The sequence below is a fragment of the Myxocyprinus asiaticus genome, chromosome 47, assembly GCF_019703515.2.
Source record: "Myxocyprinus asiaticus isolate MX2 ecotype Aquarium Trade chromosome 47, UBuf_Myxa_2, whole genome shotgun sequence".
Classification (NCBI taxonomy): Eukaryota; Metazoa; Chordata; class Actinopteri; order Cypriniformes; family Catostomidae; genus Myxocyprinus; species Myxocyprinus asiaticus.
The window spans coordinates 18,757,201-18,822,949 of NC_059390.1; the positions used below are offsets into that span (position 1 = coordinate 18,757,201).

A 65,749-nucleotide genomic window follows, 5' to 3' on the forward strand; every position below is an offset into this window, starting at 1 on the left:
GTTTGTGACCTAAACAATTAATTACATCATCAATTTTGACCAATTCTGCATATTTATTATGGATGCCCACTGTCATTGATTGTCATTGGCGTGTTGTCCGTAACCCTGAAAATGACACAAAGCTTGTGCTACAATGAAAAATCAACCCAAAAATGATGCTAAAATGAACGCAAACTAGTGCTAAAATCAAATACAAGGGACATTAATTGATTTATTTAGTGATAATGATTAATTTAATTATTTTAACGATTTCATGATGAATTTGTTATTTAAATATTAAATTATTTAAATTTGTAATTTAGCCATTTGTACAATACAAATCAGATGTAGACTCTGATTTGACATCGACATCAAGACTTAATTTAGCTATTAAGCACAAAATGTCCAGAACATTATTTCCATACTTTACATACAAACACAAAAGTCAAGATCAAAATTTTGATCTATTGATTATATGTTAATGTTTGTCTCCATTTTGAACACTTTGGGGTATATTATCTGGGAATTAAAGTGCTCTTCCATCATGCTATAATCCATAAAATGTATTATGTAAGTTAATGTATTAAATATAATGTCAAATGCATAATATTAAATGTACAATGGTTGTCTTTAAATCATTAATTATTATTATCATCTAATGTTTGAGGAAATACCCCATATGTTGTGGTATGATATGTTTATGAGTTAGCTAATTCATACTTAATAATGAAACGTATCATTAAAAACTACTCTTCAACTTAATTCAACATTTTAATTTAACATCCTTCTATTTCGAACTACAATTCTGCATCCCTTTTGCTAACTCAGTTAAATTGGAATTTAAAAGGCAAATAGAATTGGCTACAAATCTATATACATGATTTATAGATCTATGTATTAGTTTTGCCAGTTAATTTATACAATTTAAGAACAATTTAACCTTCTTAAGCATCGTTCGCACTAGACTATGAGCATGCAAAAAACATTTGAGTACTGCAGTGGACAGAATGTCAGGCTCGAAAGCTTTTTGTTTCAATAAACAATAAATCACAAATAACAAATAATATTGTATTCAGAATGTTAAAATTTGCCATCTACTCACTTTCCTGCAACAATAAAAACATGCAGCTTTGGAATTCATATTCATTGTGTTGAGCCAAGAGGTCAGTGTGTGACCTTTTGTTCTTCTATTGGTCAGATGTCTTCTGGTAATACTAATTTGCTGGTCAGAGTTCACCAAACTTGAACTTTGGTGTGCAGTGGAATGCAAAATTGAGTCTCCTGCATTCGCATGTGTGTGCAAGGAAGTGAATGGAGTGCAAAATGTAGTTTGACCGTGGCATGATCCATTTATAATGGTCTAAATGTTCATTCTCTGGTGTAATATGTCTGTGCAGGCGGCACAGGCAGATGAGCGTCTAAGACAACAGGCGCAAATGGAGGAGGCACGAGTGGCCAGACTTGAGGAGCGAGTATCTGAGCTCTCGGAACTGCTGGGTGCCTGTGAGAAGGCCAGACAGAAGGACCAACAGAATGCTCAGAGGTTACGGGAACGCATCCTTCAACTCGACACTGAGAACAAAACCCTTGCCATCGCAGCAGTCAACAGGTCAACGACCTCTGATCTCAACATTGATGATGCTAACTTGAACGTAGAGGTGTTAAAATACAAGTTTGAGAAGGTGAAGAAGTTACTGCTGTTGGCTGCACAAAGATCTCAAGACCAAGAGATTGAGAGGCTGGTGGAGGAAGAAAGGGACCAGGAAGTTTCCGAAGGGGAGAAGGCCTCAGCACTCCACTACCAGCAAGAGCTCCGGCAATTGAGGGAAGAGTTTGAGCGCTACAAAATGAGGGCACAAGGTGTTCTTAAAAACAAGAACACGAAAGATGGCAACCAGGCCAAAGAGTTAGAGGAAGCACGTGACCAGCTGGCTGAGCTGAAGGAGAAGTACATCAACCTTCGTATCCTCTCCGATGAGGCAGAATCTCAGCACAAACGAGACCTGGAAGAGCATCAACAAGGGCTTGGAGTACTCCAGCAGGCCCACAAACAGGAAGTTGAGAAGCTGAATGCTCAACACAGGGAGAACTTCCTGCGGCTTGAGGAAGAGCTGCACAAACAGAGAGATCGCACCATGGCCCTGCTGGCAGAAAGAGACCTCGAGCTGGAGAGGCTTCGGGCTGCTGCGTTGATCGGCTTCGGAAGCCATCAGAGGCATGGTGCAGATAATGACACAGTGATGGAAGGAAGTGACCTGGAGGAGGGTGATCAAGTACAAGAAGAAAGTGACATTATTGCTGAAGCCTTGAAACTTGCTGGGCCCAACGAGCCAACTTTGTTGCTGTATGCCGAACAATTGGCACGTAAAGAGGTGGAGGCCTCTGCCTTACGCAAACAAAAGAATCGTCTAGAGGAAGACTTGCGCCAGCTGCAAGGGAAGCTGATCACTAATGGCGAAAGGCATGAAGAGGAGGTTGCTGAGCTTCGCTGCCAGCTAGACAAGCAGATTCGGGACCAGGGAAGAGATGGGGCCAATCTTGAGTACCTCAAGAATGTCATTTATAAGTTTCTCACGCTCCATGACACAAGAGGACGTCAGCAGACGCTCACAGCTATTTTGACCATTTTGCACTTCAGTCCTCAAGAGAAACAAGCTGTGCTGAAGCAGCATACCCACAGCTGGTGGATGGCAGGGATGAGATAATGTTGAAGCAAACAAAAGTAGAGAAAAGATATAATGGTTCTACTCTGCTGAGAGAAATATTATTTTATTTTCTCAACCAATGGTTTTGTTTGTAGTGTGAGACCAAAAAAACATTTAGTTTGCTCTGTACTTCACTGTATTTCATCTATTGCATGACAGGATGCTTAAACATTTTCTGAATGATTTGCCAATACTGACAGTATTGGATATTTTAGCACAATTATCACATTATCCAATAATTCTGTGTGTGAAGTATACATAGACAAATATCAGATCTTGACACTGTGTGTTCAATCTGTATAATCATGGGAGAGTTGGGCACACAAAAATACATTAACGGAAAAAGCTAATTCCAGGGCTTCTAAAGGGAGTGTCCATTACCTTCATTAAATAAATTAACAATTAACTTTCAGCTGTAATTTACATGTGCTATGAGTGTGCAAACCTCCAGAAGATTTAGCTGAGGTACGAAGGACATGAGCTGATTGGTTTATGATATAGATTACAGATAATAGGGCATTTGATGACTGCACTGTTCCACCATTATATAAATGTAAATATATTGCAATTTTGTGAGAAAACTCATTACAGATGATTTTAATTTTCTTTTGTATTTAAATATAATCAGCTTTGTGATGGTAAATTAATTTTAAAAGATGGTAAAACTTTTTTAGTCCTTAGCATTTTATGGATTTTGTATTGGACAATAAAATACAAATATATAAAATATATAAGTTAAAAACTTTTAACCTTCTGCTTAGACTTGGAAACATTGTAAATGCATCACTCCGATGCATACAAATCAAACAATTTTAAACCATATTTTCAAGTTTTATTCCATTACAGTTTCAGTCAAAACACAACTTACCATTTCAGACCACTGATTTTTTTTTTTTTTAATACTTTTTAAATACCTTGTAATATCATAAAAATAATATGCATTTGGAATAATCCTATGGACATAAGATCTGGTTGACTCATTGCAAATTCTGTTTATTACTAAAGTAGAAAAAAAAAAAGAACAATCTGCAATGTGTATTTGAATATTTTCATGTGATTGAATATTTAACCCTGATTTAGCCACTTTCCACCTGATGGGATCAGATTTTATTAACAAATAAATCAATAGTGAAGTGTCTGCTAATAATCAAAGGTAACATTTCAAATACAGAAAACAAAGTAAATTCAGTTGTGGCTAATTCCATATTTAGTCATTATTGTTTTTATATAATTGTTTTTATAAATCCCATTATGCATGCACCATATCCATACAATTGTTTGTCCTTAAAAGCATAGCTTGGCCTTACATCAACTTCCATAATTTTAGGACATATTACACACTTAAATAAGCAAAAGCACAGCTAATGCTAACATATAATTTAGCATCACAAGCTGTCTATACACAGTCTTACAGCTTATCTGTTTAAACACAGACTATAATATAGTCCCAGTTATAAAAACAGACAAATATTTAGTAAAACTGAAACAGTGGCATCATTTATGTTTACAACCATTTTAATCAATTGCAACTGAATATTAAGCTTAACCATTTTAATAAATGAAAACTAATTAAACAAGCTCTCTAAATAAGCTGTTGTCTGTGGAGGAGCAATCACAGAAACTTGCGTTAATAAGGTGCAAAATGTTCTCAGCTCCAGTTTGGCTGATCCCCAGAAAATGAATATACATATACTAACTGAAACAGTCAAAATAATAATAAAAAAAGTGCAGAGTGGTTCACAAATTTAGACAAAATAATAAAAAGTGCAAAGTTCAGAACTGTTAATACAGACTGTTGTGGCACAACTAAGAAAAATCTACTTTCTTTACAAATAAGGTCCAAGGTTTATAAAAACAAAAAAGAGGGACATTTGTGACAGAAAGTTACAATATACAGTACTGTGCAAAAGTCTTAGGCACATGTTTCACAAAAACATTTGTCTTAAGATGGTTATATATATATCTTCAGCTTTAGTGTATCAGTAGGAAATATACATTTTAAACTCCCGAACATTCCTTTTGCAAATAGAATAGAATAGAAGAACAGTGAGCTCTGCAACAGATAGCATGGCCCCCACAGAGCCCCCCACTGAACATCGAGTCAGTCTGGGATTACATGAAGAGATAGAAGCAGTTGAGACAGCCTAAATAGACTGAAGAACTGTGGTGAATTCTCCAAGAAGCTTGGAACATCCTGTCTGCCAACAACCAAGAAAAACTGTGTCCAGGTGACCTAGGAAAATTGGTGCTGTTTTGAAGGCAAAGGTGGTCACAACAAATATAGACGTAGCTTTTTTTTATGTTTACTGGACTTTGTATGACATTAATTGATAAATGAAAACTTGCAGCATTATTTTTAAAGACATCCTCACTATGCTCACACTCACATTTTTCAAAAGTGCCTAAAACTTTTGCACAGTACTGTATATGGGAAAAAGAAAGTACACCCTCCTTGAATTCTATGGTTTTACATATCAGGACATAATAAAAATCATCTGGTCCTAAGCAGGTCTTCAAATTAGGTAAATACAACCTCAGATGTCATGTGTTGTTGTTCATATTACACCGTGTCATGATTTATTTAACAAAAATAAAGCCAAAATGGAGAATCCATGTGTGAAAAACTAAGTACACCCTTACTGCTTCCATAGGAATTAAGAGGCTAAGTAGTAGCCAGGTGCTGCTAATCAAATGCCCTTATTAATTGATCATCAGCAAGTGTGACCACCTCTATAAAAGCTGAAGTTTTAGCAGTTTGCTGGTCTGGAGCATTCAGGTGTGTGTTAACACAATGCCAAGGAGGAAAGACATCAGCAATGATCTTAGAAGCAATTGTTGTTACCCATCAATCTGGGAAGGGTTATAAGGCCATTTCCAAACAATTTAATGTCCATCATTCTATAGTGAGAAAGATTATTCACAAGTGGAAAACATTCAAGACAGTTGCCAATCTTCCCAGGAGTGGACGTCCCAACAAATTCACCCCAAGGTCAGATCGCGCAATGGTCAGAGAAACTGCAAAGAACCCAAGAGTTACAGTGCATCCGGAAAGTATTCATAGCGCTTCACTTTTTCCACATTTTGTTGTTACAGCCTTATTCCAAAATGGATTAAATTCATTATTTTCCTCAAAATTCTACAAACAATACCCCATAATGACAACGTGAAAGAAGTTTGTTTGAAATCTTTGCAAATTTATTAAAAAATAAAATAAAATAAATAAATAAAAAAAATCACATGGACATAAGTATTCACAGCCTTTGCTCAATACTTTGTTGAAGCACCTTTGGCACCAATTACAGCCTCAAGTCTTTCTGAGTATGATGCTACAAGCTTGGCACACCTATTTTTGGGCAGTTTCTCCCATTCTTCTTTGCAGGACCTCTTAAGCTCCATCAGGTTGGATGGGGAGCGTCGGTGCACAGCCATTTTCAGATCTCTCCAGAGATGTTCAATCGTGTTCAAGTCTGGGCTCTGGCTGGGCCACTCAAGGACATTCACAGAGTTGTCCCGTAGCCACTCCTTTGTTATCTTGGCTGTGTGCTTAGGGTCGTTGTCCTGTTGGAAGATGAACCTTCGCCCCAGTCTGAGGTCCAGAGCGCTCTGGAGCAGGTTTTCATCAAGGATGTCTCTGTACATTGCTGCATTCATCTTTCCCTCGATCCTGACTAGTCTCCTAGTTCCTGCCGCTGAAAAACATCCCCACAGCATGATGCTGCCACCACCATGCTTCACTGTAGGGATGGTATTGGCCAGGTGATGAGCGGTGCCTGGTTTCCTCCAGACATGACGCTTGCCATTCAGGCCAAAGAGTTCAATCTTTGTTTCATCAGACCAGAGAATTTTGTTTCTCATGGTCTGAGAGTCCTTCAGGTGCCTTTTGGCAAACTCCAGGCGGGCTGTCATGTGCCTTTTACTGAGGAGTGGCTGCCGTCTGGCCACTCTACCATACAGGCCTGATTGGTGGAGTGCTGCAGAGATGGTTGTTCTTCTGGAAGGTTCCCCTCTTTCCACAGAGAAACACTGGAGCTCTGTCAGAGTGACCATCGGGTTCTTGGTCACCTCCCTGACTAAGGCCCTTCTCCCCCGATCGCTCAGTTTGGCCGGGCGGCCAGCTCTAGGAAGAGTCCTGGTGGTTCCAAAATTCTTCCATTTACGGATGGAGGCCACTGTGCTCATTGGGACCTTCAGTGCTGCAGATATTTTTCTGTACCCTTCCCCAGATCTGTGCCTCGATACAATCCTGTCTCGGAGGTCTACAGACAATTCCTTGGACTTCATGGCTTGGTTTGTGCTCTGACATGCAATGTTAACTGTGGGACCTTATTTAGCCTTTCCAGATCATGTCCAGTCAACTGAATTTACCACAGGTGGACTCCAGTCAAGTTGTAGAAACATCTCAAGGATGATCAGTGGAAACAGGATGCACCTGAGCTCAATTTTGAATGTCATGGCAAAGGCTGTGAATACTTATGTACATGTGAATTTTTTTTTTTTTTTTTTTTTTTTAATACATTTGCAAAGATTTCAAACAAACTCCTTTCACGTTGTCATTATGGGGTACTGTTTGTAGAATTTTTAGGAAAATAATGAATTTAATCAATTTTGGAATAAGGTTTTAACATAACAAAATGTGGAAAAAGTGAAGCGCTGTGAATACTTTCTGGATGCACTGTACATCTCAGACTCTACAGGCCTCAGTAAGCGTATTAAATGTTAAAGTTCATGACAGTACAATTAGAAAAAGACTGAACAAGTATGGCTTGTTTGGAAGGGTTGCCAGGGAAAGCCTCTTCTCTCTAAAAAGAACATGGCAGCAAGGCTTAGGTTTGCAAAGTTGCATCTGAACAAACCACAAGACATCTGGAACAATGTCCTTTGGACAGACAAGACCAAATTGGAGATGTTTGGCCATAATGTACAGTGCCACTTTTGGCGAAAACCAAACACAGCATATCAGCACAAACACCTCATACCATCTGTCAAACATGATGGTGGAGTGTTGATGATTTGGGCTTGTTTTGCAGCCACAGGACCTGGGCACCTTGCAGTCATTGAGTCGATCGTGAACTCCTCTGTATACCAAAGTATTCTAGAGTCAAATGTGAGGCCATCTGTCTGACAGCTAAAGCTTGGCCGAAATTGGGTCATGCAACAGGACAATGATCCCAAGCACACCAGCAAATCTACAACAGAATGGCTGAAAAAGAAAAGAATCAAGGTGTTGCAATGCCCCAGTCAAAGTCCAGACCACAACCCGATTGAAATGCTGGGGCGGGACCTTAAGAGAGCTGTGCATAAACAAATGCCCGCAAACCTCAATGAACTGAAGCAACATTGTAAAGAAGAGTGGGCCAAAATTCCTCCACAACGAAGTGAGAGACTGATAAAGTCATACAGAATACGATTATTTGAAGTTATTGCTGCTAAAGGTCATTCTACAAGCTAGTGAATCATAATGTGTACTTAGTTTTTCACACATGGCTTTTCCATTTTGGCATTGTTTTTGTTAAATAAATCATGACACAGTGTAATATGTCATGTGTTGTTGTTCATCTGAGGTCGTATTTACCTAATTTTAAGACCTGCTAAGGACCAGATGATTTTTATTATGTCCTGATATGTAAAACCATAGAATTCAAGGAGGGTGTACTTTCTTTTTCCCATGACTGTATACAGAATACAGAAATTCTCAAACCAGCCCATCTGGCACCAACAAACATGCCACGGACCAAATCACTGAGATCACATTTTTTCCACATTCTGTTGGTTGATGTGAACATTAACTGAAGCTCCTGACCCGTATCTGCGTGATTTTATGCACTGCTGTCACACGATTGTCTGATTAGATAATCGCATGGATGATTGTTGGTGCCAGACGGGCTGGTTTGAGTATTTCTGTATTCTGTATACAGTCATGGGAAAAAGAAAGTACACCCTCCTTGAATTCTATGAAGGTATTGTGCTTTGATGCCATTAAACCAACCTTATATTTGTTTTGATTGCATTGGAGCTCAAGTCTAAATCACATGGACTACTAACAATAATGATTCTCAATTAAAAATCAGTTTTAGTTTTAGATTAGTCTTAATCTGTGTCTATTAATCCATCCCTGAATGAGATCAAATCTTTAGTGTCATAAAAGTGCCTAAACAAGCTTTTGTAAAATTAACTCCATAAAAACTGTCTGAACGGCACTGTGTAAAACATGGTAGCAAAAAGTGTTGTGAAGTTTAATGATATGCTCCATAATGTCTTCAGTGTACTTCTGATTAGATGACCCCTACATAATATCTATAACTCCATTACCACAATAAAAGCTTAGATATTTAATAAATAAAAAATAAATAATCCTAAATGAACATGTCACACATATTTATGAACTTTGCAGTAAATGCTGCATTTGGTCATTAAATGTCAATTAGTTCATCTTAATTGACCTTTTTATTTATCCATTTGATTTATAAAATATCAGTAGGTGTTCATGCAGTGCTAAATGACTGCAGGCTTTGAAATACTGTTAAAATGGCTTTTAGACTGCTGATGTCTAGTGTAGCCTAGTGGAGACATAATTCCGTGTTAGACAGTGCTGTGTCTGGTAGCACTATCTGTTCTTTAAAGTTTCTCTCCTGTACGTCCTGAATTGAAGGCCTCTTAGGTAGTGTATGGGCTTACCAGTGGATTACATGTTGGTTGATACCTGTGCAGGTCCCACAGGATACAGTTGAAGTTGTTACTTAAGTTGAAGTCATTAAAACTAATTTTTTAACCACTCCACATATTTCATATTAGCAAACTATAGTTTTTGCAAGTCGTTTAGGACATCTACTTTGTGCATGACACGTAATTTCTCCAACAATTGTTTACAGACAGATTATTTCACTTTTAATTGACTATATCACAATTCCAGTGGGTCAGAAGTTTTCATAAACTAACTGTGCCTTTAAGCAGCTTGGAAAATTCCAGAAAATAATGTCAAGCCTTTAGGCAATTAGACAATTAGCTTCTGATAGGCTAATTGGTGTCAATTGGAGGTGTACCTGTGGATGTATTTTAAGGCCTACCTTCAAACTCAGTGCCTCTTTGCTTGACATCATGGGAAAATGAAAAAGAAATCAGCCAAGACCTCAGAAAAAAGCATTTGGGCCTCCACAAGTCATCCTTGGGAGCAATTTCCTAATGCCTGAATGTACCACATTCATCTGTACAAACAATAGAACGCAAGTATAAACACTATGGGACCACGCAGCCATCATACCGCTCAGGAAGGAGACGCATTCTGTCTTCTAGAGATGAACGTAGTTTGGTCCGAAAAGTGCAAATCAATCCCAGAACAACAGCAAAGGACCTTGTGAAACAGGTAAACAAGTATCTATATCCACAGTAAAACAAGTCCTATATCGACATAACTTGAAAGGCTGCTCAGCAAGGAAGAAGCCACTGCTCCAATACCGCCATAAAAAAAGCCAGACTACAGTTTGCAAGTGCACATGGGGACAAAGATATTACTTTTTGGAGAGTCTGATGAAACAAAAATTGAACTGTTTGGCCATAATGACCATAGTCATGTTTGGAGGAGAAAGGGTGAGGCTTGCAAGCCGAAGAACACCATCCCAACCATGAAGCATGGGGGTGGCAGCATCATGTTGTGGGGGTGCTTTGCTGCAGGAGGGACTGGTGCACTTCACAAAATAGATGGCATCATGAGGAAGGAAAATTATGTGGATATATTAAAGCAACATCTCAAGACATCAGCCAGGAAGTTAAAGCTTGGTCGCAAATGGGTCTTCCAAATGCACAATGACCCCAAGCATACCTCCAAAGTTGTGGCAAAATGGCTTAAGGACAACAAAGTCAAGGTGTTGGAGTGGCCATCACAAAGCCCTGACCTCAATCCGATATAAAATTTGTGGGCAGAACTGAAAAAGCATGTGCGCAAGGAGGCCTACAAACCTGACTCAGTTACACCAGTTCTGTCTGGAGGAATGGGCCAAAATTCCAGCAATTTATTGTGAGAAGCTTGTGGAAGGCTACCCAAAACGTTTGACTCAAGTTAAACAATTTAAAGGCAATGCTATCAAATACTAACAAAGTGTATGTAAACTTCTGACCCAGTGGGAATGTGATGAAAGAAATAAAAGCTGAAATAAATAATTCTCTCTACTATTACTCTGATATTTCACATTCTTAAAATAAAGTAGTGATCCTAACTGACCTAAGACAGGGAATGTTTTCAATGATTAAATGTCAGGAATTGTGAAAAACTGAGTTTAAATGTATTTGGCTAAGGTGTATGTAAACATCTGACTTCAACTGTATATAGCTGGTATGGGTGCTGACATCAGTGATTCTGAATATTAGTGTTATCAAAGACTGTCTGTGTATGTCAGAGGGTCTGCTGGTCAGTGTTCATGTGGGTCTTATTGTCATTGTCTGTGTAATACTGTCTGTAGATCCTCTGGCAAGGAGCTAATAATGGTCTGGATGGACTGCTCCAATCTTTCCAGTAGCTCTTCCTTCACTGGAAGCTGGTGTTTTCGAGCTCTCACCTGGGTAGGAAATGCAGAGGAAGAGAGAGAGAAGCTTCATGCAAATGTCTTGAGGGAAAATATTCTAACAATGCTCTCTTTGTTCCCTCAAATTCAGAAGACAGCACTGTAATTAAATTAATGTCTGAAGTGGGCCATAAGCTAATTATTAACTAAGATTCACTCACTAGTTTTTCTCTCAGCTTCAGGATGAGGTCAACAATTTCTACCTCTGATTTGTCTTTGGTCCATATCAGCAGATCCTGTGTGTAAAAAAAAATATAATTTGATTAAGGTTCTATGTGATTTTATTTTTTGCTGCTATGCAGCTAAAAGGCTACAGTTTACTTTTCACTAGCTTTTCCAAGTATACTATTTTGACTGCTAGCCCGTACGGATGCATTTGATCCATGCACACTACAACTGCTTTATAGTACAGGCAACTCCGGGTACATATGTAGATGGCATGCCTTGACTCCTTTAACTTGCAAACTAATGTATTTATCTGACGTCAGATACTTGTGTACAGGAGGAGACATTTTTACAGCTTAGTTTAAATAGTTGGTCTTTTTTTCCACTGTGAAGGAAGATTTGAGTTCTGAAAGTTCTAGTATGTTTTCAAAGTACAATGAATTTGATTCCTTATAATACTATATTCAGTTGATTTCAATGAGTAGAGATTAATATTATACTCACAGCTGCACAGACGGCCTCTAAATTAAGACATTCTACTTTCTGAGTCATCTCTCTGTGTTTGAGACGATACCAGCCATCAAAGTTTGGAGAACGAAAGAACCGCCTGGAAACCACATGCACATTATAGTAAATACTGTATGTGCAATTAATGGGAAGGTTCAGTCTTTAGTTTCAGAACAAGTAGTTCCTGGTGGGTTACCTGTACAGGCCCATCCAATCTCCTTTCAGCACAGAGGTAAGCTTTGCTTGCTCCAGTGTCTTCATAAATTCCTCCTGACTGAAGGACCGGATCTGAGGAGGGGTCTGAGAAACACATCCTACATTTTTATTGCCAAATGAACTCTGAGAATTAACTTTGTGTTAATGGCCCAATATAAGTTATGGAAAGAGGTTAAGAGTACCATGCCTTCTATCGATTTCATGCATTTCTCCTTCAATGACATCAATTAATATCTGATTACGTAATCTTGAACCAACCTTCCATGGAGTTATAGTTCTCTGCGGGGGCATCAGACTGGCCAAATACCGCTCCTAAAGAAAAGAATGGGTGTGAAGTTGAGGCTGAGGATAGTTCTTTGATTAAAATGAAAAAGAAAGGTTGTATTATAGTTCAGGTCCAATGTCTAAACTCAATGTTTTTTTAAACTTCACCAGTGGGAGAATGAAACTCTGTGTCTGCTCCAACAGATGCTGCCTCAGGATGCTGCTTTGCACCTCTGACGGCCTTTTTTTCTGGATACCCTGAAAGAAAATCAAACAAAGTGTGACACATGTCGTCGGTGCAATGTGATAAAACGATAAATAAAAGCAATCCCTTTCATGTAAATCTGAGTTTTTGCCACAACCGCAATGAGCGACAGCCTTTCGCCATCAGGACGTTTTGTTGATCACTAGGATTCTATGTCTCTGGGTAGCCCCGCCTACAGTAAAATCTCACTGGTCTAAAATCCCACTCCACATAACTGCACCAAATATGCTATGATTGGCCATGATTGTGTCACGTAGTGCAGCATTTTTCTTTCCGTGTAGGCACACAAATTACTTGATACCTGAAACTTTTGTCCAGTAAGAACTCACTTTTTAATGAATTTTTAATGAATCAACATCTATAGCCTACCTTTAAGAGTCGTTTGATTAGGGCTTTATCTTTGTGTAGGAACGTGTTGTACGCTGTGTATATACCTTTATGGGAGGACAGAAATTTTTTTTACTTAAAGGCAGGGAAAAACAAATGTAAAGACTAATGGAATTTCTTATTTTCTACCTGGTTTTGTATCCAGTGTTTTCAACTTGGCCAGTTTCTTGGTCTTCACCTGCTTTGGCAAATCACCTGCAGAACAGAGAAACCTTAAACCTCAATGAACTATATACGAGAATTACATATACTCCTCATGTACAAAAATGTTTGAAAACAGCAGGACAATGTGATGAGTCATGGGGTTAAAAAGCAGTATTATTTACCAGACATCTTGAGGTCTCCAATCCGTATGATGTGTGGCCAGCACTGAAAGGTCTTTATAAAGAAAGGGTTTGTGACACCCAGTATCACACTGGGCCTGAAAGCAGAACACAGATGGATCATGGAAGAGTCATATCCTGCCCCAAACATGATGGAAGTAACTCACACCTGATCAATGCATTTTCTTACAAAATATACCTTGAAATTCTTAAAGAGTGATTATATTGAGGAGTTTGTGTTTGATCTTACGGCGCCTGAGTTCTGGTGGTGTACTCCTTGAATTCACTGTCATGAATGGTGAAGTAGGGCCGGTAATCCCCACAGTAGCGCAATGGGGTGATGGAGCTACAACAGAGGAATATATTCAAGTAACACAAAATAACACAATTCAAATAGATTCAAACAGATTGAGGTTTTTGCAATTTAATCAAACAAAATTTTTTTTTAATTATCCCCTTTTCTCCCAATTTGGAATGCCCAATTCCCACTACTTAGTAGGACCTCGTGGTGGCGCGGTTACTCACCTCAATCCGGGTGGTGGAGGACAAGTCTCAGTTGCCTCCACTTCTATGACCGTCAATCTGTGCATTTATCACGTGGCTCGTTGTGCATGACACCACGGAGACTCACAGCATGTGGAGGCTCATGCTACTCTCCGTGATCCATGCGCAACTTACCACGCGCCCCACTGAGAGCGAGAACCACTAATCGTGACCATGAGGAGGTTACCCTATGTGACTCTACCCTCCCTAGCAATAGGGCCAATTTGGTTGCTTAGGAGACCTGGCTGGAGTCACTCAGCACACCCTGGTTTCGAACTTGCGACTCCAGGGGTGGTAGTCAGTGTCAATACTCGCTGAGCTACCCAGGCCCCCTTTAATCTCAATTTTTAAAAGTTATGACAATTCTGAACAGTTCCAAAATATTGTAGCTTGGAGTTTTTGTTGTAACCAATCAAGGATGTTACCACATATTAAGGACTGGGGGAGACCAAATATAATAATTAACTAGATAGGTAAAGTTTGTCAAGGCATCACAAAGCCTTTTCTGTATAAACCAGTTTTAAAGTTTAATGGCTTCACAGACATTACAGAAAGGCAAATAGCCAGCCAGCTAGCAAGATAGATAGATAAATCAGACAAACCTTCAGATAAATAGACAAACAGACAGATAGACATGCATGAAAGAGAGAGTAAGTTAAAACAAATGAAAAGCCTCATGCGAGTTTGTTTGTTTACATTTTTTGACAGTTGGAGTTTGAATTAACGAGCATTCCATTGGCCTATTTGAACGTTCCATCAATGTAAATATATGGGATTTTTCAGATTTTTTTTAATTATCTTCTGCTGTACGAAAACCATAATTTTGTTTAGTTAGAAAAGTCACAACAAACCAAGTCAGAAAAATCTGAAGGTTTGGTGTCTATAGCTTGATAGCTCTAGGAGGAGTTACAATTAATAATTTTGGTCTTGGTTTAAGGATTTTGGAAAAACCCTAAACCAAGTCTGTAAAATAACAGTATGTTGGCTTTGACCCTCATCGGTCAACCAATAATCTGAATATTGGAAGGAACGTGCCCCCAAAGTATATTGTGGTTATGGCCCTGTAACTGATTATGAATAAACATAAGCAAGAGCTTTAAAAGTAAACAGACCAATGGAAACCCCAGACACTGATTTTTTTTTTCAGTTCCTCAGAATGATTGATGCATATGATCTGCTGGGAAGTGAGCAATGAGAACACTCTGTCCATACCCAACCAGAGCCAGCACAGTCTCTGAGGAGACCGTTGGAGAAGGTGCCATAACAACCACTGGCTCTCCTAGCAACATCAGCTCCCAGAGCATCTGCACGTGAATCAGGACTGACTGGAAACATCTGATCACATGAAAGGTCAATTAGGGCAATCTGTAGTTATGGTGTGCTTTTAGTGAATGCTGTAAAATCAGCAGATGTTTTAGTAATTAAAGACCACATACATGCACAAGCAGTATAATACTCACTTAAAAAGATCCAGCTCAAAAATTGTTGGAAGAACTGTGGGGGCAGGGAGCTCATTCTGCAAAAACAACAACTTTTTTTAAATTAATGAACCTAATATCAGCCTCATGTTTAAAAAAAAGGCATGAATGCATGATAGTCTTTGCACAATGAAAGAAGCACCTCAGTTTCTGCCTGTTTTACAGGGCTTCCTCCTGGTACTTCATCTTTTGAGGGAATTCTGACCTGCAAATAGAGCATTGGACAAGTCGAATGGATGCAGACCAATGGCAATTAACTTCTAAATAATTATCCGAGCCATCCAGACAGTTTTTATGGAGAAGTATAAGGATAAGCTCTGAGGATGAGCTCTAAGGAGTTTTCCATCTATGACGTTCTCACCTTCATCACCACACCCATCACAGGTAAATTAACAGTCTGCCCTGGTATCGGTGCTGGCCATTGGTCAATTTCATTACAGACTGAAACAGATTAACCAAGATTGAGGTTCACAGTGCATCCGGAAAGTATTCACAGCGCTTCACTTTTTCCACATTTTGTTATGTTACAGCTTTATTCCAAAATGGATTAAATTCATTATTTTCCTCAAAATTCTACAAACAATACCCCATAATGACAACATGAAAGAAGTTTGTTTTAAATCTTTGCAAATTTATTAAAAATAAAAAAACGAAAAATAAAAAAATAAAAATAAAAATCACATGGACATAAGTATTCACAGCCTTTGCTCAATACTTTGTTGAAGCACCTTTGGCACCAATTACAGCCTCAAGTCTTTTTGAGTATGATGCTTCAAGCTTGGCACACCTATATTTGGGCAGTTTCTCCCATTCTTCTATGCAGGACCTCTCAAGCTCCATCAGGTTGGATGGGGAGTGTCGGTGCACGGCCATTTTCAGATCTCTCCAGAGATGTTCAATCAGGTTCAAGTCTGAGCTCTGGCTGTGCCACTCAAGGACATTCACAGAGTTGTCCCGGAGCCACACCTTTGTTATCTTGGCTGTGTGCTTAGGGTCGCTGTCCTGTTGGAAGATGAACCTTTGCCCCAGTCTGAGGTCCAGAGCGCTCTGGAGCAGGTTTTCATCAAGGATGTCTCTGTACATTGCTGCATTCATCTTTCCCTCGATCCTGACTAGTCTCCCAGTTCCTGCCGCTGAAAAACATCCCCACATCATGATGCTGCCACCACCATGCTTCACTGTAGTGACGGTATTGGCCAGGTGATGAGCGGTGCCTGGTTTCCTCCAGACATGATGCTTGCCATTCAGGCCAAAGAGTTCAATCTTTGTTTCTCATGGTCTGAGAGTCCTTCAGGTGCCTTTTGGCAAACTCCAGGCGGGCTATAATGTGCCTTTTACTGAGGAGTGGCTTCCGTCTGGCCACTCTACCATACAGGCCTGATTGGTGGAGTGCTGCAGAGATGTTGTTCTTCTGGAAAGTTCTCCTCTCTCCACAGAGAAATGCTGGAGCTCTGTCAGAGTGACCATCGGGTTCTTGGTCACCTCCCTGACTAAGGCCCTTCTCTCCCAATCACTCAGTTTGGCCAGGCGGCCAGCTCTAGGAAGAGTCCTGGTGGTTCCAAACTTCTTCCATTTATGGATGATGGAGGTCACTGTGCTTATTGGGGCCTTCAATGTTTCAGAAATGTTTCTGTACCCTTCCCCAGATCTGTGCCTCGATACAATCCTGTCTCGGAGGTCTGCAGACAATTCCTTGGACTTCAAGGCTTGGTTTGTGCTCTGACATGCACTGTTAACTGTGGGACCTTATACAGACAGGTGTGTGCCTTTCCAACTCATGTCCAATCAACTGAATTTACCACAGGTGGACTCTAATCAAGTTGTAGAAACATCTCAAGGATGATCAGTGGAAACAGGATGCAACTGAGCTCAATTTTGAGTGTCATGGCAAAGGCTGTGAATACTTATGTACATGTGATTTTTTTTGTTTTTTATTTTTAATACATTTGCAAAGATTTCAAATAAACTTCTTTCACGTTGTCATTATGGGGTATTGTTTGTAGAATTTTGAGGAAAATAATGAATTTAATCCATTTTGGAATAAGGCTGTAACATAACAAAATGTGGAAAAAGTGAAGCGCTGTGAATACTTTCCGGATGCACTGTATATTTTATATTTAAGAAGCCTTAATGACTAAAGATATATGATGGACACTGACTCCATCAATCTAATGTAAATATATTCACACAAATGGTAAACATTTTGGATTTATATATTGTACCATCACAGATATTCAGATGGGGTTTTACAGAGAATATGTGAACACTGAAAAGTCAATGCTTGTATTTGTCGACAGTTTTTATGTGCGTTGAAATCTAACCCTTTATTGGGACTGAATAACCCCATTGGCATTATATAGATTATCCTCTGTAAATGATTTTCAAACTAAGTTGGGGTTCAATTTGAGTTTGAAGACACCAACTTTACAAAGTCAAGTTGGCCTCACCTGTCTCCAGAAAAGGTTCAAGTTTTTCAAAGTATTCAGGAGCAATGACCTGCAGCAGTGAGTGGAACAGGTGCACAAATGGAAGTCTGGACACCACCACCAGAGACTGGGAATAGAGTGAGATAAGACTCTTTGAGAGGTTTGTATTCAGAACAAACAGCCTTAACAATCATTTACGCTGGTATTTTGTTTTGACTGCAAAGTAATTAAATAAAGCCGTTCATTTTAAGGACATTTACAACAACTTCAGTTTCAGATTAGTTACTTAGGCCTACCTTCTGAAAGTAGCCTCTTTTGACAGATGCATCTTTCACTTGTCTGAAATACACATAACCATAGAAATGTGCATGCTCCTTCTGAAAGACAAGTGCAGTATTTTAAATGTGGGATCACCAGAATCACTATAAGAGATTAATTTCTGGATTCATTTATTAGTTCACAGCACAGCTCTATCATTGGTGCACTAGCATGTTGATATTCAAAATAAATAAACCATTTGTTTGTGTGTGTCATTGTGCTGTGGTTTCCCCAAATCATATACCCGGTGGCCGAGTGGTGCACAATACAACCACATTAGCAAAGCAAATAAAAGCTGAAAACACAATGGAAATAAGCCATAACTTAAAGGAAAAGCTACAGCACAATGGAAATAAATGACAACACAGCAAAATTAAGCAACAACAGTGAAATTAAGCCACAACTGACAGAATTAAGCCACAGCACAACTAAATAAAGCCACAACACAGTGAAATTAAGCCAAAATACAATGAAATAAAGCAACAACACAAAGGAAAAGCCACACAACACAGCGAAATTAAGCAACAACAGTTAAATAAAGCCACAACTGACAGAATTAAGCCACAACACAACTAAATAAAGCCATAACACAATGAAATAAAGCCACAACACAATGAAATAACGCCACAGCAAAATGGAAATGAGCCACAAGTTCACAACTAGCGCTGAAATGATCAGCAATGATATCGACAATGTCGACAATAAAAAATTGGCAGCAAAAATTTATGTTGTCGAATAGTCGTTTGATCTCATTTAACACAGCTCACAGTCCAGAAGCACTCTAAACTTTCACAGCTTCAGTTGATGTAGATTGCAGAGTATGAGGGAATCATACAAAAATACCAAAAATGTAAATACAGAAGAACTCTTGTTGTGGAATAAGAGGAGCCGGAGCTGCTGCTCCGCTTAAGCAAAACTTGCACTTGTTACATCTTTAATGCAGTTATATTTAATGCATTTTAGCTTTATTTAAAGTTCAAATAATAAGGAAGCATGTCATGTAAATAACTACAAACTTTGAAAGTGGCATTTCTCTGTGCGGTCAGCGTCTCTTCTATGAGTTGTGCAAAGTGTCCCGATCTAAGGGGGAGCGATTGAAACTGCACCTGTTTATGCACACTTTATCGCGGGGACGCTCATCCCTCGAGCACATGCTGCAGCTAGATTATAACGTGATTACTTGCGACTTATTGAATCATAATATATGTGTCACTGTGCATTTCTTATTGTGAAGAAAATTGGCAATACGTCGCTTTATTAATAAGAGAGAGTTTGTTTTGTGAGTTAAAGATGGATTGAAGTGAACAAAAAGGTGACAGAGGGTAGTCTTTGCCCCATTATACACTGCAACAAAATACGTTTTTGATTTGTTTTTGTTTTGACTTGTTTTCCAATATAAATATCTAAAACTCCTTTAAAACAAAGTACATTAACTTTAGGAGCTATACTGCAGAAGAAAAAAATGTATCTGAGTATACTGAATATAACATTAAAAATACAAATATTTTAAAATATCTAAAAATCCTTTAAAAAAGATGCATTCACCTGAGAAGCACCATATAAGATGTTTAGACTTGCTTTTAGACAATAGATCTTGAATATAAGTGTATTTTGTTTTTACTGCACTCGCAGAAGTATAACCAAGTGAAAAAATACACTTATATACAAAATACACGTATATTTAAGAGACATTCTCTTAAAGAAAGTCTAAATATCTTATATGTTGCTTCTAAAGTAAATGTATCTAGTTTTAGACCATTTTAAATGGAAAAAAGACAAAAATGCTTGATAACAGGATTTTTGCAGTGAATTTTTTACTGAATTAAACTTAATAAAAAGTATTTTTCCCCCTTTAATTCAGTGAATGTCATTTAGAGGTATTTTTAAAAGATGATTTTGTCCTCTTTATTATTAGTAAACACATTTAATACAACCTTTTAAGTCGGGGCACAAGCTGAATAGTCGGTTTAGAGCTAATGATTAATCTTTGCAATAATCGCCCAAATAGTTGAATAAGCGTTCTAATAATCGTTAGATTAGTCAATTATCAAAATAATTGTTAGTTGCAGCCCTATTCACAACACAGCGAAATAAAGCCACAACACAATGTAAAAGCCACCCAACACAATGAAATTACGCCACAACACGGTGAAATAAAGCCACAACACAATGTAAAAGCCACCCAACACAACGAAATTACACCACAACTCAACGAAATTAAGCCACAACACAATGGAAAGGCCACAGCATAACAAAATAAAATCTTAAGTATGTAATTCCTGCGACACTAGCGCCACCAAGCGGAATTGCAAAATTAACTTTGTTTTCAAAACAGCTTTCTGACTACGCCCCCATCTGCAGTTGCCCCCAACTCATGCCATTGGTTGAGGAACGTTGTTGGGGCGGGGACTATCTCTTTGTTTGTAAGCGGGTCGCTCTAAAAAAACTTTCAAAATTACATTTTCAAAGTGCCATAGGAAGACAGTGCTTACAGTTTTGGGGAAAATTAACCTATAATGGCTTACTAATAATCATCTCTGCATATTTAGCTTGGATAGGAGAAAGTGTTTTAACACAGCTTTAAACCAATACAGTGAAATAAAGTCAGAACACAGTGAAATAAAGCCACAATACAGCTAAATAAAGCCACAGCACAAGATAAAGCCACAACACAATGGAAATAAGCCACAAGTTCACAACACAATAAGATTGAGCCACAACACAGTTAAATTATGCCACAACACAACAAAATAAAGCCACAAAACCACAAAATAAAGCCACAACACAATCAAATTACCACACCAAAATCTTTGCATCATTGACCAGTAAGGATTAGGGCAAATCTTGATGAAGTTATGTTCCAACCAGGTTGCGTTGTCCAGAGCACTTAAAGACAAATATGTACAGTGTTTTTATAAATATTTATTTTCTTAAAATTTGATTGTGTTCTTATATTATTAATTTCATCATGCTGTGGCTTATTTCAGTGTGTTGTGGCTTAATTTAGTTGTGTTGTGGCTTCATTTCGGTTGTGTTGTGGCTTAATTTCATTGTGTTGTGGCATATTTCGGTTGTTTTGTGGCTTAATTTCATTATGTTGTGGCTTAATTTCACTGTGTTGTGGCTTAATTTAACTGTGTTGTGGCTTAATTTCATTGTGTTGTGGCTTAATTTCATTGTGTTGTGGCTTAATTTTGTTGTGTTGTGGCATATTACCATTGTGTTGTGGCTTATTACCATTGTGTTGTGGCTTATTACCGTTGTGTTGTGGCTTAATTTTGTTGTGTTGTGGCTTAATTTCGTCATGTTGTGGCTTATTTCTGTTGGTTTGTGGCTAAATTTAGTTGTGTTGTGGCTTATTACTGTTGTGTTGTGACTTAATTTTGTTTTGTTGTGGCTTAATTTCATTGTGTTGTGGTTTATTACCTTTGTGTTGTGGCTTATTACCGTTGTGTTGTGGCTTATTACCGTTGTGTTGTGGCTTATTACCATTGTGTTGTGGCTTATTACCATTGTGTTGTGGCTTAATTTCATTGTGTTGTGTTTAATTTTCATTGTGTTGTGGCTTAATTTTGTTTTGTTGTGGCTTACATTTTGTTGTGGCTACATTTTGTTGTGTTGTGGCTACATTTTGTTGTGTTGTGGCTACATTTTGTTGTGTTGTGGCATATTACCATTGTGTTGTGGCTTATTACCATTGTGTTGTGGCTTAATTTCATTATGTTGTGTTTAATTTTCATTGTGTTGTGGCTTAATTTTGTTGTGGCTACATTTTGTTGTGTTGTGGCTACATTTTGTTGTGTTGTGGCTACATTTTGTTGTGTTGTAGCTTAATTTCATTGTGTTGTGGCTTATTATCGTCTTTTGTGGCTTATTACCATTGTGTTGTGGCTTATTACCATTGTGTTGTGGCTTAATTTCATTGTGTTGTGGCTTAATTTCACTGTGTTGTGGCTTATTACCGTTGTGTTGTGGCTTATTACCATTGTGTTGTGGTTATTACCATTGTGTTGTGGCTGATTATCGTGTGTCGTGGCGTATTACCATTGTGTTGTGGCTTATTACCGTTGTGTTGTGGCTTATTACCATTGTGTTGTGGCTTAATTTCATTGTGTTGTGGCTTAATTTCATTGTGTTGTGGCTTAATTTCATTGTGTTGTGCTTAATTTCATTGTGTTGTGGCTTATTATTGTTGTGGTTTATTATTGTTGTGTTGTGCTTAATTTCATTGTGTTGTGGCTTATTATCGTTGTGTTGTGGCTTAATTCCATTGTGTTGTGGCTTAATTTCATTGTGTTGTGGCTAAATTTCGTCGTGTTGTGGCTTATTATCGTTGTGTTGTGGCTTAATTCCATTGTGTTGTGGCTTAATTTCATTGTGTTGTGGCTAAATTTCGTCGTGTTGTGGCTTATTATCGTTGTGTTGTGGCTTAATTCCATTGTGTTGTGGCTTAATTTCATTGTGTTGTGGCTAAATTTCGTCGTGTTGTGGCTAAATTTCATTGTGTTGTGGCTAAATTTCATTGTGTTATGGCTTAATTTCATCGTGCTGTGGCTTATTTGTGGCTGAAAGACCTCTCAGGTAAAACTAGAGGAGGTGGTGTATGTTTTATGATCAACAAATCCTGGTGTGATCAGAGGAACATACATTCTATCAAGTCTTTCTGCTCTCCTGATCTGGAATTTCTTATGCTTCTGTGTCGACCATTCTTGCTACCGAGGGAATTCACAGCGATCATTATCACTGCTGTGTACATTCCCCCACAAGCCGACACAGACCGGGCACTCAAGGAACTGTATGGGAGTATAAGTGAGCAGGAAACCGCGCACCCTGAGGCCGTGTTCATTGTGACCGGGGACTTTAATAAAGCCAGTTTAAAATCAGTCGCACCAAAATATCACCAGCACATTAGTTTCCACATACGAGGGGACCGTCTCTGATGACGACATCGAGCTTTACGCTGATAGCGTAATGTATTTCATCAGAACGTGCATAGAAGAAGTGATTCCGACCAGGACAATACGGATCTATCCGAATCAGAAACCTTGGATCAGTAGCGATGTTCGCGCGGCACTTAATGTGCGGACCTCCGCTTTTAATTCCGGGAACGCGGAGGAACATAAACAAGCCAGTTATGCCCTCCAAAAAACTATCAGAACCGCAAAACGCCAGTACAGGAGCAAGATTGAAGGACAGTTTAACACCACCAACTCTAGAAGCATGTGGCAGGGAATTAACATCATCACGGACTTTAAAGGGAATAAAAACTCCGCCATGAACACCGCTGCCTCTCTACCGGATGAGCTAAATACTTTTTATGCTCGTTTCGAGGGAAATAACATCGCCCTTGCGGAGAGAGCTCTCGCGGCTGAAGCTACAGAGGTTAGTTCACTCTCCGTCTCTGTAGCGGATGTAACACGATCCTTCCGACGGGTTAATATCCGCAAAGCCGCGGGCCCAGACGGCATTCCGGGCCGTGTCATCAAAGCGTGCGTGAACCAGCTGGCTGGTGTTTTTACGGACATTTTCAACCTTTCCCTCTCTTTGTCTGTAGTCCCCACATGCTTTAAAACATCCACCATTGTGCCTGTACCAAAACAATCAAAAATAACTTGTTTAAATGACTGGCGTCCTGTTGCTCTGACCCCCATCATCAGCAAATGTTTTGAGAGACTACTCAGAGATTACATCTGCTCTGTATTGCCACTCAATCTTGACCCGCTGCAGTTTGCTTACCGCAACAACCGCTCCACTGATGATGCCATTGCATCTACAATACACACTGCTCTCTCCCACCTGGAAAAAAAGAACACTTATGTGAGAATGCTGTTTGTAGACTACAGCTCAGCATTCAACACCATAGTGCCCTCCAAGCTAGATGAGAAACTCCGGGCTCTGGGCTTAAACAGCTCGCTGTGCAGCTGGATCCTGGACTTCCTGTCAAGCAGACGCCAGGTGGTTAGAATAGGCAGCAACATCTCCTCATCACTAACCCTCAACACTGGAGCCCCGCAGGGCTGTGTTCTCAGCCCACTACTGTACTCCTTGTACACACATGACTGTGTGGCAACACATAGCTCCAATGCCATCATTAAGTTTGCTGATGACACGACGGTGGTAGGTCTGATCACTGACAATGATGAAACAGCCTACAGAGAGGAGGTGCACACTCTGACACACTGGTGTCAGGAGCACAACCTCTCCCTCAATGTCAGTAAGACAAAGGAGCTTGTGGTGGACTTCAGAAGAAAAGACAGAGAACACAGTCCCATCACCATCAATGGAGCACCAGTGGAGAGAGTCAGCAGCTTCAAGTTCCTGGGTGTCCACATCACTGAGGAACTCACATGGTCCGTCCACACTGAAGTCGTTGTGAAGAAGGCTCATCAGCGCCTCTTCTTCCTGAGATGGCTGAGGAAGTTTGGAATGAACCGCCACATCCTCACACGGTTCTACACCTGCACTGTGGAGAGCATCCTGACTGGCTGTATCTCCGCCTGGTACGGCAATAGCACCGCCCACAACCGCAAAGCACTGCAAAGGGTGGTGCGAACTGCCAGACACGTCATCGGAGGTGAGCTTCCCTCCCTCCAGGAAATATATACAAGGCGGTGTGTGAAAAAAGCTCGGAGGATCATCAGAGACTCCAGCCACCCGAGCCATGGGCTGTTCTCACTGCTACCATCAGGTAGGCGGTATCGCAGCATCAGGACCCGCACCAGCCGACTCCATGATAGCTTCTTCCCCCAAGCAATCAGACTTCTGAACTCTTGATCTCCCACGATCAAAATACATCAGCACTGCACTTTACTACCCTTACTCTTATATCTCACACCGGACTGTCATAAATTATATTATTATTATTATATTATGTTCTCTCTTAACAACTGACTATCAACCGACAGCCTGAATGTCAATACAGTACAATACTGTACATTTTATATATACTATATATACTTTTTTTTTATATATATTTTTATTTTTAATTTTTATTGAATAATGTATCTATATAGTAAAAAAAAAGAAAAAGAGCGTATTGTATACTGTACAGTGTATGTTATTATTTGTATATTGTTGAGTGTAATTATGTGTATATTAGATGTTTAAATTGTGTTGTGTTTATTTGATGTTATTGTAAATTGGTATATGTCTCATCACTGTCACGACTGCTATGTTGATCGGAACTGCACCCAAGAATTTCACACACCATTGCACTTGTGTATATGGCTGTGTGACAATAAAGTGATTTGATTTGATTTGATTTTTTTATTTAAATTGTGTTGTGGCTTAATTCTGTTGTGTTGTCACAAAACTTTGTTGTGTTGTGGCTTAATTTCATTATGTTGTGCTTAATTTCATTGTGTTGTGCTTAATTTCATTGTGTTGTGGCTTATTATTGTTGTGTTGTGGCTTATTATTGTTGTGTTGTGGCTTATTATTATTGTGATGTGCTTAATTTCATTGCGTTGTGGCTTATTATTGTTGTGTTGTGGCTTATTATTGTTGTGTTGTGGCTTATTATTGTTGTGTTGTGGCTTAATTGTGTTGTGTTGTGGCTTATTTCAGTTGTGTTGTGGCTTACTTCAGTTGTGTTGTGGCTTATTTCAGTTGTGTTGAGGCTTAATTCCATTGTGTTGTGGCTTAATTTTGTTGTGTTGTGGCTTAATTTCATTATGTTGTGGCTTATTTCAGTTGTGTTGTGGCTTAATTTTGTCGTGTTGTGGCTTAATTTCGTCGTGTTGTGGCTTAATTTCGTCGTGTTGTGGCTTATTTCGGTTGGTTTGTGGCTTATTACTGTTGTGTTGTGACTTATTTCAGTTGTGTTGTGTCTTATTTCAGTTGTGTTGTGTCTTATTTCAGTTGAATTGTGGCTTATTTCAGTTGTGTTGTGGCTTCATTTTGTTGTGTTGTGGTTTATTTCAGTTGTGTTGAGGCTTAATTTCGTTGTGTCGTGGCTTAATTTCATTATGTTGTGGCTTATTTCAGTTGTATTGTGGCTTATATCTGTTGTATTGTGGCTTATATCTGTTGTGTTGTGGCTTATATCTGTTGTATTGTGGCTTATTACTGTTGTGTTGTGGCTTATATCTGTTGTGTTGTGGCTTATTTCTGTTGTGTTGTGGTTTTTCCATTGTGTTGTGCACCCCTTGGCCACTGTACCTTATAATTAAGGCCAGGTGAATGGAAAAACAGCACCTTGAAAACTATTGTAAGCAATTTAACACAAGTACATTTTCTTACCTGCAGAGTCACAGGGGCATCCCTGTTGTACGCATCCTCTTGTCCAAACCAAGAGCCACTCCGGCCCACCGACTGCCGCAGTCTGAAGCTGAACTGAGTGTCCCCGAGGCATCCTGCAGAAAGACATGCGATTGAGCTGTGATGTTCGTGTTTCAGCTATTTATCATGGCAGAACTGACGTTAGCAATTACCTGAGTATGAGTCAGGAAAGGATAAATAACAGATGCTCGTCTTCTAGAGAACAGAAGGGAAGCATTTTATTAATTTGAGAGACATTTGGAGGGAAATAACAGGTTTGAAAATGGTTTTTTACATACTTAGCTGTATAAAGGTACGGTTATGACACTGTATCTGGAAAATAAACAATACTAGAAATTGGCCTTACCTCCTTTTCTGTGAGTTTGACATCATGGGGGTAAACGAGCTGATGACAACAGAAAGAATCTTACTGATAGATGCTGCTGTTGCTGCAGCAGATACAGTGATACAATGTTACAAACAATAAAACAGTCAAGACTGGGAATTTTTTTTACTGTCAAAGACATGTCACTTAAAACAAATCTTACTTATAACAGTTAACAATTTTGAGGCGGTCCTTCAGTTACGCTTGCAACATACTGCACAAACAAACAGATGTAAGAGATGCAAGCACATCATTTGAGTACCTCAATGGATTGTCCGAGCTCGAGGTCGAAGGTAACGACGCACACACACTCAAGCCAAGCGGAGAAGCACGACCACGGTGCCGTTATCTCAGCATTTGTCGCCGCAGCCTTTGACGCCCCTTCCCGAGAATCGGAGCTGTCAAATGGGTCCATTGTGTCCTAAGGATCCATTAGATTTCCGCTTGCTTTTGTGAGTGATCACGTTCTCGGTCATCCTTTAATGATCACGCAAGCTGAACAGCGCCCTCGAGCGGGGAGGACTCCAAATACGTTCATATTTTATTTTATTTTATTTTATTTTATTTTATTTTATTTTATTTTATTTTATTATTTTATACACTGTACCTGTCTTTTATCTTCTCCTTTATTTCCATATTTTCATATTTACTACACCTTATTTATTTTCTAAAATATATTTTTCTAAACTCTATATTTCTATAAATACTTTTGATGGTTTGGCAATATTGTAAGATAGGTGCTATTTACACCTAGTGCAAGTAGTCACTCCGATATTGTATATTTTCCAAAGACAAGCAAAAAAAGAAAAGAAAAAAAAAGAAAAGAAAAAAACATCCACCATTGTGCCTGTACCAAAACAATCAAAAATAACTTGTTTAAATGACTGGCGTCCTGTTGCTCTGACCCCCATCATCAGCAAATGTTTTGAGAGACTACTCAGAGATTACATCTGCTCTGTATTGCCACTCAATCTTGACCCGCTGCAGTTTGCTTACCTATTTATTTTATATTATTTTATACACGGTCCCTTTGTTTTATCTTCCCCTTAATTCATCTAATTTCATTTTTACTTCACCTTATTTATTTTCTATAATAAACATTTCTATACTTTATATTTATATAAACGCCTTTTATGTTTGTCAATATAATAAATGTTCCAAAAACAATGCAAAAAAAAAGCACAAAAAAAAAATAAATAAAAAAAACACTGTTGAATGTTTATTTTATTTTATTTTATACACTGTCACTTTCTTTTATATTTCCCTTCATCTCCCTAATTTCATATATACCTCACCTTATATATTTTCTTTAATATACTGTATATTTCTATTCTCTATATTTCTATAAATATCTTTTATGGTTTTGCAATATTGTAAATGTTCCAGAAACAAGCCAAAAAAACAAACAAACATTGTTGACTCTTTATTTTATTTTTATTTTATTTTATACACTATCTCTTTCTCTTATCTTCACCTTCATCTCCCTAAAAGAGTTCATTGTAAATGTTCCAAAAACAAGCCAAAAAAAAAAAAAAATGTTGACTTGATTAGAGCAAGCAAGAGGAATGCACGCGCGAAACGCGCACTCCGTGCGTATTGACAGCACGCGCACGTCTCTGTCAGACAGAGGGTTTCGCCATTTTGAATAAACACATGAGCGATTTTTATTTTCTGCTCCCCGTTCTTTGCATTGCTCGAGATAACTCTGCTTAGTACTTTACAGCAGAATAATTGTTTGAAAATAATTAAATAAATAAACGAGAGAGGGGAAAACAACTTTTTTTTTGCGCGCGCGATGGCTCTCGCTCTGTGCAGATAGTTAAGAGGAAAACGGTCTCGTGGCAGCTGCGGGGTTTCAGAGAGCGCGCGCGGGGCAGCAGTAGCGCCACCGCTGCACGAGCCTGACCAGCACTAACCGACAACCAGAACCAGCAGCTCGTCTGCAGACACTCACAGCGGGGGTAAGTTAGAGTGGAAAAACTGCCTACCTGTTTGGATAAATAGCCCACCCCGGGCAGTCTCCCCCTGTTATGCAACGAGCCGTGGTTGTTTATGGATTATTTGGGTGTGAAATGTGCCAGTTTAGTTTCCCCTCAGGTGCAGAAAAACTTCTGAGAGAGATTCGGCTGAAGTTAGCCAGCCGAGGTAGCAAACAAACCAAAAACGTCCCGTAATTTAGCGTTAGAAAATTCCATGCTCTCGTTACACACCCTCTGACCCGCTTAGATTATTAACGAGTGTGTATCTGATTTCTTCCGTTCGAGTTTGTGGCTCTTATAAAAACACGGAAACCCTTTTGTAGCTAATGTTAGCCGCTGATGCTAACGGGGCCCAGTTGTAAACATGCGTCCACATAGATTTTCTGCTTAAACTCTCATTCTGAACTTCAAAATTCCCGTATATGCGGTTTTGATTGAAGTGAATCTTATACGCTCTATGAGGTGGGAAAATGTTCTGGTATGTTATTGACTTTGTAAACACTTGATCCAACTCATGTTGTCATCGTCAGCCACTTGAGTAGTTCAGAAGTCAGTTGATCCTTTGCAGTTTTTTTTACTATTGAGTTGTACAACAGGATCCTGACCATTCAGTGTGATGAATACAATCTCATTTGGAGTTTTGTAATGTGTGAACATCCCCCTGGCGTCAAGGGGTCAGCACATGTTGCTAGATCAACTACTTAAGTAAGTATGCAGCTTCTAGAGACCATGTTCTGCAATCATGGCCAACTTATTTGACCTCAGCTGCTGTCAGAGCAACATCCCTGCTCGTGTCTGCTGTGTGTGTCAGCATGTATTGTTTGGAAATGCTGCATCCTAGTTCTATTTTTGATGGATTGTAGAGCTGAGTTTTGCTTTCCTGTTTAGAGTTTATTGGGAAGTGCTTTGGGTGTTGTTATTGTACTGAGCAGCATATTGTGCCTGTATGCTCCAGATGATACTCTCTGCACGTGCACACAATGATGTCCACATAAGAGGAAACAAGTCCCCATGTCTTTGTGCACAAGTGACCAAAATGTCTGAAGTGCTTCAGCTTGCACAGCTGCAGATCAGTGATAGAGCTTCTTTCCGGTATGGTGTGTTCTCTTTGGTATGCCATCAGATGAAAATGTAATGCTCAAGAAAGCTGTTACCAGGTGCTGTCTTTAGTATGGCATACACACATGATTAATGGCGTAGGTAGGCATCTTGTTTGCGAGAAAATGCAGTGTCAAGTGGCACCTTCTATTTTCACCTTCAAAAGTGGTGAATTTGATATTTTCATTGGGTCTAAGAGCATTAGGCTTGAAATCTGATCGCAAGAGAATTATTCTTTGTTGCATGAACCTCACTAGTGCCATAACTATATGTCAGCATGGGGGTACATTTGAGGAAGAGAGTGTGTATGTGTGTTTGTTCACTGTTGGCAAGGAAATGTCAGTAGTACAAACACTCGTGCGCACAAACTTATAGCTTACATTTCCAGCTCAATCAACAGCATTTGTGGCATAATATAGCTTACCAATTATTTAACAGTTACAATTAACAATTAATTTCGTCCCTCCTTTTCTTTAAAAAAAAGACGTGAAAAAAGTTATATCCAGGTTTACAGCTTTGTTGCCATGATAACATAACACTGCAAAACCCTAAAACGACCATAAAAATTATGATTTAAACAACTTTACTACTTTTTTATTCTGGTAATCAACGTTATGCCACGCATGGTGTCGTTCGAGCTTAACATACTGCACCTGGAATATTCCTTTAATGTTTTTGGACCGGCCTCATTTACTTTAGGGTCCTATGATTTACGCAATTTGGAAAACGTGAATGGAAGCGCGGAATCCAGTCATAAAAATTGAATTAATGGGAAAAAAACGGAACGTCACGGAATTTGACATCAATATCAAATTATTATATATTTTATTTATAAATAGTAAAAATAATATATCAATAGTAATTACATTACATAAGCAATAAAGTGTTTTTTCAGCAGCAGTTCTGTTGTTCACGCGTCAGACACATATTTACACGCATTGGTGGAGGAATAGCTTAAAACGACCTTAGAATTTACATTATACTTGCATTATAGATGGGTTATTCATGTTGGCCTTGTCGTGTGTTTACTGGGGGCTTTTGACACTTGAAGGACTCTGTGGGTACAGTTTACTAAAACATCTGAAAATGTATAACAATCTCATGGTGGTTACTTTTCTCAATTCTTACCTCAGTTTTATTCGGATGGAATAATTTTTAAATGATTTTTGTTTTTGCTGTCTGTCTTCACTGGTCTCAGAACAGTTTGAAATGCACCATATTTTCATCCTAACTCCAAATAAAGCCTCTGAAAGCAACATTTTTCAGCTTTTGGATGAATCCATTGCTTCTCATTGTGATAATGCACAGTAAATAGAAGATTTCTAAGGAAAAATAGCGCTCAAATACACGAGTGTACATTGTGTTTAGCTGCATGGCGTTTCGTAATAAATCACTCAAATGTTAAAAGTGACAAATTGAAAAGTGAAACTATAGACTAATCTTTTGATTCAAACAGATTTCCATGTTTTCCAACATAATTCGGTTTCTTACCAGATGTAGTTTTGTTGGCGGTTCTCCCAAAGACTAGCTCCACTATGATCACAGCCATGTTGTTTTGTCACGTACCTCCGTACGTCAGCCACAGAGATTTCTGAACTGAGATCAGTCGGTTTAGATGAATTTAATGTATGCGTTGCTTATAGCGAAGCAAAAATAGAACATCCATGATGTGTACGCGATCAAAACGAGACTGCCCTGAAGTCCCGCGCTTGCATTGTTGAAAGCTTTGCTTTGTTGATTATAATCAGGAGCAATAGTTTTATCGCATCGCTCGCTTACAGAGACGTGGTTGAATCCTAAGTTCAGCAATATGCAACTTTCTCACTGTGCAAGCTTACACTAGTGTATACACTGTGAGTACATGCGTGCATTTGTTTGTGTATGTGGTGGGGTTCCTTTAGTTTTTTCATTTTTTTTTTTCGTTTCTTATCAGCAGCATTCAACTGTGCGCAGTGTGAAGTGTGCAGCTGACTAGGGCTTGCAAGCATCATGTTGCATAAAGAATATTAATGATTCATGTGAAATCTCAGTACCGGCACTCAGTGTGCCACTGCTGAATGCATATAGGGGAAACTGCACAATCTCACAAGCAAGAGTGCTATTGTACTGACTAAAAATCATCAATGCTTTCATTAATACTGTGATTTCATTATGCAGCATTGTATTTGACCAAAAAAAAAAAAAAAAACTCCAATTGTTTTGTGCAAGCACTTAATTTGATAAAAAAAAATGAATTATGCAGTGGTGTATTGTAAAGTCAGCCCTATACATTGCAAGTAAATTTCGCGCTATGCGAATAAAATATGTCTCTTAATAGCCACTGGTGAGTAAATATTAACATTTCACTTGCCAGTGATTTACTTCTGTAGTGTCGAAGCTCTGAAATCCTTTAACTGAATAAAAAGCAGGCGATTAAGAAGCTGGATTCAGCCTCGTCTTTCCATGCAAGCTGTGTCTCATGAGCGCACAGGAAAACGAGCTTGTCTTTCATTCAGTTGAATTCCGAGCATCATGGACCCGCACCACGGACGTAACCCAGAGCAGGTCTCTTGAGATTGTGTAAAGATGAACCGCTTTTCAAGCACTCTGATACGCACAACATCTTCAGAGGTTTGCGCCAAACTCCCGCAAAAATTGAATGAGGTATAAACTTATTAATAGTGCACGTAAAGCAGTTGCACTATTGGATGGTTTGTTGGATGGTTTGTTTCCTGATATCAAACATCATTCGAACTGAATTTTAGAAGGGGTTTTGATGTGCGTTTTAAAAACCAACATGACACTGAGAGAAACCAGAATGAGTAGCGGGTGTGATCTGCGCTTTTTCTGTCACTGCAGCACAAATGAAGGGAATGGGATGCCTTCAACACTCATGCACACTTGTGTCTTTCAGATTGCACATCCGTGCAACACCCGCACAAACAGCTGCGCGTGTTTGGGTGGGAGGCATGTTTGGAGCGCGGGATGAATCTCATTGAATTTGCTTTGACGGTCGCTCAAGCAAAATTTCGGGCCTCAGAAGCGGATTCAGTGACGTTTTCTTGCGTTCTAGACATGCTTTTCATCTAATGACACGTGCAGCTGTCAGTGAAAAACCATGTATTCCATCATTTTTCTCAGTCTCATGAGAAGCACTGACCACTGATAGACGCGCGCACATGTATATGTACATATATCGACATGCACAATGTACAAACCTTGCAAATCGCTGTTTTCTTCTCGGTATCACATTTTCTAAAGCCAAACCAATTCCACACCACGGAAGACACACATTTTCCTTCATAATCTCCTCTTCTCATTCAAATGAATTTCAGGAAAGAGCAGTCGCTCCGCCTTCCTCCATTTATCTGACAGAGTGTGTAATGTGTGTGTGTTATGTGCTGTACACATTTCTCGTGTGGCAGTTTTGCATTACCGAGATAGAGACAATAATCCAAACTGTATACCGATTGGCAGATTTCTACCAGTTTATCATGCCCCCTAAGACCAGGCCACCTTCTTTCATTGCTCCATGGTCCAGTTCTGACGCTCACTTGCCCATTGTAGGCGCTTTCGGTGGTGGACACGAGTCAGCATGGGCACTCTGACCGGTCTGCGGCTAAGCAGGCCCATACGCAGCAAGCTGCGATGCACTGTGTATTCTGACACCTTTCTATCTATCATGGCCAGCATTAAGTTTTTCAGCAATTTGTGCTACAATAGCTCTTCTGTTGGATTGGACCAGATGGGCTAGGCTTCGCTCCCCACACGCATTGGTGAGCCCCGGGCGCCCATGACCCTGTCGCCGGTTCACCGGTTGTCCTTCCTTGGACCACTTTTGGTAGGTACTAACCACTGCATACCGGGAACACCCCACAAGACCTGCTGTTTTGGAGATGCTCTGACCCAGTCGTCTAGCCATAACAACTTGGTCCTTGTCAAAGTTACTCAGATCCTTACGCTTGCCTATTTTTCCTGCTTCCAACACATGAAATTCAAGAACTGACTGTTCACTTGCTGCCTAATATATCCCACCCCTTGACAGGTGCCATTGTAACGAGATAATGAATGTTATTCACTTCCTGTCAGTGGTTTTAATGTTGTGGCTGATCAGTGTATTTTTACCATTGCATAATATATTATATAATGTTATATTATAATATCTATACAGGTTGGCTGGGTTACAAAACAAACAAGAGAAGAAAAAAAAAACTGTGTTAAAATGTAATGTAAATGTAATGGACCAAGACAAAACCTGAAAAATAAGACACATATTTTAGTTATTTAGAAATATTTTGATAATTAAAATATCATTTTAATTATTTTAAAATGTGTACTTTTATATTTGATTGTCATTCATATGTTTTTGAAGCCTGAAAAGGAATTCATATACCCATATTTTATTATATGGCCAGAGCTAAATTTCTATAAATTACTTTGTTGTCTACATGAAGCACAAATAGTAACAGTTGTATGACAATTAATCATCATATTCGTTGAGAGACCAAAAATAGGCAATTAAACGACATATTCGCAATTATTTGTTTGACAATTAATTGTCAGCCAAATTTCATAATCGTGAAAGCCCTAATTTTTATAATAATTCTAACCGTGTGAATTTTTGGTTAAAAATGTGTATGAAATTTCAGACCGTGACAACAGATTTTATCATTATTAAAAATGCAATTTCGTGACATCATATAAATTGATAGAATGTGAAATTTGTACGTTTTTAAACAACTAAAATGTATTTAAAATGACAAGGCGAAATATAAAATGTACAATATACAATATTGTGTGAAGTCATATATATGAATAGGCCCCCTTTCTCGGATTGCTTAATATCTTTTTCATTTGCATTACACTTTCATGTCGCCAAAAGTCTGGCGAGTAAAAACAAAAATGTGCTAGCCAATGGAGATTCTTTCTCCCAACATGACAGTTGAGGGTTGAAAGTATTTTTTTTGTTTTTTCATTTGATTTGAGCTACATGAATTCATTTGATTAGACCGTTTTTTCATAAAACAGTGTTGTTCAGCTTAAAATAAAAAATTGAAAAAATAAAATGTAAAACAAAGAATTTGGGAAAAAATAAAATGGACTTCATAGGGCCCTACTGTAACCAAATTATCATTCTTTTTTTAACAACCAGACGAGTCAAAATAATTTTTTTGGTTATAATCAACATTATTCCACAAATACCGTCGATTGAGCTTAACTTGTATTGAACCCGGAACATTCTTTGAAGATTTTCATCTTGCAGTGCTGTACAGAGTGTATTGTATATTTCATGGTACCCAGAGAATGTGATGCTTTGCATTATATGTTTATACATTATTAATTTGTCATACTTTGTGCTGTGCACCATTTGCAGACACATTGGCTTGTCACATTGGTCGAAGTGTTTCTCACACTACCTGCATTAATTTATGAAAGCACAACTTTGCACTTTCACATTCTTGTTTCATTTCCACAGTGTCAGTTCTTCTGAGGTGTGTATTCGAGGAGGGCCTGGTGGGAAGTTGACCTCATGCAGATTGATGCTAGGTCATTCTGTGCTGTCTGCATTCTGCCACTCAAATGCCTGTCTGTCTGTGGAGGAGGTGTAACTAAGGATTCACACGTTTCATCAGCTGGTAAAAATATATTTATTTAACAAATGCTAGAAATGTTCATGGGTTTTTGTGTGAAATATATCGCCCTGGGTGTGATGCGTGGGTACCAGTCATCCTGTGGAAAATGTCTACTTTACTTGCTTTGTTCATGACCAGAGTTGTTAGAAAATCGAACAGCCAAGGTAATTTCAATCAGCAATGAAAGAAAGAATTGTTGCACCTATTTTTCCAGTTGTTTCATGTTTTGTGGGATGAGTGGGATGTATAAGTTGGATGCTTTAAAGGACCATCAATTATTTTTGTCTCCTTCCTCGATCTTCTATTCTCCAGATTCTCTTTCATCTGTTAGTTTTACTTGCTGTGTCTATTCTTCATTCTTTCCAGGCTCCCACTCCATCTTTTTTTCCCTCCACTCTTCCCTCATCTCTCATTCACTTTGATAATAGAAGATTGCTCTGGCATTATGCATCCATGCCACTAGGTGTCAGTATAAATTGAAGAGGACTTCCAGCACAACTTAAAAAACATAACTGAGTGCACCTTTAAATAATTTCGAAAATAATTCTCTTGTATGCCCTATCATGATTTTTAATGCATTTCTCTTCAGGTCTGTGCTTCCTGCTACAGCCACCACCATCATGTTCTGGAAGTTTGACTTGAACAACACCTCCCATATCGACCAGCTGCTGGATCGGGAGGGTGTGACTCTGAGAGAGTTGATGGAAGAGGAGGATGTCCTGCAGGAGTGCAAAGCACAGAATCGCAAGCTCCTGCTTTTCCTCTCCAAGGATCACTGCATGCAGGAGCTGGTTACCCTCATCACAGAGGAGCCCCCTGCTGATCTGGAGGAGAAAACACGCTTCAAGTAAGAGAGAGAGAATGGCACATGGTTTTACACATCACTTTCGAGGTCACTTTTAAAGCTGTTTTGTGAGTGAGCTCATTGTATTGAATAAATTCCCTGTGTTAAAGGAGGAAAAAAAAGTCACCCAAAAATGAAAATTCAGCCATCATTTACACATCCTCATGTTGTTATGTAAACGTATGATTTTCTATCCTCCACAGAAAATGAAAGGCGATGTTTGGCAGAATGTGTAGCCACATTTTCTTACATTGCATCTTTTCGCATCCATGCAATTAAAGTGAAAGGTGACTGAGGCTAAAGTTCTGCTAAAATTGTCCTTTTGTGTTCCTTTGAAGAAACTAAGTCTTATGGGTTTGGAACAACATTAGTGTGAGTAAATGATGACAGATTTTTTTATTTTGGGGTGAACTATATTTAAGTGTATTTTATTAGGAAATACCATCATTGCAAGTTCCTTGAATCCTCTGAGTAAATACACCTGGCAGTAATAACGTGCTACCGACTTCTACTGAGAATTGTTAAATTATGACTGTAGGGGATAAGTGCTGTTCACTGGCAGCTCTGCATACTTGGAGCTCCTAGATACAGGAGTGCTATAAACATTCAGGTAAAAACCTTCAAGTTTGCAGAAGAGCAGATTATTTAGGAAAGCATGGACAATACTGATAAGTTGCATTTTAAAGTGACAGAGGAAGAGGAACAGGAAAAGATAAGTAATTGTTTAAAAGGTCCTGTGTAACATTACACCTGCAGAACATTCTGCTACCCTTGCACTACAACAGAATTGCTGTGTTTGCACCATAAATATGAGAAATACAGTCATGATTTGAAAGGCTGAAATGTCCTCATCAGTTTTTGCACTCTGTGTTGGGACCATATGGTGAGAGAGAATGAGAGAGATTACGACTCATTTGAAAACTAAAATAATTTGGTTGGTGGCGTGTAGGAGGCAGGCAGAATCATTTGTCTTGAAATGAGCAAGCAGATGTGCTTTTCTCTTTCCAAGTGAAACGTTGTTGCATTGAATGAGTGAAATGTGTTCTTTAACAACATCTCAGTCAAATAAACAGTTCTGTCGGATCCAGATTTTTGACATGGTAATATTTTTGTCAAATGCAGAAGCCTACAATATGATGTATGCCACTGAAACAGAGCGTATTACCCTGCAGACTGTATCATTTGTGTCATTAATTTTCCCTGTAACACTAGCACTGAGTTGACCAGAGTTTATTTTAGTGGTATCTAAGTGACAAAGATGATCAATAGTGCTACAGAGCAACTATCTGTAACATCTGAAATGCTTTTGCTGAAAACCCCAGAAGTTAGCTTTGTTTGTAAAGTCAAAGGCCAAGTCACCATAGAAGCCTTTGGTTTGTTGTTGTTACTGCTTGGAGTTCCACAACTTATAAATTAGAACTGTCGCAAATATAGACTTTTTGTCTGGTTCTGTTTTTTCCAGGTTTCCAAATATTGCATGTGAGCTCCTGACCTCTGATGTTTCTCTTATCAATGATAAGCTGGGTGGAGATGAATCCCTAATGGAGAAGCTCTACCACTTTCTGGAGCAGGAGCCACCCCTTAATCCCCTGCTGGCCTCCTTCTTCAGCAAGACCATTGGCAACTTGATTGCACGCAAAACAGACCAGGTATGCACACTTGATCTTGCACTAGAGCACATGTTGTACAAAGCAGATCTCATGCAAAACAAATCAGGAGTGTACATCACCTGTGAAATGCTGGACTATGAGGAATATAGAATTCAGAGAAGTCTCAGTCTCTCACAGTGACCATAAAGTCATTAAAGGTGTGATTTGAGAGATGAAAAATCCAGATCAATAGAAAGCATTATGATCTCTTAAGCAGTGTTCACACTGACATCAATTTTCAAGCAACACCGTGACTTGCAGTCATTCATTTTTAATGAGAGTCGGTGATTTCCAGTGATATGAGCAGCAATGCGTCAAAGTTGAGCAGCGGTTAACAGTGAAAAAGCAGCAAAAAAATGCATTGACTTCATTAAGACTGCAGACACCGATCCACCCACTTATACTATTGGATGCTGCTGTTGATTAGCAGACTTCGAGGCTGTAGTTGCTGTATTTTCAGTTAGTGAAATAATTGTTGGTTGGTTGTTTTTGTCGTCCTGCAGGTAATCTCTTTCCTAAGGAAAAAACACAACTTTATCAGTCTGGTGCTGAATCACATTGATGCCTCGGCCATGATGGACCTATTGCTGCGCCTCATCAGCTGTGTAGAGCCTGCCCCGTTAAGAATGGAGGTCCTTAAAGTAAGCACCGTTATACCTTCTATAAATGGACAGTATGGAACTTGTTGCTCTCTGTTTATTAATGGTGCTGTCAGTGGTTGCTGATTGTCCTGGCAGTATTCTCTGACACTAAAAGCAATGTTGTGTTGACACCGTATTGGACAAGTAAACAGTAGAGGTTCATGTTGGAGAAAGAATTGCCATTGGCTAGTAAATTTTTGTTTTTACTCACCAGACTTTTGACGACATGAAAGCATAATGCAAATGAAAAAGATATTCAGCAAACCGAGAAAGGGGGCCTATTCATATATATGACTTTACACAATATTGTATATTGTACATTTTATTTTTATATTTCGCCATATCATTTTAATTACATTTTAGCTGTTTAAAAACGTACAACTTGATTGATTTTACCTTTAAGAAATGTTACACAAGACATTCGGACTTTGACCCCCATTTGGTCTGATTGCTATTTGTTACCCTCCAAGGCTTGGCTGAATCCTCACTCATCAAAGTCATTACAGAGCTGTGATTCTAATATGTTATAATGATGTAAATGTGTGTTTTTGCAGTGGTTGAATGAAGAGAGGCTCGTCCAGAGACTTACAGAACTCATGCACACAGGGAGAGATGAAGAGGTACAAAAATCACTCTTTCCAATTAACTTTTCACCTCCACCTCACATGATTTCAATTGTATATTAAAGTAAAAAAAACAAAACAATTGAATTACAAGAGTAATAACGCACTATGGCATTATTTCCGAATTATTTTTCTGCAGAGACAATCTAATGCATCCCAGACTCTTTGTGACATCATCCGTCTCAGTCGAGACCAGGCCAATCAGCTGTCAGAGGTCACAGATCCAGACCCCTTACTCACTGTCTTGGAGTCGTAAGTGTCTAATCTGATCATCTATAATCAGAGATGGTCTCAAAGACACTGTGGTGGGCCACGTGTAAAGATCTGCTTACTCAATAGTGAGCGCATATGGAGTTTGTTTATCTGATGTAATCATTATTTTTGTATCTCATCATCTTTTTGGGGGGTTTTTTAGACAAGAGAATGTGGCAGAGCTTTTAAAGAACATGTTTGAAGGGGAGAGGACTGAAGCATCTGTCGTCAATGGAACGCAAGTGCTTCTTACGCTACTGGAGTCACGGAGGCCAGGGTGAGTTCATCTGTGCTAGGGCACAATTAAAATAAACATAAAAAATAAACATCAAAATAACAGCCTTACTTGGACTCGACCTTGCTTCGACATTCATCTGTTCCCGTGTGTCTCATTTGGTTAGGCTGGAGGGTCTGATGGACCTGTATTCTCAGGGATGTGAAAGGTCTTACACTGTCAACAGCAGTATTTTACGTGCTATTGAGCCTCGTCTAAAGGACTTCCAGCAGCTCCTACTGAACCCTCCTACGGTATCATTTCAGAATTTCAGAATTCAAGGCTTTTGAAGGGTTTGTTCAAACATACTGGCCTGATTCTGTTCATTTATTGAATACACAAGACAAAGCAAGTATGTTGGCTGTTAGGTTTGTGACCCAGCTTAGCCTATAGGTTTACAAATAGCTTAGTTTGGAGCACAGGTGACACTAGTTCTGTTCCAATTCCTGTTGAGCTCCCTTGCTGTCTACTGCCTACATATACATAACTCTAAGCCAGCTTCTAACCAAAATGGAATTTCGTAAGTGACTGATCTGGAATGCTTTTCATAGGCAGCAACTCAAATAACGATCTACACATGAAGTGCCTTGGAGACTAGACTTGCAAATAATTCCTTCTCAGTTTTTGCATCTGGAGAGAGTCTATTATGTCCTATAATGCTGTCTATGTAGGCAGCTTACTAGGTTTGGAACAGAGCCACTGTCTCAACATTTACCGACAGTGTTTTGTGGTGTTTTGCTAAGAGTGGCTGCCCTTTAACAATATGTCAATCTCCCTCCCTGTCCTGTGGAGCAGAGAAGTGCAATACTCACTACGCTGGGCGTTCTGGAGCAGCCCCTGGGGAATGCCCGCCTTCATGTGGCCAGACTGGTGGCTTCTCTGCTGCAGACTTGCGATCTCAGCATCTGCCAAGAGATCTGCAGACTCAACACCATGGACCTGCTGTTGGTAATTCACTTACTTACACACACACACACACACACACACACTCACACACACGCACACAATGAATACTGCAGACTCAACACCATAGACTCACTCACACATAGTGATCCTATTTTCCAACACCTTTTATTTCGTTCTCACTTCCTCTCCCACTCTATGCTTGCAGGATTTGTTCTTTAAATACACTTGGAATAATTTCTTGCACTTGCAAGTTGAGCTGTGTGTGGTGTCCATTCTGAACCACTCTGCCCACGCGGACTTCCAAAACCCAGGCCTTCAAAACCACAATGAGAGGCCAGCTATGGGCACAGGCAGCCAGTCGGAGGAGGGAACACCTGGGCAAAACTGCAACTCAGATCCAGAAACCACACCCATTCAAGATGCTCTTGTCGCCAATGTAGGTCTTTAAGTGAATTGGTGCGATTTGTCTTTTCACTCATGACCTATGTTTTTCAGCACCGTCTGTCAGAAGAGCTTAGAGGAAACGGATATTGGGCCATTTTACTGTTGCATACTGATGCAAGCATCACTATTACTATTGCTAATACCAGGGTGAGGGATTTGAACAAACCCTTAGTCCAAAGTATAAAAATGTATGCATAACTGCACTATTATTGCTATGGACATGAATAAAACGTCCTTTTCTAATCAATCAGACTTTTAGTTTTTGCCTGCCAGATAATAAAACAGGCAAAAATATCCCATTAACTTATTTTGGAGGAACCCAAGTCATATCTAAGGACTAGAATATCATAGAGACTTTAGGGTGTGCTCTCTTGACTTGGGTCAGCAAGCTACCACAGAGACATGTTAAACAAACACTAAGAACACATTAACAACCACATATAAATGCCCTGGCAACCACTCATAACACCTTAGCATTGTGGCAGTGAATTTTGCACAAGCAAACATGACTCAATCACGTTTTCTGCAGAAAATAAAAAAATCTAATCAAGTGTCATTCTTGTTCTCTGCACTGATACTTTTTTGAATCATCACATTTTTTCATTTCCGTCCTGTTATCTACACTGTCTTTGTGTTTCCTGTTGTTAAGGTGACTAATGGCTCTCTGTTTTCCCCAGCTCTTCCAGCATTGCCAACTGGTGCAAAGGATTCTAGATGCCTGGGAGGAAAACGACAAAATCCAGTAAGAGCCTCTCATCTGTTTTGTGTCAGTGATTTATATACAGTGTCTCTCACACATGTGTGACCCGTGTAGCTGATCCCCAGTTCATCATTACATCATTCGGATTGTTGGAGGTCTGTTTGTTTCTGTTGTTGGTTGAATGTTGTTTCTTTTCTTCATCTCCAGGGCTGAAGGGGGCAGACGGAGGGGAAACATGGGTCACTTGACAAGAATAGCAAACACTGTGGTTCAGAACCTGGAGAAAGGGCTGGCTCACTCCCAAATGAATGATCTAATAAAAGGTTTGTAGTGCTAGAAGAATCATGGCTGACCATGGCTAAAGGTGTGTGTGTTTCTGTGTGTGTGTTTTTATCGAGTTGTTAATGTGCTTGTCCATCTACAGAGCTGTCAGAGGACTGCAGAGGTCGCTGGGAGAGTTTTGTGGGTGAGACTCTGAGAGAGACCAACAGGAGAAACACAGTGGATTTGGTGAGGGAAAAGCATAACATTCATACATTTTATTCCATTGGACAGTACAAGCAATATACAATACAATAGTCAGTGTAATGCTACAACCCCAATTCCAAAAAAGTTGGGACAGTATGAAAAATGCTTAATAAAACAAAAAGGAGTGATTTGTAAATTATATTTACCATTTGCTATATTGAAAGCACTACAACTAAACATTATATGATGTTTTACCTTTTATTTTATTTAATTTTTTAAAATGTACAGTAATTTCAAATCAGATGATTGCAACATGCTCCAAAAAAGTTGGGACAGTCGAGTGTTTGCCACTGAAACAACACAAGTTTAGAAAGTGGAATTTCCCCCATTCATCCATTGTGCACATCTTCAGCTGTACAATGTACGAGGCCTTCAATTGTACCTGCCATATTATGAGCTTCATAATGAGCCACACATTCTCAACTGGAGACAGGTCAGGACTGCGGGCAGGCCAATCTAGCACTCCCACTCTCTGCTTACGCAGCCATTCACTTGTAGTCCATGCAGTATGCGTTTTGAAGTTGTCCTGCTGGAAAATGCAGGGACGTCCCTGGAAAAGACAGTGCTGGATGGCAGTGTATGTTGCTCCAAAATTTGTACATACATTTCTGCATTAATGGTGCCCTCACAGATGTGTGAGTTTCCTGTGCCATGGGCACTGACACACCCCTGGCCCATACAGACTCTGACTTTTGGACCTGACGCTGATAACAGCTTGGATGGTCCTTTTCCTCTTTGGCCCAGAGAACATGATGGCTGTGTTTTTCAATAACTATGGACTCGTATAAAAAAAAAATGTGGACTTGTCGGATCAAAAAACACGGTTCCACTGTTCTACTTTCCATCTCAGATGAGATTGAGCACAGAGAAGTCGGACAGTGTTGATGTATGGATTCTGCTTTGCATAGTGAAGTGTTAACTTGCATCTGTGGATGCAGCGTCGAGTAGTGTTGACTAACAGAGGTTTACTTAAGTAATCCCAAGCTCATGTTCATGATATCCATTACAGATCAGAGCATGTGAGCGAAGCGGTGTGACACGTCGCTCAATAACCCGCACACGCATGGCCCAAGCAGACAATCTTTTCTACTTTAAAGTTTGTTTGAGTCGTTTATGGCAATAATGAAAACATGGACTGGTACCAGGAAAAAATATTGCAGGTAAAATTGAAATTCGTAATTGTTTTTCAGTTGTCTCCATGGAATGATTATACTGTAGATTTGATACCTTAATAGGTTTCTGATTTAATGCTATCGGACTTTGGGTCTGTAAATTAAAATGAGCAATTTCTCATCCTAATTTTGTGTTCAGTTTTAAAGGGTGTATTAAGTTATCCAGAAGAGGCCAGTGAATGGTTTTCTCTTTTTCAGCGTTGTTGCTTTATTAATATTCCCTACAATTTTATATGTACGAATCATATGCAATCTAAAGGACTGTGGTTATTTATATAATAATTATTATATTAGTAGATACCAAGTGCCCCCTTTGTTTTCCTTCATATTTTTAAAGCAGCATTAAGTGAATCTGGACTTTATATGCATCAAACGATCATGTCTTGTGCATGTGCTCTATATATGTAAAGCAAGGTTTAACCATTTATATTTAACAAATAAAAAATATTTGTCCTGCATAAAGTGAGATTTTGTCTAATATATATATTAGATGAAATCATGTTTAATTACCCCAAAACAAGTAAAAATTATTTAATTCACAAATTACACTGCCTTCGTTTAAGATTTTTTTTTTCTTCTAATTTACAATCATTTTTAGCTTTTTTTTTCTCTGTGCATGAATGCAGCAAGCGATGTTGAAGATGTTATCTGCAACCATAAATCTAGAGTCAGTGTTGTACGTTTCGCTTAACATTAAGGTGTGGATTTGGCTTTGGGAAACTGACCAGCGGTTATGTGCCACTTTATCCCGAAGCAGAAATCGAAAGCAACAAGCGGTCGATTAAGAGAGATAATTCCGCTATGAAATTCTCTATGCAAGAGCAGAAATCTTTACTAATCAAATGCTCAATTGTACAACGGAGGCATGAAAGCAGAATGCTGCACCTGCAAATTAGGACACACTGATCTGCAAGATCATACATGTTTATTGGTTTTGATGCAGGTATTTTTTTGTGTGTTCGCCAGGATTCAAGAAAAAATGCATTGCCAATATGCAGTATTATTAAGCTTACATATTCAGTTGAAGGTGCTCTAACGTTCGCAACTCTGCAGAACCGGGCCTGCATCTAGCTGCCAAAACAATAAGATACCTTACTTCTCTATTAATTTATTATCAAATAGTAGTGTAGCCTACTAGCTCACCTTTTGCTGCACTAACATGTTCGCATAGCACATCCTCGTGCTCTCTGGCAATGTGACGCGTACGATTCCAAAAGGAATAGTTGCTAATTCTCACGGTCTCTCCACACTCCCTTTCGATTTCCTCATTCTTAACTTTGATTTATACTTTGCATTTATTTAGGCTATGTAAAGGTTCCAACAGGAAGGAAGCGGGTTGGCAGTCCAGGTAAATCAGCTTTTATTCAAGCGTTCAGCTTCATAAACAAAGAGCAGGCTTTTCAGCTTCATGCAACACTAAACAGGCTTTCGTATACGGACGTGGCTTTTAAGCATCACGCAACTCTCTCTGCCTCACTGGCGTACTCGTAGGCCTTTTCAAGCCCATCTCCGTTGTCACTGTAACGAGAAACAGGTGTTACGCATCATTAATCACCAGGTGATGGTCCTTACCTCTTCCTCTCGCCACAGTGACAGACACACGACCACGTCCGGCTCCACAGGCTATAAGGTTTGCAGCTTCACTAAAACAATGTTTGAGCTCCATAACCTCAGGCCTATAGCTTATTTTGCAGACTCCCAAACCAGCATATCACGAAGCGCATACTGGGTTGAGCGAGCGGCACTGAGCGGCCTGAGAGAGCGGAATGGAATCTTCAAAATGGCGCTCTGCTCAGGTGGAATAATCACCGCTCCACTCAACGCTCTCCTCATATGCTCTGTTACAGATGAATGACGTTTTTTAAGATAGTGACGCCCAAGAGATCGAAGATCATGCGCATTCAGAAGTGGTTTTCATCTTGCCCTTTACGCACCGAGATTTGACCAGATTCCTTGAATCTTTTAACTATGTTGTGCACTGTAGAGGGTGAAATGCCCAAAATCCTTCCAATTTGTCTTTGGGGAACATTGTTCTCAAAGTGCTGGATTATTTGCTGAAGCATCTGTTGGCAAATTGGCAAGTCTCGAATGATCATTGCTCTTGAAGGACTAGGCTGTTTTTAGAAGCTACCTATAAACACAATTGCCTCACCTGTTTAACATCTCCTGTTTCACATCACCTTATTTCAACTCGTCAAATTGTTATTAGTCTTAAATTGCCCCTGTCTCAACTTTTTTGGAGCGTGTTGCAATCATCAGATTTGAAATTACTGTACATTAAAAAAAAACAATGAAATTCACAAGGTAAAACATCATATAATGTTTAGTTGTTGTGCTTTCAATATAGCAAAGGGTGAATATAATTTACAAATCACTCCTTTTTGTTTTTATTAGCATTTTCATACTGTCCCAACTTTTTTGGAATTGGGGTTGCAAATTATTGACTTCGGTCACGACATTTCTTTCAAAACTTGAATGAATTTTATTTTAAATTTTGCGTTGATTAACTTTTAAATAGATGTCATATACATAGCTTTTCATATGGATTAATGCTGATTTTCTCTGATTGGTTCTCATCCTGTGTTCCAGGTGAGCACCCATAACTTGCACTCATCTAGTGAAGATGATGACATGGAGAGTCCCTTCCCCAATGATCTGTCCATCCAGCAGGTGAGAAACGGCAATCTTTTCATGGAAATGTATGCAAAAAATGTTCCTACTCCATGAAAGATAATGATAAAATAAGATATCTCACCGATCACTGTGACAGCTCTAGATTCTGTAAACGGCAAACAAAAATGTGTCTGCGGGCTACAGTCACTGACGCTTTCTGCCTGTCAATCATTTTACGTGTTGTTCACAACCGTTTTAACTCATATGGCAACTTTGGAGTGTGGGGCTTTGGAAAGAGATAGCGTGGCTAATTCAGTGGCTCAGTCTCGTGGAAGTAGAACGGCTAAAATCGCTTAAAGCTCCTTACCGATTTTACCGATTAATCTGTGCTGATAGTTGCTTTCTGGAACTATCGGTTATCTGCAAAAATGTATGCTGATAGTTGTGATAGGTTTATATATATATATATATATATATATATATATATATATATATATATACACACACACACACACACACTGGTGGCCAAAATTTTGAATAATGTACAGATTCTGCTCTTATGGAAAGAAACTGGTACTTTTATTTACCAAAGTGGCATTCAGCTGATCACAATGTATAGTCAGGACATTAATAATGTGAAAAATTACTATTACAATTTGAAAAAAATTCCAGAACTTCTTAAACTACTTCAAAGTGTTCTCATCAAAAAATCCTCCATGTGCAGCAATGACAGCTTTGCAGATCCTTGGCATTCTAGCTGTCAGTTTGTCCAGATACTCAGGTGACATTTCACCCCACACTTCCTGTAGCACTTGCCATAGATGTGGCTGTCTTGTCGGGCACTTCTCACGCACCTTACAGTCTAGCTGATCCCACAAAAGCTCAACGGGGTTAAGATCCATAACACTCTTCCAATTATCTGTTGTCCAATGTCTGTGTTTCTTTGCCCACTCTAACCTTTTCTTTTTGTTTTTCTGTTTCAAAAGTGTCTTTTTCTTTGCAATTCTTCCCATAAGGCCTGCACCCCTGAGTCTTCTCTTTACTGTTGTACATGAAACTGGTGTTGAGCGGGTAGAATTCAATGAAGCTGTCAGCTGAGGACATGTGAGGTGTCTATTTCTCAAACTAGAGACTCTCTTGTTTTAGTCGTACATCTGGCCTTCCACATCTCTTTCTGTCCTTGTTAGAGCCTGTTGTCCTTTGTCTTTGAAGACTGTAGTGTACACCTTTGTATGAAATCTTCAGTTTGGCAATTTCAAGCATTGTATAGCCTTAATTCCTCAAAACAATGATTGACTGATGAGTTTCTAGAGAAAGCTGTTTCTTTTTTGCCATTTTTGACCTAATATTGACCTTAAGACTTGCCAGTCTATTGCATACTGTGGCAACTCAAAAACAAACACAAAGACAATGTTAAGCTTCATTTAACGAACCCTGTCTTAGGTCAGTAAGATCACTATTTTAAGAATGTGAAATGTCAGAATAATAGTAGAATTATTTATTTCAGCTTTTATTTCTTTCATCACATTCCCAGTGGGTCAGAAGTTTACATACACTTTGTTAGTATTTGGTAGCATTGCCTTTAAATTGTTTAACTTGGGTCAAAACATTTTGGGTAGACTTCCACAAGCTTCTCACAATAAGTTGCTGGAATTTTGGCCCGTTCCTCCAGACAGAACTGGTGTAACTGAGTCAGGTTTGTAGGCCTCCTTGCTCGCACATGCTTTTTTCAGTTCTGCCCACAAATTGTATATCGGATTGAGGTCAGGGCTTTGTGATGGCCTCTCCAATACCTTGACTTTGTTGTTCTTAAGCCATTTTGCCACAACTTTGGAGGTAGGATTGGGATTGTCCATTTGGAAGACCCATTTGCGACCGAGCTTTAACTTCCTGGCTGATGTCTTGAGATGTTTCTTCAATTAAAAGTGAAACAATCTGTGTGTAAACAATTGTTGGAAACATTACTTGTGTCATGCACAAATTAGATGTCCTAAACGACTTGCCAAAACTTCAAGTGTGTGTGTGTGTCTATATATATATATATAAAATAAACCTTATTCATCATTAAACTTCATCTGGTGAAATATATAGGATAGAAAAATCTTAAATTTATAAATGCTGTAATATAGAGCATTGTAAGTCTCAATTTCAATATAAGAGTCCCTTGAGTGTTTTGGGCTTGTTAATAGTTGAAAGTTCATCATTATGCACCAAATCTTTCTTTTTTTTCTGGTTATTATTGGGATTTTGGTTGCACAAGAAACAGCATCTGGGATTTTATTCATTTTGGACTCTTGTAGCATCTATGTCTGGGCTTGTTATAGTAAGCAAAGACTAAGAAATGTTTTTGCATTCTATAAATCGATTTTTAAAACTATCGGCCGATTAATTGGTTATCTGCCTTTTCCACGCCCTTAGTAATCGGTACCGGTAAAATCCACTATTGGTTGACCTCTAATTTAAAGTATTAAGCTTGTTCATTGGTTTTCTTGCAGGCTTTCTCAGATTACCAGATTCAGCAGATGACTGCCAACTTTGTTGATCAGTTTGGCTTCAACGATGAGGAGTTCAGTGAACATGATGAAAACATCAAGTGAGTGTTAAATGTGTTGTGCAGTCCCATTATTTATGTGTATGAAGTCTTTAAATGTTTCTTAGATCAATGTAAAGAGACTGTGACTGCAGAAAATTGTTGACGTACTCATTTTCATCATTTTTTATTATATTTTCCTTGATATTTCTAAGTGTTGAAGACTTTGTGTGGTGGATATTGATAGTGATGAACTAAATAGAAAGAGATGCAGAGCCTAATCCTTCCTGTAATACTCGCATCCTCTTTCAATGTCTTTCAGTGCTGCATTTGATCGAATTGCTGAAATAAACTTCAATATAGACGCAGATGATCATAGTGTAAGTGATTTGTATCACTTGAAATACCATCTGTTATTTGAACCACCAAAGGATAGATCACACAAATATGAAATTTCTGTTATCGTTTACGCATCCTAATGTTGTTCCAAACCCATGTTACTTTCTTGTATGGAACACAAAAGGAGATATTAGGCACAATAATAGCCTGTCACCATTCACTTTCATTTTATGGAAAAAAGATGCAAAGTGAATAGTGACAGAGACTGAACATTCGATCCAATATTTCATTTTGTGTTCCACAGAGGAAAGAAAGTCAAATGGGTTTGGAACAACATGAAGGTGAGTAAAAGATGGCAGAATTTTCATTTTTGGGTGAACTATCCCTTTAACCCTGCTTTTATAGTTTGTTTTGATTCATTATTTGGGTCGCTGTGTTCCTTTAGGCCAATGCTGTGGCTTTTGAGGCGTGTTGTAAAGAGAGAATACAGCAGTTTGATGACTGTGAGGAAGAGGAGGATATCTGGGATGAAAAAGAAATCAACTATGCAACAAAAATAAAATCCAGATCAAGGTACACAACTGCTGATGTGCATTAGGAAGTAGATTGTGTTCTCTTGTTTATTTGTTTAAATTACCTTTATTCAGGAGCACAAAGATGTCACATGACATGCATGAATTATTTTATTTTTTTCCAGGTTTGGGGTGTCTCTTTATTCAGACAGCTCGCCCAAGAGTGCCATGAGGAATGGAGGTGGAGGCCGCAGGTCGGCCTCTAAGGAAGAGGACACTGAGGGAGATTCCAGTCCTCTCTCCACACATACACCAGCCGGCAGGACTCCAGAGTCCCCACAAAGTACGTGATACAAAGTAGCGCCCATAACTTGAAACAGAATCTTTCGTATTAATTAATTGAACGTGTGTGTGTGTGTGTGTGTGTGTTGTACACAGACCAAGGCTGGAGGGCAAGTTTTGGCAAGACAGAGGGCAGCTCTTCTAGTTCCTGGGGTGGCTCCCCTCAGCAGGATGGTGAGGGCCAGCAGGAGACAGGCTGGGCCACCTTCACAGAGTTCCAGCCTTTCAGCAGGTAAAGGATCTTGGATTCAGGTGTAAAATGATGCACATTGCTCTGCTTTGGGATGTTTAATGAAAATGAGCAGTGTATTATGGTTTATGTGGCATATCTGCTTATATATTGATTTCTCCACAACAGCACAGAGTCCAGCCAAACTGAGGGACAGCCTCAACAAGGCCAAGAGAAGAACTGTGAGTGTTCACTGTTTGCATGTGTCTGATTATTAACTCTGTTAATAGACAACTTGGGAAGAAATCACACTGATGTCATGGAAGAACACATCAACTCAACCAGACTCGCCAACACAGTTTTCACAATCCCACATTTACCTGATGTGAATTACAAACAAGGTTAAACGTTTGAAGCTCAAGTGTTTTGGACTTAAAAAAGCCTTGATGGCTACAACACACAGCACAGACTTAACTCCCATGTTTTGATGACATCTTGAAGCTTACAACATATCCTTCATCAGATTTCCCTTTTTATTTCTACATCATGCATTTGAAATAGCTTTGGCATTCCTGTTCTCCAATTTGGCTTGTGGAAAGACTTGCTGAAAGGTTGTGTCTTCCACTCAGTGGCTGATGGTGGTTCGTCTACAAGAGAGTGGGGGGCAAGTCCTGAGCAGAAAGTTCCACTGGTGGCTTCAGACAGCAGCTCGTCTGGAGGCTCAGAAAGTGAAGAGGGCCTTGGAGAGAATAAGACCGAAGACTCCCCTAAAACAGCTGCCAACCAGACAACACCACCCACAAGGTAAGAACACTTAATGTAGTTTCAAAAAGGATAATTTCAAATGTGGCTGTAAGCTTGTCCAGACAAAAAAAGGGAGAGGAGATTCTTCTATAAATTTCATAGGATATAATCTTTCCATTTCAACTGTTTGTGGTGGAAAGAATTGTAGTGTGGTAATTTAGTGATGCTGTCTAGCCAGATAGTGCTCTTGTGTACTGTTAATGTTAGCAAGCCAGAGTGGTGTGATTTTGTTCCTTTGAGTCAGTTCTTTTGAATTCAATCTAAATGGTTCATTGCTGAATCAATCTGAATCGAAATTTGTTATCACGGAAAAGTCATGGATTTTTATTGGCCCAAAAGTGTGGGAGCCCTGTTTTTAATAATCTGTCATTTACCATATTTTCTGATGTTTACCCTTTCTTTAAGTAGTTGGTGGTAATATTTTGTGCTCGTCCCTTTGCAGGGAAGTGTCTACTGAAGATCTGGAGAAGCTCAGCATCACAGACAGAGTTGAAAATAGCAGCAAGTCTTCAGCACCTACAGAAGACTCAGACACCACTGTGACGGAGATGAGGTAAAACAGGAAGTGTTTCTATTTGTATATGCTGTTATGGCACACTTTTACATAGTGGCAGCCAAAGCTGATATCATACGATAGATAAAAAAAAAACCTCTGCCTCTCTCTCTCTCTCTCTGTTTCTCTTCAGAGTTGAGGCACCTTCTTCAGCTGAGATCACACCTAATGGACCGGTCTGAAAGCTCTGGATAAGAGCCTTACCCAGTTCTGGGCCGACCTACTCTCCGCCTCTTCCATTCTGAACCCCCAAACCTCAATACCACTTTTGGTGTTTAATTAAAGAATGCTGCCATGTTATTGGTCCTGGACACTGCCAATCAGCCCATCATTGGAGGAAGAACCGAGGGGCATGTAACACAAACCAGTAACCAGTACAGTGCTCAGAGGTGTTAGTCTTTTAATCCTTTCAATTTTGTATGAGATATGCACAGTTTTAAATGTAGCAGTGACCGTGTGATTACAGGATCTGTCAGGATTTTTTTTTCTTGGTTTGTCTCCCTCCCTCAATTTTTTCTGGATTATTTTTCGCTCGCAGCCTTGGATGGTAGAAAACGGGAATGTGAAGGCCCTATTTGGAAAGCACAGGCTCATCATTCATGGCATAACATCATTACATCCTCATGCCAAATCAAAAACCTTGTTGCCTGATAACCACCTCTGCAACATTTTACTGTACGTTAAAGCACAACTGAAGTTTGCTGTAATGCTTGTCACTTTTCTGCACCGGTCACCGCCCTGCCAAGGTTTTTTTTTTTTTTTTTTTTTTTTACAAACAGATTATTATGGCCTAACTCATGAAATTATGTATTTTAATGTTCTGAAGTGCTTTGGGGGAGGTTGAAGACATTTTTTCCAAGTTGGAGTTGATATTTCAGCTTTGAGATGGTGTCCATGTTGGCACTTGTGCAATAATGTTTAGCCAATTAATTTAAATTTCAGACTCATTCGGTAACTATACGTTAATGTGAGGGTGTGCCTGTTTGTATTATTTAGGCTCTTGTTTTTCATTGCATGCAAAGCGTTATTTATCTTAACTGTTTCTCCGACGTTTTAGCTAGTTTGTCAAGACCTTCTGATTGTATTGAATTCCATTCATCCATTGTTTTCTCCCCTCAGATCAACCAGACAGTATCTACCTAGTTATATTTCTAGTCTATTTTCTGCTTTTCCTAAATGGAATCATGTGTTTTAAGCAAAAAGCTAAAAGTAATCATAGTACCCTTTGCCAGTTAAGGAATCCTTCAAAATCCCTGTAAGAGGACAGAAGGGTTCGCCTCTAAAAAGCAAACAGGCTTTTTTTGTCTGTTTTTAAATGTCAGAAATAACTGAAACCCCCCCCCCCCCCAGAATGCCAAACAGTTCTGCCCCAACACCCTACAGGATAGTGTTATGCATCATCAGACTTCTTTTTATCAGAACCCTCGCTTACATGCTTTCAGAACTTTCTGGTAGCTCTTGTGGAAATACTATGATCCACCTCTTGTATTATTTGTATGAACATCATGTGATTTATTTTCCTACAGGATTTTTCTCTCCAGTTCTTATCACTTAATTCTCACATATCATATCTCTGCAATTTTACGATGGTACCAAATCTTGTTGGATTATTGCAGGATTGGGATGTTGCATTATTTATTTGGCACTTAATTGAGGTGTTAGTGTGAAGACCTGGTCTCCCATTATGCATTGGAACACCATGAGTGTTTGCTCTTCTATGTCTCTCTGCCTCTGGGGTGTCAATCCTCAATTGACTCTGCTTCTTATATCTATGACATGTTCAAATAGGTTTGTTTCCAAAGCCAAAAGTATGTATTTGCCCTTTTTTTTTTTTGTTTGTTTAAAAAAAAAAAAAAAATCTTATTTTTAACTTTAACCAATATTATTTTACAAAATGTAGAGATTCTAATTTATGTGATCTTCAGCAACCAAAATATTGCTTTGTTCAATTCTGTTTCTGTGTCTGGACTGTTTCTCTACATGATTAATTAACAGACGAGTCTCTGTTATACAGCTGTAAGGTCAAGCAGATGATGGTTGAATCATTTTAAAAAAGCTGCATAATGTTTTCCCTTTTTCAATTTTATCTTTTAACCAATTCCTTAAATATATGGTGTACTTAGTGCTACTATTGGGTGAAGAAATAGGCTTCTCAGTGTTCCTTCTAAAAATGAATGTATAGGTACAGTACGGTTTGACCCTATAGCTCAGCACACTAAAGAGTTTTATTTGCAAGACCGTTCATTTGAGAAAGCAGCACTCAAATCTTAGTTGCTGCAGCTTTAAAAAAAAAAAAAAAAAGAATCTGAAGTTCTCAAATTCTCAACTTCATTTTGAAAAGCGACATTTTATGGATTTAATTTATGTTTTCGAGACTTAATAGTGGTAAAATGTGTGTGTATATATATATATTGCAGATTTTATGAAGCACCCAAAAACTGAGATACGAAAGATATATTTTTCCAGTGTGACCGGTATTTATCAAAAATGGTATAAAAGTAGTTCTCAGCCAAACATTAACATTTGTATAGACTGGGTCTGTACATTATATTGTTGCCTACATCAGTGCTTATTTTGCTATGTTCAGAATTGAATAAATCTGTTATTGAAATGATTCTTATTCAGGGCATTACGACGGCAAGGCATTTATAAAAGGGGGTCATTCAAACTCAACTTCACCATCCTTTTTCTTGCTTGTGTAGCTTAGCACTTTAAAACCTCTGTTTTTTATGTAGGGCCGTATGAACTAAATGGAAGCCTTCCAAGAATCTACAAACTACTTTTATATAAACACATGCACAGTTTTGTATGTGTTCATCACATGTATTGATGAGTCAGAACAGATGCTAGAGTTATTCTTGGGGTTTCTCTGCTTTAATCTAAAGGTAAGGCAAAACCCAGGAATGAAACCAACAACAACATGCTTGACTTACTTTTAATATGAAAAGTCCTTACAAAATTCTTTGAGCCATCCGAAAGATTAACACTCACAATTGCACAATAAAAGATTTCCTTAAATTTATTGATTTCATTTGGACAATATACATCCTCAGATTACAACACATTAAGGCCATGATGGGCAAAATCAAGACTACAACAGCTCCCCAATTATAAGAACATTACCAAAAACTACAAAAAAGAATAGTGTCACTAGAAACAAAAAGCAGTAGTTTACAGTTTTACAGTACAAGGTAAAGGTCAAATGAAAATCAACTCGCCACAAGAGGTGGAAAAACAAAAGGGATAGTTTCAAATTAAGTTTTAAAAAGATTTGGCATGATATACCTTGAGGAATAGCACTGATGAAGTCAACAAAAACATCAATTCCCTTTCCCAGTAGGCAAATAACAAACTTGTGTCAGGTTAAAAATAAGAGAATATGCTCTTCATTCACTGGGCAGGAAAAAAAAATCTAATAAAAACACTCCTGATTAATTCCCTCTCCTCATGAAAAATAATTTTAAAATAAGATGAGAGGTTGATTTCACTCGTTTCTGATGGGAATGCATCCTTCCATCTCCAGAACCTCTGGCCAGCCTTCATATTTGTTGGTCTTTGCGTCATTCTTAATATGCTGGAGACAAATGACATGGTTTAGAGAGATTAAGAAACTTTTTAAAATGACAAGGTTCCGAGGCAAATTTTCACCAATTAATTTACATGACTTATCCATTTCTTTGATGGTTTAAGGAAGTGATGTATTTTTGAAAATTATTTTATAGAGATTGCACTCAGTAAGAGCAAATTCTGATCAAAGAAATTAGAGGTTGTCCGATATGGTGAAGATAGTTGCTTTTTGGATAATCGGTTATCGGCCGAAAGTTGTTTTTTATTATTCCTCCATGGCTGGCGCTGGAGGATTCTACAGTTAGAACAACTTGGCTCTACAGTATATCAGCTGCTTCTAGAGGTGAAATAAAAACGATCACTGACTGACAATATTTATCCATATTTTTATCCTCACTTCAATGCAAATTTGGTTTTTTAGATTATATAAATGAAGTGTTCTAAACTGAAGCAAGGGCATAAAAAAAAAGCAACTATATGGAAATATGCCGCATCTGAACATCCTGTACATAGTGTCTCCAACTTCATATCTATAAAAAGCTTAATTTGGTAAATGCTTACATACAGAGCGTTGTAATACTCATTTGTAAGTCGCTTTGGATAAAAGTGTCTGCTAAATGGACTAAATGTCAATGTAACGGAGCCACGTCTCCATTTAAAAATAAGAGTCCCAAAATAAGTGTTTTTTGGGTATGTTCCAAATATTCATTTTTTTATATTATATAATTAGGGATGGGCATTTTCAAGTAAATTTGTAGTCGAGTACTCTAATCCACAAAAAATGAGTACTCAATTACTTATAAATCAAAATGCAAGTTAAAAATATCAAGTATGACACATACTGGAGTTTACACCGTGTCAAGTTTAACAAATGTAAACTTTTAAAAACAAATCTCAAAACACCTGCATTTGGTCAAATTTACCTGCTCAAAGGGGCTCTTTGTTTTGATTCCTTTGCCTCCGACAAATACCCAGTTATCTCTGAAGCCCAGAGAATTGATGCTTATGCTGCCTAAATCCGCTATCAGCTTTCTAGACTCATTGTCCAACCTGTTTATAATCCAAATGAAAAAATAAATAAATAGACAAACCAAGAAGAAAGGTATGTACTGCTCCAGTTCTTCGAAGGTGTGTCGAAGATGTATCGGGGGACTCACTTTGTTGCAGGATCATCAAAGGTGGCCATCATGACAATGGTTCCATCTTCTATTTCATTCAAGAACTTAATAAGCAGGCTCACGTCTGGGCAAGAATGGCCATTTAAAGAAAAACTCAGCTTTACACTAGCATTTGAAAGTTTGGAATTGCTACAAAAGTTTAATGTTTTTGAAAGAAACTGATAGTTCTGTTCACCATGGTCGCATTAAATTGATTAAACCTTACAGTTAAGACATTTATGTTACAGACGACTATTTCAATTTCAAATAATGTTCTCACAAAAGTTCAACATCTCAAAGTTAGATTCATCCATCTATAATTCTCTTTACTAATGGTTTACCATCTAATGATTAGGCGATGCAATGTATTTTTACTTAGTAGACCAGAATAATGTTGCTTTGCCTTCACAGGTAAAGATTATATTACAAAACAATTATTTTAAATAGTAATAATAATTTGCAAAATTAATAATGTTTTTGACTGCATTTCTGATCTACTTTGGTGTCAGTGTCTTTCAAAAACTTTAAAATGCTTGGTGTTTCCAAACTTTATTGGTGTACGCAATGCTGAAACAAGATATCAGGGAATGTACCTCCAGCCCACATGTCAAAGTAATCGGTCTTTGTGAGATTCCCGGTCTTCCCTGAAAACGAAGATCATGGATTAGTACATTACAACTTTTCTGTCTAAGCACCTGACTTCCACAATAGACTTGCCTACCAAATATTAACCCACAACTGCTGCAAACATAGGTTTCACTCAGCTATTTGCCTGTAGACTGACAAATTAATTTCGCCCGTGTTTAGTTATGAAGGTCTCTATTAACATAAAAAGGAGGCGTACCATTGATTAAAGCGATGTTTATACCCCGTCCGATGTTGTTCTTCACTCCACTCATTAATCTGATAAAACAAACACCAGTTAAAAACACCAAACGTCAAACTCATTGATGATCTACAAGTCCCACCCAGCAGGATGTAGTGATTCTTTTAATGGCCTGGTTGCACCACTGCAGGTAAACACCACAAGCCTTTCATTCTAAGCCACTGACAGGATCTGTATTTTTCTTTTATGTTTACAAAGGTTAAAGCAATAGCTGCAGAAAGTGTTGCAAGAAGTGTGCAAGAAGTGATAAAACCTACATGTTGTCCTGAAGACACATTTTCGGGCCGACTATGCTGGCTGCCCCACTGGTGATCTTAAAGGCAAAATAGTCCTCAGGACAGGATTTAGAGAGGCCGCATTGGTGGTGCGGAGGTCTGGTGGCTGGACGCAAAGTTAATATCAATATCTTTTCTGTTTCTCACACATGCTTTTCTCAAAATATTCAATTATTCATAACTAATTCTGCATCCACGGTGTGTTGGATTTACTGTAACTACAAAAATGGCAATTCTAAAATTCTATTCAGAACTGTTCTGCACTCAGACATTAGTTTCTATGGCATCACTCATACCACCAAAATGGATCCATGTGTGGCTTTGTTGCTGATGACAGCACATTACAAAATCACTACATTAATTCACTTTTCTGTGCTCTTGCAAAATACTGAAGAACAAAGAATGTGCACCGGGATACTGGCTATAATAAAATGGCATATGACAGAAATATGTTTATTGGTAACTAACGAACTCCCCTTCCCTGCTAAAGCCGTTGCTATTTACTGTCAGTTTTACATGATATCACAAACATTCAAGTGAGCGGTGAAAGATTTTTACCACTTGCAAACTTGTAAAATGGTATGAACGCAGTATAATCCCCACCCCTTGTGTGTTTATTGTGTTTTTTCACTATAATTGCATTTTGAAAGAGATAATGACTAAATGTCTTTCAGCGACCAGTAAATGTAGAACAAATCTGATTAATGACAGTACAAATAAATCTGTTTTTATTTGTATTATCCAAATGTAATTCTTTAATAATCGGCTGACCACTAATGGGAAGGATGTGTTCCACTCAGTGGCTACATTTACATGTACACCAATTCTCTTATTATTGCAATAATCAGAGTATAAGGAATAATCAAATTAAGGATGTTTACATGATTTGGGCAAACCTCTTCTATGCCGTTTACATGCTACTTGCCATTACTCGGATTATTCGCTGAGAAATGTGACGTTTTAATATTTTTCTTTAATGAATTAACATTAGTTACAAAAAAAACAACTTACTGCAAATATATACCTTTAACTACAGTTTGGCATAAGGAAAATTAGTCAGACTGCAATTTTTTTTTTAACGATTCACTAAGAAGAACCGGTTCATAAGAGTCATTTGTTTGTCGGACTACACTGGTTGCTCTGTCTGTTTTGATTCACTAAAAAGAATCATTTGTTTGTGAATCGGAATACATGCGCTCAAAGTTGTGTTTCATCTGCAAGGGCAAACTCAATAGAGTGACATGTTTCCTTGAAATTATTTTGCAGTATATGGTCTTTTTATCTCACCAACATTCAAGTCAGACTGCAAACGGACATTCACTACTCAGTTAATATGTTTTCATTTGCTGTGGGGCTGTAGAGTCTGCAGTGGTTGAGCACCACTGCTGGAAAATGGTGCAAGGAACTGCTGTTTACCATGAACCCGTAAGTAAGTGCAGCTTCTTCTGTTTTGCGATGTTTTCGAACCTGTGCTTGAGGGTAACATCATTTGTCTGCAGGCACAACAATCATGCCATGGTCCAAATCACTGAGATCTCATTTTTCCCCATTCTGATGGTTGATGTGAACATTAACTGAAGCTCCTGACCCGTATCTGCATGATTTTATGCACTGCACTGCTGCCACACGATTGGCTGATTAAATAATCGCATGGATGATTGTTGGTACCAGACGGGCTGGTTTGAGTATTTTTGTAACTGCTGATCTCCTGGGATTTTCACACAGAGCAGTCTCTAGAATTTACTCTGAATGGTAACAAAAAACATCCAGTGAGCGGCAGTTCTGTGGACGGAAATGCCTTGTTGATGAGAGAGGTCAACAGAGAATGGCCAGACTGGTTCGAACTGACCAAGTCTACGGTAACTCAGATAACCACTCTGTACAATTGTGGTGAGAAGAATAGAATCTCAGAATGCTATTTTGAGATGCAGGTTGGCGCTGTTTTGGCGGCATGAGGGGGACCTACACAATATTAGGCAGGTGGTTTTAATGTTGTGGCTGAACGGTATATGTAAATGCATACTAAAAATGGGTAAATATGTACTCACTGCCTGTCTCTGCAGGTGCAAACTGTGCTGTTGAGAAAAATACGCTGATTAGCCAATAGCAAATATGTGCCATATCAGTCATTGAGAGAGTATAACCAAATAGCTCTGAGCCATTTCTTAACTAAACAAGCATATTATATTACTTTCTAACAGAAGACCTATGCGATTTCAGTCTCATAGACTGTTTATCACAACTGAAAGTCCTGTGTGTGTGACGGATGTTGTAGAAGACGTATGGATGAACTCACAAAACACTTTCCCCAAATTAAAATTCATATTCTTTTCTAAAAGCTGAAAGGCAAGGAAAATAGCCAGAAACAGGATAGAAGCCAACACTGCCAGTTTCAAAAGTCCTGAAAAAGTGATAAGGAATACAGTTAGTGAGGTTAAAGTGGAGAGCATTTCAATTGTAGTTTAACTTTGCACAAGTGAATTCACTTCTTTCTAAACAATGTACTTAAAAAGAGGAGCAAAAAACTAACAACACATTGAGCATACTATAATATTTAAACATGCCCACAATATTGAGTTAGAACATATTCTATTAATGGCCAATTTAAGCAAGTACTAGGCTTTATTAACATGTAATATGCATGTTATACACCATTAGCAGATCTGAAAGAAATAGATCTGACCTCCAGCTCTCATTATCATGCTCCTTCAGGTAGCACTGGTCACCACACTGAAATCCAGACACCTGAAATAATATCAAATATCATTATATAACAAAACCCTGAATTTTAAAATATCCACAGTGAACCATTTATGCTACCAATTGGTATTTTTCTCCGGTTTATCAGGCTGTTTGTACACACACATATAAAACACTACACACAGGGAAGCAAAAGATTAATAAACTACTTATTTTGAGTTTGCGAAACAAAACTCACTTTCACCCAAAAATGAAAATTATGTCATTGTTTACTCACTCTCATATTGTTCCAAACTCATATAACTTCTGTTGAACACGAAAAGAAATCTTAGGCAGAATTTTAACCGTATTGAGAAAAACAAAAAAAGACAAAGTGAAAGTGAAACGTGACTGAGGCCAACGTTCTGCCTAAATCCTCTTTTTGTGTTCCACTGAAGAACATGAAGCTGAGTGAATAATGAGATCATTTTTGGGTGAACTAACCCTTTAATAGGCCTATACGTTCATATGCACTGTATGTATCAGTCTTTAGCTGACTTCATGCAACAACTGTTTGAAGCTTTTATTAAACTTAACAATATCGATTTCCTGAATCCAACATATCAAAATGGCCGGCTTCCATAAAAACATATATTGGTAATGTATTTCATGTGTTTACCCTGCATCTATCAGATAAGCTTCAGCTTCAGCTCACGATATAGCACCTTAAACAAACACTTCTGTAAATACAAACATGACAGAAAAGAATTAAACGAGTTTACTTATGAATTTATCATGAAATAGAAGGTTAAGTGTTTGTCAACAACAGCAGTTAGTTGTAAGTGGATGACAGTAGCCCGTTAGCATTAAATAAATACACAAACAAAACAAGAATAAACCTCAAACCGACACTGAATTTCAGAGATACAGCTGATCTGTTGTGAGACTGATAATGAATGGAGAGGATGAGAAAAGCAATAAATACCCGATGCCATGGAGGCAGCAGCGCTCAAAGTGCCTGCACTTCCGGGTTTGCCAATGAGGCGGGGCTGTGTTTCGTTTGGAAGGATGCGTCCTCATTTTTTATTTATTTATTTATTTATTTATACTTGTATTAACAAGCACGTCACATGCTACGCGAAACGTTGTGACGTCTTGCGTCACTTTTTTTTTTATTTATTTTTTTTATGCTTTATTGATTCAATGCCACAAGAACAAGAGGTATTACATATCCACATAATCAAATTAACATTAGCTGCCAGAGAGAGAGAAAAAATAAAGGAAGAAAATTACAAAAATGTCAATGCTTTCAGAGCATTACATGTTTTCAGTGCTTTTTTGTTTTTTGTTTGTTCCAAGAGATTTACATATAATTTAAAGTCATTTATAAAATGTGCAAAATTTGGTTTACATTGAGCCCACTTCTTTTTATGTATATGGAATTTTCCTAACAAAATAAACAAATGTATAATATGTTGTTCTTTACAATTCAAATTTTCTTTTTCTGTATAAAAAAGTACATCAAATATACAAATTTCTATCATACACTCCATTTTTCTTTTAATATAAAATTCCAAATCCTTCCAAAATAATCTTGAGTAAAGACAATGAAAAAAAAGATGCAAAATAGTTTCTTTTTCTTGACCACAAAAATCACAGGAATATGAAATATTAAGCTTAAATCTTTCCAAAACATGCTTAGCAGGATAAATTCTATGAAGTATTTTGTAAGACACTTCCTTAACTTTGTTATTAATACAAAACTTATTTGGCAGTTTCCATGCTTTAACCCAAGAGATATTACCGAATAAAGAAGACCAAAAAAATCTTGCTGCCAGTAAGGACACAGAACAAAGAGCATTCCTTATAATCTTATTGCTACACTGTTGTTTTAAAACATCAACATTTTCAATGAAAATGTTTCCACAAAGATTAACCATGCTGATTTCTTCTGAGTTACAGTTTTTCAAAAGTAACATCACACTCTTTGGAATTGCGTCAAAAACAATAGCAAATTCTCTTGGTTTAACTGGTAATTGAAATTTCTGAAGAAATTCAGTATATGACAACAAGTACCCATGGGAATTATCTAACTGTCTTACTAAAAGAATTTCTTCCTTGAACCAAGTATGATAGAATAAAGATTTGTTTTTAAATAATATGTCCTTGTTATTCCATATGAAATAGTTGTGGGGTGAAAAATTGTGCTTATACACCAATTTCCATGCTAACAGGGCTTGTCTATGAAAACCGGCCAATTTAACAGGAATTTTGTCAACAGAAAAATTACATTTCAACAAAAAGTCTATGCCTCCAAGAGTATTAAATATATAATTAGGAAATGTATTCCAAGGACTTTCTCTATTCTTCATAAGCTCTATCAACCATTTAATTTTAAAAGTGTCATTGAGAGTATTATAATCTAAGACCTCCAGTCCCCCTTGCTCTTTAGGATTACAAATTACCTCCTTTTTTAAATAATGTGGTTTTTTCCTCCAAATAAAGTTATAAAGAATCTGATCTAAATCTTTAATAGTCTTGGGAGGCACCTCTAACGATAATGACGTATAGACAGATCTAGATATACCTTCCACCTTTGACAATAATACCCTCCCAAATAATGAGATGTCCCTCATTAACCACAAATTACATTTCTTTTTAGTTTTCTCAATAATTGGTTCAAAATTTAATTGACTCCTTTGTTTTTCAATTTTACAAATTATTATACCTAAATATGTTAATTTATGTTTAACTGGAATGTTCTCTGTTTCTGAAGAGGAGCAATCTTTGAGGGGAAATAATACAGATTTATCTATATTCATTTTTAGGCCTGAAACACCAGTGAATTCCTCAGTATATCTAATTATTTTTGGTACTTCAAATTTGTTTTTCAAAAACACTGCAGTGTCATCAGCGAACTGGTTAAGTTTAAATTGTACACCTAAAGCTGTGATACCATTAAATTGATTTCTTTTTATATGTGATGCTAAAACCTGAGTGACTAACAAAAATAAAAAAGGAGAGAGAGGGCATCCTTGCCTAATGCCACGATGAATATCAAATCTTTGTGAGGTACCATGAGCAAGTTTGACAGAACTATTACATCCACTATACAGTGTTTTAACTGCTTTCAAAAACATATCTCCAAAACCAAACAATTTAATAACTTTGAAAATAAAATCATGAATCACCGTATCAAATGCTTTATAGAAATCAATAAATAAAATAAAACTGTCATCCTCAATAAGGTGATTATAATCAATCATATCTAAGACTAGTCTAATATTATTCCTGATATGACGGCCTTGCATAAACCCAGACTGTTCTATATCAATTATTTTGTCTAAACCTTGCTTCAGTCTTCTAGCAAAAATCATTGCAAATAATTTACTGTCATTATTTAATAAACTAATAGGCCTCCAATTTTCAATGAATAACTTGTCTTTATTAGGTTTGGGAATCAGTGTTATAACTCCTTGTTTTAAAGAAACAGGCAATTCACCATTTTGTATAGCTTCTACAAATACTAATAATAAAAAAGGTGAAAGTTCTTTGGAAAATGTCTTATAAAAATCACCAGTTAGCCCGTCGTTGCCTGGGGATTTGTTATTCTTTAATAAGTTTATGCACTCTCTCAACTCTTCAATGTCTATTTCTTTATCACAAATATTCTGAAAGTTCTGGTCTATTTTTTTGGTATCACTCACCAAGCTATTTAAAAAAGTATCAATGTTGGAAGTAGCTGATATGGGAGAATACAAATTACTAAAAAACTGAGCAACATATTTCGAAATAACTGAGGAATTATCTACTAATTTGTTGTTAATCATTAATTTTGAAATTGAGGCAAAATCACATTTTCTTTTTTCGAGGCCAAAAAAATATTTTGTATTTTTTTCCCCTTTTTCTAACCATTTAAGTCTAGTTCTAATAAATGCTCCTCTTGCTTTATCCTCATAGATCTTATCTAATTCAATTTGCAATAAATCCAATTTTTGTAACTCACAATTAGTCAAAGATTCCTTTTTCTTTTTACACAAATTAAAAATATCTCCAATAATTGATTTTTCCTTAATATTTTTATTTTTGTTTCCAATGTTCCTTGATTAATAAATGCCGTTCTAATATCAAACTTCATTAATTCCCAATTCTTTCCATATGATTTTTCTAAATCTGCAATTGTTCTATATTTTTTAATAATATCTTTAATTTTTTTCCTTTAAACATTCATTTTCAAGCAGTTTGTTATTTAATTTCCAATAGCTGCTATGTTTTTTGACTGATTGTTCTTGTACCACATTTATTTTTATAAATACTCCTTTATGATCCGTCATTATGCAAGGTTCTATCAATACAGAGGTTACATTATTTGTTAAATCATTAGACACTAACCAATAGTCGATACGAGAATGAAGAGATGAGTCCTTATTACTCCATGTATATTCTTCCCTGTCTGGATTCTTACATCGCCACACATCAGTAAGACCCAATCTTAAACATACATTATCCAGTTCGCTAGAAGGGCCCGGTCTAGTTTTAGGAGGCCATCTATCAATGGTTTCATCAAACACAGTATTGAAATCTCCTCCCCAAATAACTTTAGCTGAAGGATATAGGAAAATGAAATGCTGAATCCTAGATTCAATATTTGAAAAAAATATATCATTGTTCACTTTATTATTAGTGGCATAACAATTGACTACTACAAATTGTTCGTTATCCTTATCTAACACAAGCAATATCCATCTACCACAATCATCTTTTTCGAAATTTAGTATTTGCCCTGTAAATCTATCTTGTAAAATAGCGACCCCCGCCGAGCGGTTGCTGCCAAATGACAACCAAATCTCTTTTCCCCGCTGATTTTTTCCAAAACACAGCATCTGAGGAACATGCGTGCGTTTCCTGAATTAAACAAAAATCTACACTTTTCCCTTTGCAATACAAAAATAAAGCTTTTCTCTTCAGGAGATCACGAATACCTCTGGCATTGATAGAAAATAAAGAAAGAGACATAACGTTCAACGATTACTTAAAGAACCACAAGAGTAAATATAATCCTAAACTTTAAACTTTACATAATGGGATTCTCACAAATGTTAGGCAAACATTTTCACAGTTGCAAACATTTAAGAAAGAAAAGATTAAAGAGCCCCTTCCTATAACCACCAGATTTAGAACCCAAAACCATACATTCTTCTTTTCTTTCCCAAACAAAGATCAACCTATCTTACAAGATACCGCCAACTGCAGACTGCAACAAGACGATCATAAGTCTAAGTAGTTCCGTTGCCTTCTTCAAGACGAATCTCTTTACCATCAACGAAGGCCCTCGCTCCACTGAAGTATGCATGTTTGCCTTCTTTCCTTGCTTTCTCCAAAGTCGGCCAAAGACGCTTCCTTGCTTCTATGTCGAAAGCAGTCAAGTCCTCCTTAAATCGCAGCCCCTTGGTGGTCAGGTACTCGTTGTTTTTTGAATTTTTCCAGATTAAATCTCTGGCTGTACGGGAAACGAATCTCATGATCACCGGTCTTGGTTTCACTCTTCTGCCACCATCCGAAGTTTTAAGCCTACCCAGCCGGTGTGCCACATCCAGACCGTCTGCTACCACAGGTTTGTCCGCGTCCAAAACCACCGTTTTACATACTTCCATGACTCTCATTTTCACGTTTTCATTAGTTTGTTCGGACAGTCCATGCAAACGCAGGCACCATCTGCGGCTGTAACGTTCCTGGTCATGAATTTTCGTGTTCATTTCCTTGAACTTTTTTTCCAGGAAAGCATTTGCATTTTTTAGCATTTCGTTTTCTTTCTGCAGAACCATT

The 65,749-nt window shown here is 38.2% G+C and overlaps 3 protein-coding genes across 8 annotated transcripts in view; 2 read left to right on the top strand and 1 right to left on the bottom strand.

The window, feature by feature from the left end:
- The window catches only part of LOC127436760 (GRIP and coiled-coil domain-containing protein 1-like), a 5,348-nt gene extending 1,838 nt beyond the window's left edge, over positions 1 to 3,510 (top strand). For all 3 annotated transcript variants that reach the window (XM_051691110.1, XM_051691109.1, XM_051691111.1), the window contains exon 3: positions 1,377 to 3,510. In XM_051691110.1, coding sequence (XP_051547070.1) covers positions 1,377 to 2,684 — 1,308 coding nt within the window. In that variant the 3' untranslated portion in view covers positions 2,685 to 3,510. The remainder of the gene's footprint in view (positions 1 to 1,376) is intronic.
- Positions 3,511 to 9,109: 5,599 nt separating this feature from the next.
- Positions 9,110 to 27,362, bottom strand: LOC127436762 (protein DENND6B-like). Of its 4 annotated transcripts, none has more exons than XM_051691114.1 (20): positions 27,038 to 27,288; positions 26,758 to 26,796; positions 26,564 to 26,606; positions 26,373 to 26,485; positions 18,110 to 18,190; positions 17,835 to 17,940; positions 15,749 to 15,828; positions 15,530 to 15,592; positions 15,370 to 15,425; positions 15,122 to 15,244; positions 13,617 to 13,712; positions 13,370 to 13,464; positions 13,173 to 13,238; positions 13,026 to 13,090; positions 12,560 to 12,649; positions 12,386 to 12,439; positions 12,108 to 12,211; positions 11,909 to 12,011; positions 11,401 to 11,475; positions 9,110 to 11,233 (listed from the first exon to the last, which is right to left on the bottom strand). In XM_051691114.1, exons 1-20 carry the CDS (start codon positions 27,188 to 27,190, stop codon positions 11,111 to 11,113), a joined length of 1,728 nt encoding a protein of 575 aa, XP_051547074.1. In that variant the 5' UTR covers positions 27,191 to 27,288; the 3' UTR covers positions 9,110 to 11,110. The 4 variants fall into 4 exon arrangements, 3 of the variants coding, with proteins under 3 accessions (XP_051547074.1, XP_051547076.1, XP_051547075.1); XM_051691116.1 differs by having other exon boundaries at positions 17,884 to 17,940; positions 26,758 to 26,839; positions 27,038 to 27,178; XM_051691115.1 differs by having other exon boundaries at positions 17,884 to 17,940; positions 27,038 to 27,100.
- Positions 27,363 to 28,325: 963 nt separating this feature from the next.
- LOC127436757 (serine/threonine-protein phosphatase 6 regulatory subunit 2-like) lies at positions 28,326 to 53,313 on the top strand. Its single transcript, XM_051691103.1, has 24 exons — positions 28,326 to 28,736; positions 35,308 to 35,467; positions 36,054 to 36,311; positions 37,771 to 37,957; positions 38,461 to 38,598; positions 39,153 to 39,218; positions 39,361 to 39,473; positions 39,637 to 39,750; positions 39,875 to 40,001; positions 40,543 to 40,695; positions 40,859 to 41,089; positions 41,775 to 41,839; positions 42,005 to 42,120; positions 42,222 to 42,307; positions 46,087 to 46,167; positions 48,606 to 48,703; positions 48,963 to 49,020; positions 49,425 to 49,552; positions 49,677 to 49,834; positions 49,930 to 50,065; positions 50,192 to 50,244; positions 50,632 to 50,806; positions 51,249 to 51,359; positions 51,493 to 53,313. The coding sequence occupies exons 3-24, from the start codon at positions 36,085 to 36,087 to the stop codon at positions 51,539 to 51,541; spliced, it is 2,670 nt and encodes an 889-aa protein (XP_051547063.1). The 5' UTR covers positions 28,326 to 28,736; positions 35,308 to 35,467; positions 36,054 to 36,084; the 3' UTR covers positions 51,542 to 53,313.
- Positions 53,314 to 65,749: the final 12,436 nt, after the last annotated feature.

What these genes read in the sequence shown, in the direction of transcription:
- LOC127436762 (XM_051691114.1), bottom strand. Translation starts at nt 27,190, where the DNA reads ATGGACCCATTTGACAGCTCCGATTCTCGGGAAGGGGCGTCAAAGGCT. An exon ending in TGGAGACCTCAAGATGTCTG is followed by an intron (nt 13,239 to 13,369) that starts GTAAATAATACT and finishes TCTGTTCTGCAG; the next exon opens with GTGATTTGCCAAAGCAGGTG. An exon ending in GATTGGATGGGCCTGTACAG is followed by an intron (nt 12,012 to 12,107) that starts GTAACCCACCAG and finishes TGTGGTTTCCAG; the next exon opens with GCGGTTCTTTCGTTCTCCAA.
- LOC127436757 (XM_051691103.1), top strand. Translation starts at nt 36,085, where the DNA reads ATGTTCTGGAAGTTTGACTTGAACAACACCTCCCATATCGACCAGCTG. An exon ending in AATGAATGATCTAATAAAAG is followed by an intron (nt 42,121 to 42,221) that starts GTTTGTAGTGCT and finishes GTCCATCTACAG; the next exon opens with AGCTGTCAGAGGACTGCAGA. An exon ending in GACTCCAGAGTCCCCACAAA is followed by an intron (nt 49,835 to 49,929) that starts GTACGTGATACA and finishes TGTTGTACACAG; the next exon opens with ACCAAGGCTGGAGGGCAAGT.